At 34.4% G+C, this 71,350-nt stretch overlaps 6 protein-coding genes and 1 non-coding gene across 11 annotated transcripts; 5 read left to right on the top strand and 2 right to left on the bottom strand.

Moving 5' to 3' along the window:
- The first annotated feature begins 1,651 nt into the window (after positions 1-1,651).
- Positions 1,652-1,724, top strand: TRNAE-CUC (transfer RNA glutamic acid (anticodon CUC)). The gene has a single exon. It is a non-coding gene; the product is annotated as a tRNA-Glu (tRNA).
- Positions 1,725-2,195: 471 nt separating this feature from the next.
- On the top strand, positions 2,196-4,642 carry LOC133812732 (probable pectinesterase 53). The gene is made up of 4 exons (XM_062246541.1): positions 2,196-2,622; positions 2,701-2,890; positions 2,968-3,410; positions 4,482-4,642. The coding sequence occupies exons 1-4, from the start codon at positions 2,324-2,326 to the stop codon at positions 4,630-4,632; spliced, it is 1,083 nt and encodes a 360-aa protein (XP_062102525.1). The 5' UTR covers positions 2,196-2,323; the 3' UTR covers positions 4,633-4,642.
- A 114-nt stretch (positions 4,643-4,756) lies between these two features.
- LOC133812731 (PHAF1 protein At3g51130) lies at positions 4,757-8,723 on the bottom strand. The gene is made up of 15 exons (XM_062246540.1): positions 8,511-8,723; positions 8,026-8,108; positions 7,774-7,848; positions 7,532-7,599; positions 7,353-7,458; positions 7,182-7,242; positions 6,942-7,108; positions 6,559-6,621; positions 6,334-6,381; positions 6,096-6,209; positions 5,916-6,015; positions 5,767-5,831; positions 5,388-5,492; positions 5,153-5,215; positions 4,757-4,939 (listed from the first exon to the last, which is right to left on the bottom strand). Exons 1-14 carry the CDS (start codon positions 8,611-8,613, stop codon positions 5,168-5,170), a joined length of 1,206 nt encoding a protein of 401 aa, XP_062102524.1. The 5' UTR covers positions 8,614-8,723; the 3' UTR covers positions 4,757-4,939; positions 5,153-5,167.
- Positions 8,724-24,534: 15,811 nt separating this feature from the next.
- Positions 24,535-32,085, top strand: LOC133812730 (zinc finger CCCH domain-containing protein 44). 4 transcript variants are annotated; one of them, XM_062246537.1, is made up of 11 exons: positions 24,535-25,268; positions 25,763-25,842; positions 26,160-26,344; positions 26,659-27,583; positions 27,720-27,847; positions 28,446-28,505; positions 28,594-28,644; positions 28,822-28,892; positions 29,104-29,258; positions 29,382-29,591; positions 29,676-32,085. In XM_062246537.1, exons 1-11 carry the CDS (start codon positions 24,868-24,870, stop codon positions 31,754-31,756), a joined length of 4,347 nt encoding a protein of 1,448 aa, XP_062102521.1. In that variant the 5' UTR covers positions 24,535-24,867; the 3' UTR covers positions 31,757-32,085. The 4 variants fall into 4 exon arrangements, with proteins under 4 accessions (XP_062102521.1, XP_062102522.1, XP_062102520.1 ...); XM_062246538.1 differs by having other exon boundaries at positions 24,536-25,268; positions 29,104-29,231; XM_062246536.1 differs by having other exon boundaries at positions 24,536-25,268; positions 29,104-29,231; positions 29,382-32,085.
- Positions 32,086-33,088: 1,003 nt separating this feature from the next.
- LOC133812728 (uncharacterized) lies at positions 33,089-40,129 on the top strand. Its single transcript, XM_062246532.1, has 15 exons — positions 33,089-33,495; positions 33,649-33,730; positions 33,829-34,302; positions 34,671-34,839; positions 34,949-35,101; positions 35,975-36,075; positions 36,306-36,397; positions 37,394-37,464; positions 37,549-37,684; positions 38,313-38,372; positions 38,463-38,545; positions 38,616-38,692; positions 38,798-38,868; positions 39,207-39,264; positions 39,776-40,129. The coding sequence occupies exons 1-15, from the start codon at positions 33,227-33,229 to the stop codon at positions 39,905-39,907; spliced, it is 2,028 nt and encodes a 675-aa protein (XP_062102516.1). The 5' UTR covers positions 33,089-33,226; the 3' UTR covers positions 39,908-40,129.
- Positions 40,130-40,893: 764 nt separating this feature from the next.
- On the top strand, positions 40,894-43,353 carry LOC133812729 (protein FMP32, mitochondrial). Of its 2 annotated transcripts, none has more exons than XM_062246534.1 (8): positions 40,894-41,129; positions 41,279-41,556; positions 41,728-41,859; positions 41,999-42,058; positions 42,415-42,491; positions 42,579-42,635; positions 42,767-42,846; positions 42,941-43,353. In XM_062246534.1, exons 2-8 carry the CDS (start codon positions 41,359-41,361, stop codon positions 42,982-42,984), a joined length of 648 nt encoding a protein of 215 aa, XP_062102518.1. In that variant the 5' UTR covers positions 40,894-41,129; positions 41,279-41,358; the 3' UTR covers positions 42,985-43,353. The 2 variants fall into 2 exon arrangements, with proteins under 2 accessions (XP_062102518.1, XP_062102517.1); XM_062246533.1 differs by having other exon boundaries at positions 40,905-41,129; positions 42,767-42,833.
- A 6,286-nt stretch (positions 43,354-49,639) lies between these two features.
- On the bottom strand, positions 49,640-51,753 carry LOC133812727 (cytochrome P450 84A1). Its single transcript, XM_062246531.1, has 2 exons — positions 50,702-51,753; positions 49,640-50,609 (listed from the first exon to the last, which is right to left on the bottom strand). The coding sequence occupies exons 1-2, from the start codon at positions 51,629-51,631 to the stop codon at positions 49,989-49,991; spliced, it is 1,551 nt and encodes a 516-aa protein (XP_062102515.1). The 5' UTR covers positions 51,632-51,753; the 3' UTR covers positions 49,640-49,988.
- Positions 51,754-71,350: the final 19,597 nt, after the last annotated feature.

Genomic DNA, 71,350 nt, shown 5'->3' with positions numbered 1-71,350 from the left:
ATTTTTTCTCCTTTTTTTTTTTTTTTATCAAAGTTTACATGAACGACGTCGTTTTCAAGTAATTTTTTATTTTGAAATATTTATTAAATTAAGAGTTATGATAACAATCTAGTCTTTAATCTTAGCACCTCATTAAATGGCAACTTTCAATTCCTTGTCTTAAGTTTTATGAGAAATCGAATTATATGTAGTTTTTTATTATTAAATTTATATTAAAAAAATTGTGCTAGCCCTCGACTTTGTATTAAGATATTTAATATTATATGAAGTGATATTTTTTGTGCTGTTAAATTTAAAATCGGATTTTAGTTATTATAATTTAAAGTAGTGAAATAATTAAATTCAACAACAAATAATATATTATCTTATGCAATACTAAGCCTCTTAAAGTATTTTATACAATATTGTAAATATTATTAATGTTGATGTAATAAGATAAATAAGAAGTATTAGAAAATTTTAAGTGTTAGATTGTAAAAAATGTGACAACATTTCACATGATAGCAGATGAGATTTTGAAAATTAAGGGTTAGCCCTCGACTTTATATTAAGATATCTAATATTATATAAAGTGATATTTTTTGTGTTGTAAAATTTAAAATTGGATTTTATTTATTATAATGTAAAGTATTACAATAATTAAATTCAACAACAAATAATATATTATCTTATGCAGTACTAAGCCTCTTGAAGTATTTTATACAATATTGTAAATATTAATAATGTTAATGTAATAAGATAAATAAGAAGTATTAGAAAATTTTAAGTGTGGGATTGTAAAAAATGTGACATCATTTCACATGATAGTATGATGAGATTTTAAAAACATTGTTATAAGATATTTTGTATAAAAGTTATGCCTCGTACCTTTTAGGATTGGATCTGAAACTTCTTTTACTTATATAAATAAATATTGTAATTAGTTAGTATATAGTTTCCAACACTACATTAGAGACATACATATTTATTTGTTAAAGTAAGAGTCTCTTAAATTATTTTTAATAATTTTTTTTCCAATTTTTTGCCTCCTAATACTATTATTGGGGTGTATCCATACACCACATATTGCAATATATGAGTAGAGTGTGACACTTAATGATTGGTTAGCGATACCTCATAATGTTTATAAAATTCAAATATGTGGGATCTGGTATTGGATTGTACCAATAGTAATATGTCACCTCCTTGTGGTGTTACTGGTACCCCTTAGCAATTTCCATATGATTATTAGTGTAATTTAATAATGTAACACCTATATTCAAATTATATAAATTCAAATCTTTATTTTTTTGGTTTCAGGTTAGATGTTATTAGTTAGAGCATTAAACATCATAAAAGGACATGACATTTCTTCTTCCTTTTAACTGTTATTTTCATTATATAAAGTGACCTATCTATTCAAAGAAAGAAACATTCTTTAAATGCAAACATAGTGTGAAATCAACATCACCAATGAAGAAGATAGTCTATTAATGAACACTACTTATTAATCCAAAATCATGGCTATAAATTGAAATAATAGTTTCCAAACAAGAAACTAAATTCATTCACTATCATGGTTTTTAATAACAATATGTACATAAAACAAAATAAATAAAAAATGGAAATTAATAAATAATAAATTAATTATTTCAAAGCCTTCAAACACTAATCCGTTGTAGTCTAGTTGGTCAGGATATTCGGCTCTCACCCGAAAGACCCGGGTTCAAGTCCCGGCAACGGAAATAAATTTTTCCTCTTTTTATTTTTTATCAAAGTTCACATGAACGACGTCGTTTCGAAGAAGAGATTATTTTCATTTGTAGAATGGTGCTTTTTCAGTTTTTCCCACATCACATCTTTATCCAAGTTCTCAATATGGAGAAACAATTCCTGTAAATAAAGACAAAAAAATTTCATAGTAGCTATTTAAAGAAAAATAGCACTCTCCATTTTCATGATGAAACATCAGAAGTTACAACCTTTGTTTTGTCAAGATTTTCCACTCAAACTAATCTCTGAGTTAACCACTACAAAAGTTTTAGACCACAGCTCCCACTATTAGTGTATATAAATATATATCTATATATATATATGTCTAGAGCCTAAACTCACTATAAAGAGACAAGAGGAAAAGCCATTTTACTGGTCACTTACCAAGTCTAAAATTCTCATTGGATTAATTGTGATAAGAGACAATGTATATACAGCTAAAATGTGTCAGATTCCATCTGCTCTTTCCTATCCTTTTTTAAAACCCTTCTTGTAAAACTTTCATGGCTCCTAACTTCTTAGCTTTCTTTCTCATTTCAGAGTCCATGAAAAATTAATTACAATCAAAACAATGAGTTTGAAACTTCTCTTGTTGATTGTATTACTGCTCCAAAGTGTTACTTCTTTGACAAGTGGTAAAGGGTCAACAATGGTTGAAGAAGCCTATCTTAGTTGGGTGAAGCAGATGGGTTCATTCAAACACTCTCTGTTCCAAAAAGCAACCAACAAGTTTGAGCCTTGCTTAACTATACAAGTCAATCAAAACCCAAGAGTATTAGGAGCTTTTACTTCCATCCAAAAGGCTGTTGATTCACTCCCACAAGTCAATGACTGTAGAGTGGTCATCTCCCTCAGTGCAGGCATTTACAGGTAGCTTTTACTGTCATGTTCTTTTGCTCACAATAGCACATGAGTTTTTTCTCCTTTTTACACTTTGGTAAATTACAGGGAAAAAGTTGAGATTCCCAAGACCATGGCTTACATCACCTTGGAAGGTGCTGGTGTAGAAAACACCATTGTTGAATGGGATGACACAGCTGATCGATTGGGAGAGAGTGGACAGCCTTTGGGTACTTTTGGTTCAGCAACTTTTGCTGTCAATTCTCCTTATTTCATAGCCAAGAATGTCACCTTCAAGGTAAGCCAAACTAAAGTGTCACAATAGTGAGTTATTGTATGTGTTGTTCCAATCCAATACACACAACTTGTTAACAGAATAGAGCGCCGTCGCCGCCCTCGGGAGCTCTGGGGAAGCAAGCAGTGGCACTGAGGATCTCAGCTGACACAGCAGCCTTCATAAGTTGCAAGTTTATAGGAACACAAGACACACTTTATGATCACATAGGGAGACACTACTTTGAGAATTGTTACATTGAAGGCTCGGTGGACTTCATATTTGGCAATGGCCTTTCTCTCTATAAAGATTGTCGTTTGCATGCCACTACCAACAACTGTGGAGCCTTGACTGCTCAGAAGAGAGAAGCCATGCTTGAAGAGACTGGCTTCTCTTTTGTCAACTGTAAGGTTACTGGGTCGGGTGCCCTCTACTTGGGTAGGGCATGGGGGACTTTCTCTAGGGTTGTCTTTGCTTATACTTACATGGACAACATTATCAACCCCGGAGGATGGTACGATTGGGGAGACAGAAACAGGGACATGTACGTTTTTCTCACTCCCTTAAGATTTTATGCCCACATTGATTCATTTGATACTTCTTTTCATAGAGTTTAGTTGGGATTATCTTAAAATTGAGATGAATGGTGCAAGTCACATAACATAATGAGAGTGCTAGACACTAGAGGAGTTCATTGGTTCGGTTGGGTGGGTTCTCCAATCGAGTTTCCGGTTGCTATTTTGCAACTGGTGACCCGTCCAAAGTATTAAAAAAAATTACTTTAACTCGACCGGTCGGGTTGGATTAGTCAGGTTACTAATGATAATAAAGGGTTTCCTTTATATCAGGTACTTAATCTTTCTGAAAAGTATCACTAAGATATTTTAGCCATTTGCATCAAGCTCAAACTTCCTTCTTGCATGTGCGCTCCTCCGGAAGCACACACTAGAATGAGCGGTAAATTTTGATTGGTAGCATCCTCGATCAAACGTGTTATTTTCTCGCCCACTACAGATCCCATACTACCCCCAATAAATTGAAAATCCATAACCCCAATTGCTACGGGAATACCATTTAGTTGACCTGTACCTATTTGAACACAGCCCTCAGTTAATCCTGTCTTTCTTTGATAAGAATCAACACACACGCTCTTTATAAGTACCCAAACTCACTAAATGTATATCATATAGGTTATTTTTGTATTGAAAAACCATTTTCAGAATGTGTAGCTAAAAGTCATTTATGATCCATCGAAAAACAATTTATGACCAACACATTCTGTAAATCATTTTCCCCTATGAGATATGCATTTATTAAGTTTAATGACTTAAGTGATACAAAATAAAGTTTAGAAATTTAAGTGACACTTTTCAAAATGACCGGGACCTATCTTGATATAAACCCGACAAAAAAAAAAATAGATCTCATGTTAAATTTTGTTGATTTGATCGGATTGGTTCAAGTTGGGCAGGTTAGAATTGTTATCCAACTCTTCCACAATTTAATGGTCGGATTGTATTTTTTGTGTTGTTCGGTTTGGAAAAAAGTTTGAACATCCTTACTAGCCAACCACAACAAAAGTAACTCAAATTTTGGAATTGATGTTGTTTTGTAGGACTGTATTTTATGGACAGTACAAATGTATGGGGCCAGGTGCTGAGTATGGAGGTCGTGTGTCATGGTCAAGGGAGCTAACTCCACAAGAAGCACAACCATTTATTTCACTTGATTTTATCAATGGCTATGAATGGCTTCCAAATTTGTAGTAGATGGAAATCACTCTCTGAAAAAATCATTCCATCATTTTGGATTTGTGTGAAAAATTCATCAGTACAGTTACATGCAATGCAATGCAATGCAATCCACCAATAAATGAAGAGGACCAAAATATAGTTTTTGAAAATGTATTTAATTTAAAACATATTCACAATGTAACAATACATAACTACAATCTCCATAAATCAAACAACAATCTATACATGTCAAACACAAACTGTACATTTATCATCAGTTCCCACCACCACCACCCTGATTTCTAGTTTCTACAAACAGATTTTGCTGCTTTCATACAACCTGCAAAATAAGTCATAACAGAGAAAAAATAATCAGAAACAGCAGCAATAACATGATAATTTAGAAGTAAGAAATGAGTGATATTGGCATGTTGGGGCAGGTTGATAAAAGTGAAAAGGAGAAATTAATAGCTAAAATCGGTAAATGGCATTCCCATAATATAGATACAGCAATGAATTAGAATAAAAAACAATGACACAAGATGCAACATACCATGCAATATAATCATCATGATTGGAAAAGTGTCACCGTTGCGATATAACCGTTCTTCATCACCTAATAATGTTTAACAGAATAGTCGTTAAACTAATCATACTGTAAAGCAAAATTCTGAGAAATATCTTTTTATTTTATTTTTTCGCATAGTAGTATCACTTTTTTTTTTCCTTTCTTATGGAGAGTGAATTACTCGACAACACGATGGATCAAGCATTCATGGGAAACTCACCTCAAATGCGACATTTTGATAGCCATATACAAAAGTGGATCCAAAAGGATTGCTAGTAGAACCTTGCGTTTGGATAGCGGCCCGACCACAGTCCCCAAGAATTTCCTATAGTTTATGCATTATTGTCATTAGCAAATTCAAAATTTCACATACAATAAAGCAAATAAACAACAATCTGGTAATAGATAGTTAAAAGAACAACTATGATAGCAATAATGGTTCAACAAATCAATGAGATACACGGTGAAATATCTTTAGCTAGTCAAAACTCAAAAATTCAGACATCCCCCCAAACACACTCATAAAAATAATGCATAAAGAAATTTAAGAAAAGGTATATGAAAACAAAAAAAGAACAATGGGAAGCAACTTATCACACCTTTACTTGCTCCCACTTTGTGCTTGGCGTTATCTTGTGTTTAGTATCCTGATATGAACTCCCAACTAAATAAAATCCAAGTTATGTTATCTAGAACTTTCGAGTTCAAAAATTATAAACAAAATATAAATATGGAGAAAAGAACTTACAATTAGCACCAAAAATAACAAAATTGCATTTTATGTAAGAATTGAAATCTGCATGACCAGGATAGTTTGTATGCAAAACAAACTTCTTGATTTTATGAGTCTGTGAATACAAGACATTAATCAGAGTGCGGCTACCCAAAAACATGATATAAAAAGAAATAGCAGGCACAAGGTCAATACCTGCCCATCGAACAAGATATCTAGTCCTCTTGTGAAATAATTGTAGAAATAATCACCACAAAGAGTTGTCCGCGGACGAGGATCTAAGGCAGAGTGAATGACCATTTGATCAACCTATAACCAAAAACCATGCCCCGTTAATACTAGAGAAACTACAAAATGCTATCAGAAAGACACAAATAAATAAAAATAAAAGTGTAAGAAAAACACCACATTATATTTCAAGATATAGCAAAACCTGCTTTTGATGAATTCCACAAGGACGACCTAATTCAGTCCATACATCCTACACGGAAAGGGGAAAAAAAACTGAGAAAGTTAGCCATAACACAGGACAAATCTCAAAAGACAAACAACAAAATGTGATTCAGGTAAAGACAGTTATTGTTCCATCATGAAGCATCGACCAGTAATCTGGGAGAAAACAAAAAGTAAAGATAAAGTAAATTTAACTAAAACTTGCCTGAGGTGATGCACCAAAAGGAATATGCTGGCCGCCAACTGTGAAGTACAATTGTTCCCCAAGCTGGCACATAATAAAATAAATTATATGAATGAATTATATCCAACTGAATCAGAAAACCAACAGAATATAAAAGTAACCTAATTGGCCAACAATAATAACTTCGCAAAGGGCTATCTCGGACTTCAGTAAAATTCCAAGAAAAAGTATATATAAAATAACTCGTAAAATAAATGTCAACTCATTACTCTTCCTAACCATTGTTAACTCCCATAATACTCACATAAATTATAATAAACAACTGTTTGTAATAAAGATATAAGGTCTCTTCCAACATTCACTGCATTCATAAGAAATGGGAAATCCAATAGAAAGGAGCTAACCTTGATTTGCACCTCTTCCATGTAAAGGCTACCTGCTGGTAGTGGAGGAGCAGATGCCCTATTCATTAAAGATCCAACCCCAACTTTTTTGTCTGTAGAACTATCATATACAGAGACACGACATGTAACAGGTGTTGTGCCATCTGGAAACTCTAAGGGTAGTTCAGCTGTCCAACAAAAAGGACCAGTGTTAACCAGTTACAGCTTGAAACATATACACAAACACAATTATCAAAATACCTTCCCCATCATGGCAGCAATCTGTATACTGGTTTGGAATTGGAAAAGCAAATGATAGTCCCTGAAATGTAAAAGCATAACAAATTCCCAGAATCCAAGTAAGACACAAGAGTTAAACACACACACACAAAAAAAAAAATTGCACAACAATTATGTCTCAAGTGTACATACCGGATAGAATAGAAAGTAAACTCCTCTATGTTTATCATAAATACCAGGAAAGGTTGGCCCAAAAAGTGCATATACCGCTACAAAAGTAGCTAGGGTTGATGGTCCCCTAGAAATAGAAATATGGATCAGAAATAAGTCGATTGTATAATCAGTCAGAATATATAGGTTTAGGCACCCACCCAATAAGAGAAGTCGCGTAGCGCATTTGAAGACGCTTTACATCAAAAATTTCAATAAGGCGTAGCCTCTGTGTAACATATTCACATTAGAATGAACCAAAAATAAAACATCATAATATCTGCATTGTCCATCCAAATTAAAATGCAAACACACAAAAAAAAAACACAATATCATTATTCCTAAGACAAGCAATGCATTCATGCTATAAAATAACAAGTTAGAAATATAAGGGAAACAATACCTGTGACCAAGAATCAAAACGAAGATGAAAACCATGGTCGGGAAAGCTAATAACAAAATCCAGTTTCAGAGGATCCTGCAAACAACAAGGTATATAGTATTGTAACACTGTTATGCACATACATGTTTTCTCAAATTTTCCATAAAAAAAAGATTCCCAGTTAAGAAGTCCAGTTGAAATGAGATTACATAAGCATTTTTTATCATAGAAAAAACCAAAAAACCATTTGCCAATTGATATTTTGGTCCCCACCTCGTCCAAATGCTTCACGTGGACAACATCATATAGGTTAGGCTGCTGTTCAATTTGAGCAAAAGCATCACAAATTGGCATACCTGAACAACATTCGATTAGTTTTCAATCTTCATCTACAAACAGTAAAATAAGGTAACTGCGCTTCTAAGATTTTAAACGTAGAACTAAAACGGCAACCAACTACCCATCAAGAGCTCTTTATAACAACCCAGTTGAATCCTACTTCTTACACTCCAAACTACCTTAAATACAATAATCAAAAGTTGCTAATTTCAGTCCAATCCAAAAAAATATAATGATCCCAAAACTTAAATTGACCCTCTTCGAATTTTCTGATCATATCGGTATCAAAGCTACTAAACTCTCAAAAGGGTAAGACTAACTAATTTCATATGAATTCAACATTAAACGACGTGATAGTCATAAACAACCACCCAAAACGAACATAGAAGGTAATTTAGAAAAAATTGAATGAGAAATACCAAGGGTAAAAGGTCCAATTCCGAGGCCCGGTCGCAGATCAAGAACTATGGCGCCCATGGCCGTACCTTCGCAGCGTCGCCTGGTTCTCTGCAAATTACTCATAATTTTTGGGAAAAAAGAGAATCGATATCGGTTTTGAGCTTTTGTTAGAAATAATCTCCGAAAATTTCGCTAATGGAAAATGCTGGTGTAGAATGCTTGAATACGTAAAAATATTATTGATAAAATTAAAAAATATATATTTATTAAAAAAAAGCTTATCAACGGGAATCGTATCGTACGTGCCTCCCCCAGCACGGAAACCATCTGGGCCGAGACCCACCTACTTGGGCCTAAATTGAAGGAAGGCCCAATTATGAAAACTATTCAATATTTAGGAAAATTACAAAAATACAGATACTTATAAAAATGGATATATACGACAGAAGAAATTGTTCAAAAAAATACGTAATTAAGATTACAATTACAATTTTAAAACAAATATTTACAAAACTACAGTTATAAAAGTAATAGTTACAGAAATGACTCCAGTGAGACCTGTCTTTTTTACACTATAATTTTTTTTTTGGTAAGTAACAATTTGTTACAATGTGTTTTTGCAAAGTATCATCTTGGTACCCTGTGTTTACTAATAATGCTCATTTGATACTCTATATTTTGAAATTCTACATATTTAGTACCCTAAACTCAAATTTAATTAATAAAATTTTACCAATTTAATCAAATTACTATCAATCATACGAGCTACAAATTATATATAACTGTTGACAGTTTGATCATATTGACAAAATTTTATCAATTAGGATACCAAATATTTATATTTTCAAAATACGGGGTACCATATGAGCATTATTGAAAACAGAGGGTACCTGATTGATACTTTGCAAAAACAAATGGTACCAAATGAGTAAATTCTTTTTTTTTTAAATATAATTTTTTTCTTTCGAATTCACTTGTTTATTACATTTATACTTGTTCTTTATATTTATCATTTTGATGTTATATGATTTTATTATCATATTATATTTGTTTTTTTTTTATATTTTCTTATCTCAATTTTAGTTAAAATTAGTTTACATTTATGTTTATCATTTCCTTGTTTTTTTTTTCATACAATTTACGGTATGTAATTTTAAGGATTAACAAAAAAAAAAAAAAAAAAACTCACCCGATACTAGTGCATTCATTGCCAAAACCCACTTGGCTCGAATCCATCGGCCTTTACTCGACCGTTTCTTCCTATTGTTAAGTTTGCTTATGACACGTATGTAAGAGTATCCAAATAAAATAATATTTACAAATAAAGTATTTAATTAAATAGATATTTGTGGTAAAAGTACTCAAATTATAAACAAATTTGACGCCACGTAGGCAGACTTAATGGCGAGAACATATAGTTGTAGCAAAACATAGACGAAAATTAATTTCATCGCCAAAAAATAACTTTAATATTTAAGTGCTACAAACGTAAGAATTTTGATGACTTCGCCTCAAATATCTATGTGAGGATATTATTGATAGTTAGAGAAAATATTTAAAATATATAAAGAAAATATAATATTTAAATAATGTAAAGAAAATATAAAGAATGTAATGTTAATGATGGTGAGAACATAAAAATTTTAGTGATGTATTTTGAAAAAGAAAGTAAACAATGCAATGAGAGTGTATTAGAAATTAGTACTAAAAAGTGTCAACTAGTGGGATTTTATGTATATGGTAATATTATCTATAAATAGTAACATACATTTTATTCAAATAACTACAAATACATAAATATTCGCATAAAAATTTGAAAATGTCACCACAATAAAAAAAAATAAAAAATAAAACTAAATTATTAAAGATTCTTCATATGTAAAAAGAAGCTTTTAATTTCAATAACCAAATAACTCCATTATTGTTGTGGTTGTGAGCATATCTTTGAACTATGATGAAATAAACATTATGGTTGTGCCAAAATGTCAATATTCTCTGTCTACAAGGGCACTCACATTTTAGAAGGACCCCTACCAGAATTTACCCATTAATAACTTCAATTGAACACAAAAAAGTGAAGATAACACTCTTCAACAAGTCATAGCATGAGTAGCTATTGATTGCACTCAACCTTGAGAAACATTTCTTTCTTACTTTTGCTTATGTGGTTAAGGCGGCGTTTGGTTTGAGGGGAATACAAATGAATAAATGGAAATGAGAATGAGAAAAATAATAAGAATGGGATGAAATAAAATAAAAATTAATATAAATAAAAAAAAGGCTATTTAGGATTTTTACTCCCGAATTATTACCACTACCGTATCGTGCCCCCTAATTTTTTCAGGCCGTTAAAAATTCCCTCCGAAATATTCACAGTAATGTAAAGAAGGACTTCCGTTAACTTTCAACACATGTGGCTAACAGAAGGCTGACATGTCTCTTTATATACTGATGTGTATTGGTCATGTCAGCGTCATGTGTGTAATTTTAAAATTAAAAAATTTATAATCATATTAAAAATTAATGAATTAAACACTAAAAAATAGAATTAATAAATTAAATCATTTTTTATACATTAAAAAAAATTAAAAACATATTTAAAAACAATAAAATTACACACATGGCGCTGACATGGCCAAGACACATCAGCATGTAAAGAGCCATGTCAGCATTTTGTGTTGAAAGTTAACGGAAGTCCTTCTTTACATTACTGTGAATATTTCGGGGGAATTTTTAACGGCCTGAAAAAATTATGAGGCACGATACAGTAGTGGTAATAGTTCGGGGGTAAAAATCCTAAATAGCCTAAAAAAAATATTAAATTTTTTTCAATCTTTCATTGGAATTGTCTTTACTTCTATTTTTAAATATAATAGTCACTCTACCAAAATTGTGGAAATTTGTTTTCATCTTTCGTTTATTTTTCGTTCATTTCGAGAAATATATCGATCAATTCCGATTCTTTATTTTTCTATTGATTCTTTTCCGATCGAGATGTATGGTTCCATGGGTCTATGTGTCTATATAGATTAGATCCTGTTCATGGATTAACGACTGAAATGACATTCCAATACTCTAAAATACAACCAAACAAATGAATGGAATAAAAATTGATTCATTTATATTTTATTACTCTCAACCAAACATCTCATAAGTGCAATTGGATTATAATTTCTTTCAAAGGTATTTTTTTACAAAAATAAAATCAAAACCTTTCAAAGAAGGTCAAAAAATATATAAATTTGCATATATATAAATACTAGGTAGAAGCAACGTGAAATGCCGTTTTGTTAATTTTAAAATTGTAAACATTGCCTATAATTTTAATAAAAACAGGTTCAGTGTTTTTTTTAAATATATATAATATAATGAATTATAGTTCTATAGTACATATAAATATTTATATCAATAGTCTCTACATATATGGCATCTATATAATATTGACATAGATGTGTATTTACAAAGCTACATGACATATATATATTACAATAATATTTAAAAAGAAATTAATAATAGACATAAAATAAGAATAGAAAAAAATCATAGTTTAGACAGTAGTATACATGCATTAGTTATTTTTAGTTTCTAATGTATCTCGCAATATCTTTTGGTAAATTTGATGAAGAAAAAGAGTTACAATAACTTGATAAAAAAAATTATTACACAAATTTATAAGATATAATAAAAAAAGATATGTATATCTTTATTATTTTTAAATAAGCATGATTTAATTATTTAAATTATCATAAAACATATTTAAAATATCATATTTTAATAAATTAATTAACTAATTTTTGTTTAAGTTTATATTTGTTATAATTTTTTAATTTGGCAGTGACAACAAGACATTATATATCATATGTTTAATATAATATTAATATTATACTTGGATTTTAAATTTAAGTTTGTCGGTTGACAGTAGATTATATTATATTATATATCTAATATAATATTATTCTAATACATGAAGTTTCAGTTTAATTAAATTTTATTTAATCTATAAAACTTATGGTTTTATTATTTTTAAATAATTATTATTGTAAAATATTTAAAAAAATATCTTATTTTAATTTTCTTAATTATTTATTTATTTAATTTTATTTAAGTTTAAGTCATATTTAAAATCTACCGTTAAATATAAAAAATATTATGTTAAATATAATAATTTTTCGTTAAAATTGATAGAAAAAAATAAAAAACTAAAAATTTGTTAAAACCAACCATTTTACTTATCTACACATTTTTTATATAGAAGATATATGTATATATATCTTTTTCTCTTACACGTATTCTGGTAAACTTATTTATGTAAAAATATCATTTATAAAAATATGTTGGGTGTTGTTTTTGAAATTCCATTTTGCAAGTATTTGTTAACATACACTAATTTTACAAAAATGTTTTATTTTAAAAAGTGAATTTATTAGCATTGTATATGAAACCTTTTCAGTATGCTTTTTAAAATTAGTATAATTTGTTTATTTTCATTGGAGTTCTATTTTCACCTCTCACTTTCTCTCTTCCCTTCCATTTTCTAAATATTCTTCCTACAAAGTTTAAAATTTATACTCCAATTAGTAAATAATTATAGGAGAATTTTTTTAAAGGAGCTTCATTTTAAGCCCAACCGGTAGGGTTCTCAATGTTCTCGACCCGTGAATAGTTTTCGGCGCGATTTTTTTATGATCGTGTATCTTATAGCTATTTAAAACATCTTGTAAATTTTCAAAAAATTCCGAATAGTTTACAATACCGAAAACTAGGTTCAAACATATTGTTGCACGTGTGACTAACATTTTTTATGCGGATGGAAAACAAGATATTCGGAATTTTCTGAAAATTTGTAAGATATTTTAAACAACTACAGTACACACGGTTATAAAAAAGAATTGCGCCGAAAACTGTTCACAAATTAAGAAACAATGAGAGCCCCACCGACAGGGCTTAAAGTGAAGCCCCTATAGAAGAATTGTCCAATGAATATATTTTTTTTTTTTTAAAATCTTCTTCTTATATATATATATTTAATTTTGCTGGTATTATATATGAATATATATATACATAATTAAATAATTATATTAGCTACCTAAAATATGTGCTGCACATTTATAATAATATTATTATAATTCTACATATAAAAATAAAATTAATGTAAATATTGATTAAAAAAATATAAATTTAATTAAAAATGACCCACGAGCATTGTTCATTAAGCTGGATCCGCCTACTGATTGCACCTCTAATTTGATTGGTCATACAAAAATAATAATAATATTATTAATTACTAGTAATTCATTAAAAAGAATCATTCCTATTTTGGTTTTATAATAAAATATGTATTCACACACAAAGCCTAAAAGGGGAGGCCTATAAATGTCCCATTGATGTCCGTGATGCTGCAACTGCTTCCTTGTATGAATTTCAACAATGTGTGACAGTTGCATCTTCTTGTAGGCAACATGGAACGGCCATAAATCTCCCAATAAATAGGGACATAAGTAGGATGAAGAAAAAGAGTAGGTAGAAACCTTCATCGGAAGGTACTTACAAACTCAATATAGATGCGGCGATTTCAGAGAGCTTGTGCTTGATTGGTGTGGGGGGCAGTCGTAAGAGATGAGAATGGAGGTATGGTTTGCTTCTTATCTTACCTTCTTAGAAAGATCATTTCTCTTTTTTCAATTGAATTGATGGCTTGCCTGGAAACCTTGAAGTGGTGTTCGAGAGAAGAATTTCGCATTCATAGTCTTGTAGGCAACACCGAGCGGCTATAAATTTTCCAATGAATAGGGACCAAAGTAGGATGAAGAAAAAGAGTATGTAGAAACCTCCATCGGAAGGTACCTACAAGCTCAATGTAGATGTGGGGGACCAAAGCGGCAATTTCAGAGAGCTTGTACTTGATTAGTGTGGGGGACAGTCGTTAGAGATGAGAATGGAGGTGTGGTTTGCTTCTTATCTTGCCATCTTAGAAAGATCATTTCTCATTTTTCAGCTGAATTGATGGCTTGCCTGGAAACCTTGAAGTGGTGTTCGAGAGAAGAATTTCGCATTCATAGTCTTGTAGGCAACACCGAGCGGCTATAAATTTTCCAATGAATAGGGACCAAAGTAGGATGAAGAAAAAGAGTATATGGAAACCTCCATCGGAAGGTACCTACAAGCTCAATGTAGATGTGGCAATTTCAGAGAGCTTGTGCTTGATTGGTGTGGGGGCAGTTGTAAGAGATGAGAATGGAGGTGTGGTTTGCTTCTTATCTTGCCATCTCAGAAAGATCATTTCTCTTGAGAATGACAATAAAAATGTGATTCTAGCTATTCAAGCATCTAGTGGTATTTCTGAAGCTAAGCTTCTTGTGGGGGATATACAATATTACTAAGGGGGTGTTTGGTAAGGGGATTTGGTTTTGTGGGAATGAGAATGTGAAATCTAACATATGTTTGGTAAATTTATTTTTAATGGCTTGAGGGTTTGTGTTTTCAAGTGGGTCTTATTTTTTAGCTTGATTTGAGGGTAATCTTAACCTATTTAAACACTTGAGTTTTATATTCCCTTAATCTAAACTCCATCTAACTCTACTCCCCAAACTCAAATCTCATATCAAACACCTCCTAATAGCTTTGTCAAGTTGCTTCTTGTAATTTTATCAAACGGGAAAGTAATAAAGTAGCACATGTTTTAGCTAAGACTAGCTTAAGAGATGACTTTCTTTCTTTTTCTAGTGATGTAATTGCAAAGATGTATTGTCCACTTGGTTGATGTTGACTCATCTGATAAATTCAACAAAGTTTCTCTTCAAAAAAACATATATATATATATATGTATTCACACGTTTTTTGTCAAAAACAATAATAATATGTATATATAATTTTGGATACTAATTTTCAATTTTAATTTTTTTCCACGAATGTGCTATGTAAAACACAAATCATGTGTTCATTTTTTATTTCATCCAAAAATGTTTCGAAGGCCTTGAGAACTATAAATAAATAGTAGCTTAAGATTTTACGTGTAAGTTTCATCCAACTTAGAATTTTCTAATTTAAATAAATTATATTATATAACTTATTTGGTAATAGCTACATTGTCACACTTACTTGTTCGATAAAGTAATGTCTTTACCTAACAAAATTAATGGGAACACATTCCCATTTGATATTTATTCATTTCATCTCATAAGATATGATGTATTTTAAAAAGCCGCACACCATATCTTCTAATTAGATATGAAACGATGTCGTTTCAAGAAATGATCTAAAGGCGTGTTATTTGAGTCAACATTCTTCACTCTTCCAATTATCACCAAATGTTTCCACTCAACAGTGACACGTGTCGTTGTCTAGTGTAATACGCATCCATTCCATACATTTACAAGTTTTACAAAGCTTTTTTTTCGGTAGAGACAAGAGGTGGCCTTCTTGTTTAATTTCAAGGGTTTGTATTTTCTTTTAATACAATTTTTAGACTATTAATTTTAAATAATTACAAATAGATCCTTTGTTTTAGAAATTAGTAGTGAGCGAGGAGAGTGTAATAGTAATCGCAATAGATGAGGTAAACAAGCTAATTTTCTAAATTATAAATAAAAATGGTCAAAATTAACTTCTAAGAGCATCCACAACGCTGGTAGCCATATAAGTGGCTTGAGCATATTTGTCAGATAAAATGCCAACATGGCATTACCAAGAGAGATTTCTATTTATTGTGGCTAGAAAAGTTGCTACTGTAAGGCAACGTTGCTTATTTTAATTTTGAAAAATTAATAATATTTTAATATGATTTATGTACTTTTGGCACCACAAAAGGTTGCTTGCAGTGTTGATGCTCTAATAAATTAACTAAATTTGAGCTAGTTAATATTTTTTTTTAGCTTAATGAACAATATTTCTCCACATGTAACTATTCATTGACTTATACATATTTTATTCTTTTTTCTTGCTTTTTCTTTTTATATTAATTATATTTTATTTTATTTATTTCTATCTCATTTTTTAGTATTTTAATGAATAAAAAAATATATTTAAATGATATAGAGTAGTTAATATATGGTGTAATGTATATGTTTGATGTAAAATAAAAATAAAAAAGCAAGATTTTAGAGCATCTCCAATGAAGTGTCAAAAAGTTGGTGCAATGTTATATTTAGCACATCTTATAAAAAGTGTGACTCATACAGTATTTCAAAAAATGTGTCAAATTTAGTACATGCTAAAAGTTGTGATAAATTTAGCACAAAATATAGTATATGTCAAATTTGAGACATCAATAAATGTTATTTTTTATTTACTATATTGCCACTAATTATTATAATTGAGTAGTTGACAATTAATGACAACCATATATCATTTTTTATTTATTTTTTTAATGAAAAAACTCTTGGAATACATGATTTAGATAATAAAATATACTAAAAAAATTAATTTTTGTATGTTCTTAATAAATATTAAATTAATTATTGATTTTTTTTTGTTAATGTGTATTTTGTATATTGGAGCACAATTACAAATATTAAGCCAAATATAATATTAATTCATTTTTTATGTTAAACTTGGCACATAATTTATATCTTACAATGGAGACGATCTTAATGATGTATTTGAAAGAAAAAAGGCGGAACATTCATTGGGATTTGGGAGTGTTCTAAGGTGAAGATCTAACATTCAAATGTGGGACCTCTTAGTTATTTAGGTAGTAGTCGTACCATTTGTCCACCATTGCAATAAAAAATTCAGTAAAACATGGTACTTCAGTTCAATATTTTGAATTATTTTCTCACTTTTTTCTTTCACAAACTCAATCATATGCAAGTAAATAACAACAAAAATTCAAACTATGGGTGCGCATGGGCCGAGTTTTCCGGTTTCAGGTGCATCGAGTTCGAATTTTGCGGGTTTCGGGTTGGAAAATGGGGGTACCGAACTCACTTCAATTTTTTTTAGTTTTTTTGGGTAATTTCGGGTTTCGTGTTTGGTCAGGTCGGATTTCGGGTGAGATTGAGCTGAAAATGAGGTTTGGGCCAAAAATAGACATTAGTAAAAAAAATAATAATAAATTTTTACTTTTTAATTTTTTTTTACTTTTCACATGTTTTTTTTTAAATTTTATTGTTAGTTTAGTTCAATTGATTTTTTACAAATTGAACTTTCGTAAAAAAAATTGATAGAGTAGGGGGTTATGGTTTTTTTGTTATCAGATTTGAATTAAAATTAAAATAAATTTTATTTTTTTATTTGTTTGGGTTCGAGTATAATCTGAATCGTGTATGTGTATTTAATACACCTGAACCCGACTCAAATATATTCGAGTTGAGGTCTAATCTAACCCAAAATTAACAAGTTTGTCCAAAAATGAGATTTTTGGATTACGGGTTAAATATTCACCCCTAATCCAAACCAATTTAAGTTTATTATTGTTCGAGCTTAAGGTATATTAAAAGAATACAGAAAGACTCAAAATAGCAGCATAAACACTTTTATAATTTTAAGAAGTAAAATAAATAAACTATGATGATATTAATATAAAATAAATAAAAGAGAACTACTTTTTTCATTTAATTTTGACATTTAGTTAAAAAAACCTACTATTTTTACTCACTTCCTCTTCTATTTTGTGTCCTTTTGAATCCAGTTCACTGACTGATTATTTTTTCACACTATAATGCAGAACAAATTATATCATATTCTATTCTAGCTCTTGTTGTAGTGAGACTACCTATTACAATAGAAATAGGACCAGCGTTACTAACAAAGTTTTGAAAGAAAAACAAATATAACATAAAATAAATAAATATTCATATGGCTATTAGGATCAGGCTATGCTTGTTAGGGAGAAAATAGAACTCGTGAACAATGATTGATAAAAAAAAATATCATAAAAAAAAAAAAAGACTTCTTTAGTCCCTCATTTTGCTTTTCAACGACTTAGTCCGTGATAAGATATATATATATATATATTATTGGATTATATAAAATGCATTTTGAGTAGTTAGATGAGAATCTTTTCACAAAATCATGTTAAAATATTATTTTAGCCTTAATAACATCTTAGTAACTTGTAAACGGGTTGTGTTGTGTGTCTATTTTAATAGACTCTCCCAAAAAAATTATCATTTTTCATCTTCTCCCTTTTGCCATTACAATTAATTGTTTGCCAAACATTCTGTCATTTATAAAAAAAAAAAATGTTAAACATCTAATTAACCTATTGTCAAATAACCTATTGTCAAATACATTGACAAAATTAGTTAAGGTCATGACCAATGACCGTGGGTACGACTTGGGATTTCCAAGCAAGAAAATTAGCTCGATCTAGTTTTATTGTGAGAGAGGAAGTCAAAGAATCTGAAAAAGGATTCCAAAGGGGAAACGCAACAGCAGTCGGTGGAACCGGTGGTCGAGGATCAGTGACACCTACTGGAGACGAGTTGTCGCCGGAGGGGCCATTGACGCGAGTCACTGGCTTTGATACCAAGATGAAGTTCACAGAAACAGAGAAGAAAACAATGAAAAACTGTATATTGGAAAGAAAACCTCAGAATCAAGATTTGTTGATTGATTTCTGAGGTGAACAAACTCTTTATTTATACTGAGTATTACGAAGCTGTACAAATGAAATATGATGTTGCAACAGAAAGCTTAACAGAATTATATACTCAACTAACTAACAATTTGTTGGCTATCAAGTTAATGTTAAATGTTCTACAATCTATAAAAAATTTGTTTATTTTTTTTTTTAAATCTAATTAATCTTAGTGTCAAATATATTAGCAAAAAATAATTAATGTTAAAACATTTTACCATCTATAGTTTTTTTAAAACACTACTTAAAAAAATAGATAACTCATTCTACCATATAATATATTCTCATACCATGTATATAATATACATTCTCAAAATTAATTATTGCTCAACACTAAAGAAATAAAATCAAATCAAATATGTCCAAAGAAACTTAATACACAACTCATATACACAATTATATTATATCAATTTTAGTTATGTGCTCTTTGTTTCGTGTTACTCAACACATTTTTGAATTACTTAGCATCAACACATTATTTATGTTAATAGTATCGTAGATATGTTTTAACTTCATATAAAATTTATTATAAATCCATCAACTATACATATTTTTAGACATTTAATTATATTTTTGTCCTTATTTTTTAAAGTCACATCAACCATATTTTTCTCGCCGGTTCACATAATCGGTAATACTAAGTTAAAAGCATATATATAAAAGATTTTAATAATACTCATATTTTGACACTTGGCCAAAAAATGGATCCCACAATGAAGGTATTAGTCCTGTAAGGGACTAAAGAATTTTCGTAAAAAAAAAAGAAAAATAATATCATTTTAGTATTCTAAATAATACTCAAAATTCAAAGTGGCTCAAGACAAGAAAAATAAGGAAATGAAAAAAACTGAATTTGGATTTTTCAATTTCTACATAAAAGCTTATTATGTAACAATTGAGTGCTCAAAATTGCACTTTTTTTTACAAATAAAAAAATAACATAAATATACAAATAAATGCCACAAAATAAAAGAAGAGAAAGACAAATGATACGTGCACTCAAATTATACACATAAACATTATACTTAGTGATATGTCAATTTTGCCTAACTAATCACATTTATCAAAACGTGATCTACTATTTTAAAAAACAGTGTCACATCACTATGTGTAGTGTTTGTGTGCACATATGATTACTTGACAAAAATGATATGATTTAATAAATTGCCAATTAGGGAGGGAAACATAATGAAGAATTGGCGGGGAGTGTTCCTTCGTTGTCGTCCCCATTAATTATTATTTTTTAATAAAAATGCAAACTTCATTAACTCAAAGCACCCCCCATCAATACAATCATGAGATTAGTAGGAATATCACGCCCACCGATAATACGATCATCATATAAACAATAGGTTCTCGCTAGATAGTGAGCAACCTTGTTCGCAGACCGCTTGACAAAATACAAATAAACATTTGTTAAACTAGACAAAATACATTGAAAATCCTTAATAATTAAACCAAAAGGAGAAAGCATAGAAACACTACTTCTAATAGCTTGCATAGCAACAAGGCAACCCGATTCCAGTAACACATTACACCACCCCTTCATTTTTATCCAACTCAATGCCTCCTTCAATCCAATAGCCTCTACCAACTCTGGTTTCACTACTCCACGCCTATGACAAACAAGAGCTTCCAGCAGTTTTCCTTCATGGTCCTTTGCCACACAGCTATAACCAAAGTGATTATCATTAATAAACAAAGCTGCATCAACATTCACCTTAGCAAAGCCATCTTGAGGCCTGACCAAACAGTCACTACCATCTCCTGGTAGGAGCGAATGAGTAGGCTGCTGCACTTGTTTTTCCTGAGCATGAAGCCATTGATCCATACTTATTTTAGCTAGGACCACCACCTGCTCCACAATCAAATGTTTTTTGAACAAACACCATGTGATAAGACCACCACCCGCTTGACTGGACCGATATTGACAGTTAATAGGATAAGTAAACATACTGTTATTATCTATTCTAGTCATATCATATAGTTGACCATATGCCAATTCAATCTCAATTCTGAATGGTTAGTATTCTAACTGATTGTATTATTTGAGTTCTTTGACTTGTTCGTTACCAGCTTACCCTACGGACTAGCCCATACTTACATCTTGGGAACTCGGTAGTATAATTAAGTGGGAGTGTTAATCATAGAAATGGACATCTTTAGCTTCTGATGAAGAAGTGAAATGATGGTTTCCTTTAGTTTGGTTCAAGGTGCTAAATGGTAGAGATCTCATTTCATTAATTAATATTAATTTACTGAAATGTCATTTACAAATAACTAAGTGTTTTAAGGATAAAATACAATGAATGGTAAAACAGTATTTTAGTCTCATCTCATTATAGACCGTCTATAGATGATTGAGTGACAATTATGGTTGTAACAATAGATAATTAATAGCGTATCTATATTTGTTATAGAGCATTCTATGAATTCAATAGTGCAATTCCGAGTCTTTAGTGGAGTCACGGGGAATTAATAAGTTAGTAAATTTATTTGTTAGATTTATGATAACTTATTGGAGCTTGATTTCATAGGCTCATGGTTCCCATTGTACATTGGATAAAATCATATAGATAGTCCCAATTAATTGATTTAATTATCAATTAGAATTATCAAAGTTGACAATGTCAATTTTTGATAGTTTCACATAGTTATGTAATTTAGAGAATAAAAGATAAATTATGACATATTTATTAATTAAGATAAATTGGTATCTAAATTAATAAATAAGTTTAAATCAATGTTCAAATTATAAATAATTAATTTGATAAATGATTTAAATAATTATTTAATTAATTAAATCAATAGAAAATAATACAAGCCTTAATTTTAAGTCCAACGAGCTTATAATCAAATGAGAAATTTCACGGGCCTAAAACCCATGATAATTTTGATTTAGGGCTGTTGATTGTCTATTATTTTATTGTTTTTTTTAATTAAATTAAATGACCTAATTGAGTCTATAAAATGAGTGCTAAGTGAGAGAAGAAAACATAAGTCACAAGACGGCAGACACTGGTTTTCTGATAGTTTTAGATTCTCTCTAAACACAAGTCATTTTCTAAGCCTCTTATTATTCTTTTCTATTATTCTCTATGTATTTATCTCATGCGTTGAGAATTGCCCACTCTAGTCTAGGTGATTTTAAGGATACTTTGGAAGACTGTGAAGATAATAGAAAATCGGTTCAGTTTCTTGATAATACTCTGCGACAGAAAGGATGCAAGAGTTAGAGAAACTGAAGGAATGACTCATTCATTCCGCTACGTATACTGTAAGTATTCTTATCATTGTTTCTCTTTGAATTCAATTTTAGAAACATGTTATAGGTTATCTCATATTAATTTGTTTAATATTAGATCTACATGAAAATAAATAAAGATCCTGTATGAGTTTCCCAACAATCCTGGGGTCCTTTGCCCTAACCATGTGACCATCATGTCACCCTGGACCTTTTAGCCATAGCTATGAGTAACTAGCCATAGAACTAGTTAAACGTTTTAGTTTTATTCGACCATAGGGTCGGACGAGTATGTAACGCTTTGTTGATTAGATCTAATCATATCGAGCAGCGCTCGATGCGCTACTGCCGCTCTTTACTCATAAGTCAAAGCCTCACGATCAGCACTCAGCACTATTGTCGTTCCTAACTGATAAGTAAATGCTTTACGACCAACGCTCAACACTATTGCCATTTTTGACTGACAAGTCAATGCCTTTCTCACATAAACAATGCAACCAAGCATTCATAATGCAATAGATATCCATATATAGAGCACTCAACATGCTTCACTAACCTCCTCGTGAAGACAATGTCAAAAGTGAGGCGGCAAATGTATATTATAATAAAAGTGGGAGACAGAGTAAACTGATGAATTGTTACGAGTATATTGAAGTATAAGAGAAGGGACATTTTTATAAGACTATTTAAGATTTTTACCCCCCGAACTATTACCACTACCGTATCGTGCCCCCTAATTTTTTCAGGCCGTTAAAAATTCCCCCCGAAATATTCACAATAATGTAAATAAGGACTTCCGTTAACTTTCAACACATGTGGCTAACAAAAGGCTGATATGACTCTTTACATGCTGATGTGTCTTGGCCATATCAGCGCCATATGTGTAATTTTAAATTAAAAAATCTATAATCATATTAAATTAATGAATTAAACACTAAAAAATAGAATTAATAAATTAAATCATTTTTTATACATTAAAAAAAAATCATATTTAAAAACAATAAAATTACACACATGGCGCTGACATGGCCAAGACACATCAGCATGTAAAGAGCCATGTCAGCATTCTGTTAGCCACATGTGTTGAAAGTTAACGAAAGTCCTTCTTTACATTACTGTGAATATTTCGGGGGAAATTTTTAACGGCTTGAAAAAATTAGGGGACCCGATACGGTAGTGGTAATAGTTCGGGGGTAAAAATCCTAAATAGCCTTTTTATAATTTATTGAAAGAAAGTGAGAGTAAGGTTAAATTTAATGCACCCCAAATTAATGTAATGGTTAACTTACCCTGTTGGAGTTCTTTTGTTGTTGACACATTAAAGACCAACAAGAATTAGCAACTTTTAATTTTTATCAAATGGGGTAGATGGAACATGTTCCCAAGTACACATGTCATTCATTCTTGATAATCATCATCATCAAACTCACATATAATTCACCACTCCAGTCAAATATTTATATACATATATATAATACATGACATACATACATACATACACATATATATATTTTATATAACACATTCATCGTAATCCTGACACGTAGATAAGCATAACAAATATTCTATCATAATAAAATCAATATTTTATTTTTGTATCATATGAGCATTCATTGACAAATAATCACCCCCATTTACATATATTTTACACAGTAATCCAAAATTAAAGAATTAGCGAATTTTGTTATTGTAAAATATTTAAATTTTATATATTTTTACCATTTTAAAAAATAAAAAAAAACAGTTGAACTACTTCGGCTTCAGCTTGTGCTGGCTAGATTCTGCTCTGCACTACTAATCTTTTCACTCCGCAATAACAGCCGGCAAATTGACAGTTAATAAATAAATAAAAAAAATTAGTAACCGGATTGAAAGCGTAGAATTGTACAGTCGTCACTGTAGAGGAATATATTATATAGTATAATCATGTTTTTAGCGTTTAACACATCAGAAAATAAAATAAAAATGAAATTTAAATTTAAAAAAAATAAATAAATAAAAAAAGTTTCTTCTTCTTTCCTAGAGTGGGGCCCACATTCCGATCACCTTCCTTTTCTCGACACCCACTAACCACGTGGTGGTCGAGATTAGAGAATCGGAAGAGGGACTCGCAAAAGTCACAGGGGCCGCGTTTGACGCTTCTATTGAAATTAAAAGATTTTTATTTTAAAAAAAGAAAAATATAAAAGGAAAAAAATAACACCATAGTGACCGTCTTTCGGTGTCGTAGTATAGTTCTTCTTGGTCTTCTGCTTCTCTCTCTCTCTCTCTCCTTTCTCTCTCTTTCCATCATTTTCTCAGAAACCAAACAAACAGACTAACGCGACAATGCCAAGTCGCGACCTCGCCGCGTCTATTAACGCGTGCCAAACCACAAAGCCACCGCCAGCTCATCGCAATCGATCTTCCCATAGCTAGGGTTTTTTTTTTTTTTTTATTTCTATCTAATTTTTTTGAGGTTTTTAAATTTTTTTTTTGGTGTTTGGGGTTTTCTTTTTTTGATTTTTTCGAATTCGACAAAGGAAAGTGGAATCGGTTCAATTGTGGTGAGGTTATGGAAGAGCGAGAAGCGCAAGCTTCGAGCTTCTATAAGCCATCGCTTGGAGATGAGGGAGGAGGTGGAAGTGGAGCAAGGTTTGACCAATCGGTGCGGGAGCTGGAGCTGAAGCTTATGAACGTTGATCAATGCGAAACGATTGGGGACTTGGACGATTCTCAGCTCGTTGGAGCTGCGGAGACGATCGTCGCTGTTCCTGCCGGGGCTGATGGTTTGGGTATGGGAAAAAATGGTTTGAATGAAGTGAAATTGGCGGAGAAGAGTGTGGAGAAGCGGAAGAGAGGTCGGCCGCCTAGGGGACAGGGCAAGGCGGTGGCTCCGGTGAGAAAGAAGAAAGACGAGGAGGATGTTTGTTTTATATGCTTCGATGGTGGGAGTCTCGTGCTTTGTGATCGCCGGTAAGGGCTTGTTGCCTTCGATTTGTGAATTGGGTTTTTGGTATAGAAGAATTTTGGGAATTGAGGACGAAAAACTAAAACTTGTAAAGCTGAAGCTCTTTTTTGTTATACGCACACAAACATAGATGGATAGAACGGATAGTTTTTAATACGGGCGGGGGTGAATTTTGGCGACGAAGGGAGTAACTTAAAAATCATATTAATACTCAATTGTGGCTTATTATGATTATATTTGAGATTCGGAAACTACAGGACTTTTATTTTAAATTTTAATTTTTTTTGTGGTTAAGCTTAAAATTTGGCTATTTTAACTGAGTTAAAATTTGGTTAGTTTTGTTTTAAAGCTTACAAGTAATAGAGACCGTGTTGTGCTTTCATTTTTTGATTTATTGGCTATCAAACGAGACCTTAACATAAAGTATTGGACTTGTTATTCGTTGTAACATCGTTGGTGCTTATTCGTTATGTGATTTTTGTGAATTGTTACTTATTAGGGGCTGCCCCAAGGCATATCACCCGGCGTGCATCAAGAGGGATGATGCATTTTTTCGATCAAGAGCTAAATGGAATTGTGGTATGTTGAATGGAATTGTATTATTTTTTCCTACCATATTTTAAAAAAAGTATTTTAATCATTAAGAGACCGTCAATTATGGTACTGCTAATACAATGAAGAAAAATTTCGTTGCAATACATTATGTCAATAAATTGCAAAGTCAAGGTAGGATCTTGCAGCGCTTGTTTTGTAATTCCTTTCACTGCCTTTTTTTTTTTTCTTTTTTAAATCACTTCTTAGACAAATGCTTGCACACATTATACAAAATCATCAGTTAATTATTTCAATAATTTGATTTTATTACTTTCCTTATTTCAATTGCTTATCTTCTCCAGGTTGGCATATATGTAGCACTTGCCAGAAAGCTTCACATTATATGTGCTATACTTGTACGTATTCTTTGTGTAAAGGATGTACTAAAGATGCTGATTACGTTTGTGTTCGAGGAAACAAAGGATTTTGCCAAACGTGCATGAGAACAATCATGCTAATTGAAAAGTTGCAAGTAAATAAGGAAGCGGTATGTTGACTAAAGTCTCTAGCCTATCTATTAGAATTATCTGGTTTTTTGTTTATTTTAGAAGTTAAAGGTTCTGATAATGTTTGCATTTGCAAGGATTTCCATTAATATAAGATTTTATGATTATTCTATATGCTTAGCACAACTTCTCCGCCTTGGGTTTTATACTTCTTAATAGTGTATGCTCACTTGCTGCTGTCCTCTGGCCTAGTCCTTGTTTAAGATTGAGGAATGTTCAATCATGTGTGGAGCTTTTAGCAGACACAATTATCGTGTATCATGTTTTTTTCCTGTCGTTGGTTTGCTTTCTGCAGGCTCAAGTGGATTTTGATGATAAAAGTAGCTGGGAGTATCTTTTCAAAGTCTACTGGGTTCTTTTAAAAGATAAATTATCATTGAATATAGATGAGCTCTTGAAGGCTAAAAACCCATGGAAAGGACCTGCACTTGTGGTTTCTAATATGATATCTTCCTTTGAAAATTATGGTGGAAATGACGATAAAAGTTTAGCTTTAGGCAACTCTTGTCCAGACCTTGTAGCCTCTAATGCTAAAAGAAGAAAAATTGAAAAAAATCCTAATGTTCTTACACATGAGAATTGTTTGCATGATGACAAATCTGGCAGTGATATAGCAAAGCCTATTCAGGCAGACCCAAATTGGGCCTCGAAAGAGCTCCTGGAGTTCGTTGCTCATATGAGAAATGGTGATACATCTGCGATGACCCAGTTTGATGTCCAAACTTTACTGCTCGAGTATATAAAGACAAACAAGCTTCGTGATCCTCGTCAAAAATGTCAAATTGTTTGTGATTCAAGGCTTTTAAACATGTTTGGTAAAGCACGTGTTGGTCACTTTGAAATGCTAAAGCTTCTTGAATATCATTTTCTCGTAAAAGAAGAGTGTCCTGTGAACAATGCTATTATGAAGGAAATTGATGATTCTGTTGGTAGCCAGATGGAATCAGATCAGAACTGTCATAGTCAAATTACAATGATTAATGATAAGAACCGCAAGATACGCAGTAGGAGTGATGAAAAAGGATTGCCAACTAATCTAGATGCATATGCAGCAGTTGATGTTCACAACATTAGCTTAATTTACTTACGGCAAAATTTGTTGGAGAAATTAGTTGATGATGCTGAAAAATTCCATGAGAAGGTTGTTGGCTCCATTGTGCGAATAAGACTTCCTAGTAATGATCAAAAGCCAGATATGCATAGGCTTGTTCGTGTAGCAGGTATAGCTTTTATTACTTGGCATATATATATGTGTGTATATATTTTTGGGTGGAGGGATTTGGGTTTGGGGTGGTGTTTGTTTTTATGATGAAACCTTACAACATTGCATATTTTTTCTTAACATTTTGTCTACAGGTACCAGTAAGAGTACAGAACCGTACAACATTGGCACAAAGACAACTGATGTCATGCTCGAAATCTTAAATTTGGACAAGAGGGAGCTTGTATCAATTGATGGGATTTCAAATCAGGAATTCTCTCAGGTGATTTATAACTTAATGCCATTTCACATTTGTTTATGAATTAATAGCTCTCTATTTACTAGTATTTTTTTTTGGGTCTTTCCTTGAATCTTCTTATATTTTACCAAGAAGTTTTTATTTTTGTTTGTCATCTAAATGTGTTCACTAATGTAAAAAACACGTCAGCCATTTCAATTCTTTTGCTTGGAAGTCTCCATCATGTGATCTAAATACAGCTATTGTAATTCCATGCTATTGTTTTTGTTCATCATGCACATCATCATGGACACATTAATGTCACATAGTTTACTCAAGTGGAGATAGGCATTTTCCAGCCAGGGGAAGAAAGAGGTTTGGATAGGAAGTATATTGAGACTGTATTATGGTTTAGTGCAGTTTGTTAAGGCTCTATGTATTCTGGTTCCTTGTTTGGAGATCCAAGAAAAATTTAAGGATCTCAAACATAAGAAAACCTTTTTTTTTTCTTTACTGTCTTTGCAAAATATCATGGATACACAGGCAGAGTACGGTTATGGCTGATGAGGTATAAGAATGTGGAGCATCTTCATGATGCGTATCATTCTATTGCTTGATTATTAATGTGTTAGCCATTCTGCAGGATGAGTGTGAACGTTTGCGCCAGAGTACTGAATTTGGGCTCATCAAGCGATTTACAGTTGTAAGTGTGCCTAAGATTTTCCACTTCCATGCTCTTTGTGAGATATTTTTTCCTTCTCCTTAATGACTTGTATTTTTACTTGTCTCAGGGTGAGATCCAGAATAAAGCAATGCACCTTCAAGCAGTGAAAGTAAATGATGTAAGTTCAAGTTATTATTATTATTTTTTAGTTAATATCGAAGTAAAAAAACGTTTATTCTCAGTATTATTCCTTTCCGTGGTTTGTTTTTCCTGGTTTGGCTGACTGGGAAAGAAAAACACGTGTGCAATGTTTAAAATTTCTTATTCTTATGCATGGTCACATTGTCTAATCTAGTGGCTAGAGGCAGAGATATTGCGGCTTACTCATCTTCGTGACCGAGCAAGTGAAAAGGGACACAGAAAAGAATATCCTTTGTTCTGTATAGTTTCAATTTCTGTTATTTGAGTTTTCTTTTGTGGTATATTCTTAAAAGTCAAGCATTGCATAGGTTAAAATACTTGCAGTATGCAGTGCAAAGTGACAGGCATTTTTTTTTTTACATGTGAACCCTATTATTGAGTGCTCTACTTAATTGAATGTATTGAAATTTATGAGTATTCCTTAACTGTATTTCACGCTGAGAGAATGCGTGGAGAAATTACAGCTTCTAAATTCACCAGAGGAACGTAAGCGCAGACTGGAAGAGGTTCCTGTAGTGAATTCTGACCCAAAGATTGATCTGAGCTATGAGTTTGATGACAATGGTGAGAAATTAGATGAGGAAAAACAAGGTTCTTGTACTGATGTTATAAATATAGAATAATTCTTCTTTATTCTCTTATCTCTTTTTAAGTTTAGTCGTTATTTTAGAATATTATACTTCTCTGATGGTAGTCTTGCTGAATTATTTGCAGATGATAAAGTCAAACCAAAAAAATCTGGCTTCAGTACAAAGAGAAAGGATCCTATCTCTTCTGGACAAGGAAGTGATGTTTTGATTAATGGTGGAAGCAGTGCACTAAATCATTCAACCACCCCTATTGAGCAAAGCAAGGATAATATAGAAATAGTTGGTATAAATGGTTTAAATACCTCGAAGAACAGGGTTGATCCTACTGGTACAGGTATTGCTTGGAGTAATCAAGCAGTGGTGGAGTCCGATTTGTTTTCTGATGCATTGGAAGTTTTGACACTGGCTCTTTCCACAGGGACAAATAAATCTGTTAATGATTTTGAGATAGACAAGATATGGCACTATCAGGACCCAACTGGGAAGGTTCAAGGTCCATTCTCTATGCTACATCTGCGGAAATGGAGTGCAAGTGGAATGTTCCCTCAGGAGTTGAGGATATGGAGGGTGAATGAAAAACAAGAAAACTCTATACTTTTGATTGACGCATTGACTGGCCAGTACTGTAAAGAGCAGTTATTACCATACAATAGCCATTCGCCACAGCAGGAAGTCAAGGATTCTTCTGATGGTAGAGGTAATGATGTGGATGGCAGGCAGAACAAGAGCATGAATGCTATTGCAGTAGATGGTGAAAGAATTGAGGAGAGCAAAAATCGTGAGCAGGATGATCCGAGTAGGCCTCATGAGGGTAACAATGAAGCTGTAGGGAGTGATGGATTGGGCTCTCATTTGTCTAACTGTACTACACTTGGAGGTCTCAATTCCAGTGAGGGACATAGTGGAATTTTTCCGGAGGGCTGGGAGTCTTTAAAAGGTAATCCAATTTGGCCTAATCAGCCCCAAGTAAGTAGTTCGTTGCCCACATCTGTTTTTCACGAGAATCAAACCTTTTTGCATCAAATAAGTAAAGAACATGGATCTGAAAGAAACTCTGGTCAGAGCAATGAAAATATAACTCCGGATTGTCAAACTAGAAATAACCAGGTTTGTGAAAACCTATCTGAGGGTGAAGGTCATTCAGGTCAATCTTCTGGTCAGAACTGGAGACCTCCAGTAAGTAGTCCTTCAAATGGCTGGGATTCCAAAGCTGGACTTAATTCTGTGACCAAATCATTTGGAATATTAGAGAGAAATCAGGAGGGAATTCCAAATCTGTCCACTTCCAACCAAAAGCCAAGTCATGAGAGCTCAGGTCAGGTTGCTGAAAAGACTCAGTCTCCTTCAAGGGCTCCCGTTCAGGTTGCAGGTGTTAGCTGGAGCACTGCTTCTAGTCTAGTTAGTGGTGGTGCACAGCTACATGAAGTAGCTGGTGATTGGGTTGGATATTCTCCTAATCCAGCCAAACCTTCTGTTGAGGAATGGGACTCTAGTCTTGTCTCTGCATCTTCTCTTAAGCCAGCCAAAGGCGAAATTATCAGTGATCATGCTGCCACTCCAGCTTCAATTAGTGATCAACTTACACACTCTTCGTCCTCTCATCCTCAATCTAATGCATCTAGTTGGCATGATTTAGTTCCCGAGCCCGATGAATTCAGTTCTCTACCTGATGAATCTGTTTCAGATTTGCTAGCTGAAGTTGAAGCAATGGAGACTCTACATCGTTTGTCTTCCCCTGCAATAATGAGCCGTGGAGGTGAGTTAACTGAGGGTTCTAAAACTGACTGTCTCAGTTCTGTTGAGGAATTTAGCCCAGCACCTGAGCCTGGAAAGGGTGATGCTTTGAGCTCCACTGCTGACGTAATCTTAACTCCTCAATCAAATGTTACAGATGAATCACATGTTAGAGATAATGCAGGTGTAATCAATCGTGAAAAGAGGTCTGAAGGGCATCCTTCAGTGAGTGTTGATGTGGAAGTGGATGCGAAGCACAGCGATGTTTCAGTAAACCAATTTGAAGCAACCCCAGAGATTCAACCGTCTGCACCATCAACAGCAGGTTGGGACGTGGCTATGACAGATGTCCCATGGAATGCAAGATCCGAAAGCACCAACAACTGGGGAGCAGTTCCTGCAAATGCAGATATGGGGGGCTGGCAAGGAGGATTGGAGCAAGGAAATGCTCTTATGGATTGGCGTATTGGTCAGCCAACAACACAGGTAAACACAAGCATGAATTTAGTTACACCTGCGAGCACTATGGGAAGCTATCCAAGACATGGCGGTGGAGAGAGATTATCTAGTCCAAGAGATCGGGGTTTCCACGTTAGGGATTCAGGTGCTAATAGGAATAGGCATTTCTTGCACAGGCAGCCATTTTATGGCGGTGGCTACGGAGGATCTCAGTCTAGGCCTCCCCCCAAGGGGCAGCGAGTTTGTAAATTCTTCGAAAGTGGATTCTGCAAGAAAGGTACACAATGTAGTTACTGGCACCCATGATTTTGGGTTAGATGCGGCATCGGTTAGATACATTTGTTCTGTATTATCATTATTTGTAGTAGGGAAGCTTTGTTCTTACCAATGTTGTAATATTAACCTGTAAAAGTAGCAGTCAGTCATGTGGCATAGTATATGAATATGTATTTTTTTGGGATAGCTTAGCGGGTCCATAGTTTCCTGTTGTGGTGGACCCTTAAATTCATTTCTATAATGGGCAAATGGAGCAGGTAATGTCTGCCATTAATGCATGGAAGAGTTTTTAACATTAAGACCCTCTTCTCATTGTGTAAGAATTATTTCATCAACCAAGCACAAACATTTCATTTAAATGTTAACACAAGTGAGAAATAAATATAACAATATATAGTACTAAAATCATACTTTATGTATGAAACTTTTTATGTTTCAAATTCTTTCTTACTGGAGTGAATTTAGGGCCTCAAGTGCTGCTTCTTCAATTTTGTTCCGTATATTGTAGAGCTTTCTTATTTAAATTTCATTGGTTGGCATGTTATTTGGTTAGACAATAAACTACTTGAATAGAATTGATTCTTTTATTCTTCTACTATCTTCATTTCATTCTTGGTGAAAAAACGAATTTAGAAAGTTGTATTTTTATTTGTCTATGATGGAAAAGAGTACGAGACCTTGTTATTTATTTCTTATGTACACCAATTTTGCCAACAATATTAACTTTTTTTTATAAGATATTTCATATTTTATTTTATTGAAAATCAACATTCTAAATATATTTAATATTTTCTTCAAAATACTTGATATAAGATCATTTTGCTTGGAAAAGAATGTCTATCTTTATCAAGTACTCTTTAATTTTTTTTATACTTATAATTAAGAGTATTGATATGTGCACAATATCTCCAAAACACAACATTATACACATTAAAGTGGTATTGTTATTTTAAATAGAGATTCTATATGAAATAAGAATAATGATGTGTACTAAAATATGTACTAAAATAATATATACAAGTGATGAGTCATTCAGCTTAACAAATTATATTTATTAAAATTTGGACTCACTGTTACAAAAAAAAAAAAAGTAGAAATACATCATTGTGTATATATTTTGGATTTGTTATAACAAGGTGCACTTATAAAATATTTATATATCTACTAATTAAATAATTAAATAAGAGTGAATTGGATATTGGTTTGGATTAGATTTTGAGCATGAAATGCAATGCACGTACATTATTATAAAACAATATACTACAAATCCTTGAATTGTTTCAATGCTCGGAAAAGCGGTCACCATTAAAAGTCATATGTCAAAAACTATAAATAAGACAAAGAACCTTCGCTTGTAAACGTCGTTATTCCAAATAATCAGATCAATACAGAGAGAGAGAGAGAGAGAGAGAGAGAGAGAGAGACTTGTTCATTCATTTCGCGCGGTGATTAACTGATATTGAAGAAATGCTTTTTATTAAGTAAATTCAGGTAATACGAATGGCAGACACCACGACGAAAGCGACGTCGTTTTTAACGCCCACTCAGAGGTACGCGGCCGGAGCTCTCTTCGCGTTCTCTCTCCACCAAGCACAAATCAATCAGACCCGTCCCTTGGGATTGTTCTCCGACGACGAACCCTCCGATAATCGGATTAGTAATGGTAGTTCTAGTAGTAGTAGTAGTACTTCCAGCAGTAGCGACTCGGTCGCCGATGATCCTGACCTTTGGGTCCACAAAGCTTCCGCCCTTCTTCGCCCTGTATTCAGGTTCATTTTCGCAATTCTTCTTTTCAAATCGATTTTGAATTGGAGGATTCGGTGATCGCATTTGAATTTGTGTTTGGTCTTTGAAGAAATTTGATATGGAATCCTTTTGAAATTTTGATACCCCAAGCATTTGGTTATTGCATACATTGATAGGTTTTTGGAGATTGAGTCAGTGGCTTGGTCTGGACTTGAGGAAACTGCTGGATCTTCTCCTGCTAAACATCATGTTGGAGCAGTATGTTCCCTTTCTTTCTCTGTTTCTTTTATTTGTTTATAATTTGTGTCGCGTGAGAGCATTTGGGATTCGCATTTGTTTTGGTGTCGTTGTCTTAGTTCTTGAGGTTGCTAGCGGAGGAGGAAGATGGGGAGAATTCTTCTCAAGATCAACAACTTGCTCTGTCGAGAGCCGTTGATGCTATGGGGCGTAGCATGGCGAAAACTTCTGAAGTTTCCGTGTGTAAGAAGGAAAAACATCGTGAATATGAAAATGAGTGTAGGGAGAAATGTTCTACAGCGGAGGTGCAATCAAACTTGGAAGAAGCAGGTGTCGAAACTGGGGTTAAGCGAAAGACTGGTGAAAATGATTTGGTGACTGAAAACGAAGTTGTTGTCGAAAAGCCCATTGAAGAGGTAATGCTCAGTTATGAGAGGAAAGTGACGGTTCTGTATGAGCTTCTCACAGCTTGTCTAGCGGATACACATGTAGAGAACAAGAAAAGTACCCGTAAAAGAAAGGGATATGATGCCCGACATCGAGTTGCTCTGCGGTTATTGGCAACTTGGCTTGATGTCAAATGGATAAACATGGTTTGTATCTAAAACCTGTCCTTATTGTGTTGTTCACTTAATGTTTGTGGTTGCTAGCATAAGTTTTTATGAGATGCGAAGCGTGCATTGTGTTATATGATGCTTTAGAATTTTTCTGCTTTATCATGTTTGTAATTGAGAACTCAGAATAGTATTTTGACACTCAGCATATATCACCTACCTCATGCATTCCTTTTGTATTTTTCAACTTCTGTATGGTCCAAGTGGCATCGTGTTCGAGCTTGACTTCTCAACCATGTCTTTTAGTATGCCAAGTATTATAGTTTTTTCAGAGGTTTAAGTATGCTAAGGTTATTGTTATCCTTTACAATTATTTTAACTTCAGACTTTATACTTTCTCTGAGCAGGAGGCTATCGAGACGATTGTTGCTTGCTCTGCAATGGCTGTGGCTAAAGAAAAGGAAGTATCAAATGAAGAATCTGAATCATCAAAAGGAAAATGGGCCAAGTGGAAGCGAGGTGGTATAATCGGTGCGGCTGCATTGACTGGAGGAACTTTGCTGGCAATTACTGGTGGTATGGAGCTTTATATCTTTTAAATTGGTGTTTCCATTTGAAATGATTTTTTTTATGGTTTGATCGTTATTTTTTTCTTAATTTTGTTTGGTGTATTTTTATTCAACAGGATTAGCTGCCCCAGCAATAGCTGCAGGACTTGGTGCTTTAGCTCCAACATTGGGTACTCTGGTACCAGTAATTGGGGCAGGAGGATTTGCTGCTGTAGCTAGTGCTGCAGGAACTGTGGCTGGATCTGTTGCCGTCGCTGCATCATTTGGAGGTGAATAGTTGATCTCATTTCTAAGGTTTTTTTCAGTGTCAGTCTTTTTTACTTTGTAATACCTACCCCTCAAAAATTGTTTTTTTTTTCAAGTTCAATTACTTCCTCAACCTTTCCAAATCATATTAGTTGGATCCGTAAATGATATTTTTGTTTAGTTTATTTGTTAAAAGTAACAGAAAATATTGGAAAATAATATTAAATCAGTCCTAACATATTTGGAACACCTATATAGCTAAATTTATTAGCCTTTTCAACTGCATCACCATTCTCCCTCTCCTTCTGATAGCCATTGGAGCATTTAGAAGATTTTTAAATGGGGCCTGGATGTTGTAAGTGTGAGACTTTTACCAAACTCAAGAGTTCATGGTGCCCTCTCCACCTGATTTTTTTTTTTTTAAATTAAAACTTTTGTATGTATTTTATTTTACATTTTAGCTCTTTATTTATACATTTATACTAAGATGCCTCCACTAACTTTCAATATGTTTATAATTTTTTTTTACACATTATTGTTGTATTTTGCCTCCTCATCTATACTTTTTTAATAATATGTCTTTGCTCAATATATTTTGTATAATTAATATAATTAAGTATTTATGCTTGGTGGAATAAAATCATGTGTCCGAATTATCAAATGCTAAGGTGAATATGCTCCTTTGTGATGAAATTCTGATTCTGGAGGGTGAATTTTCCTTGGTTTAAGTAATGCATCATAAAAAGGAAAAATATGTTTGGAAAAATAACTAATCCCAAGATGATAGGATTACACTTTCTTTTCCTTACTCTGGTCTATTTGAGCATTTCATATTTTTTGAGAAATCAAATTATGAACACTAACTGGATTTCCTTGCGTGCTTTTGTTAAACCTAGCTGCTGGGGCTGGACTTACGGGGAGCAAAATGGCTAGGAGAACTGGGAGTGTTGATGAGTTTGAGTTCAAAGTTGTTGGAGAAGAAAATCATAATCAAGGCGTGAGTTTTCTTAGCTCATTTTTTTTCTACCTGATGAGAAGAATAGATGGTTATTTGGAGATTTATTCATCTATGCTGACTTTTTTTTCTTCCACAATCTCCTGTCATAAATTCAGTTGCCAATCTTATATTTTGTCTCCCTTCTTTCCCAAAATAAATACAGAAAAATGGAAAAAGTTCCTGTGCATGCAAATTTGATTGATTGGAACTTTAATTTTTATGTCTGCCAGAGGTTAGCTGTTGGGATCATGATCTCAGGATTGGTTTTTGATGAGGAAGATTTTGTAAGGCCTTGGGAAGTACAGGATGACAGTTCAGAAAGGTATATGCTTTTTTAATCACTTTCCCTGAACAAGAGTCCTCCCATCATCTACATTTAGTTTTGCCCGAGAATTAAAAATGGTAGTGGGGTAGAAAATAAAATATTGGGAGATTGGAGAAACAATTGGGGTACAAAAGAAGGAGAAACATAGTTTATTTGTTTTGACCTTTTTTGTTTGCCAAATAATTTATCAGAGAAACCCGGAATAATCTGTCTTTGGCTTGATACAGTGGCAAGTTTCTTCTCCGTTTGTGTTCAACTTTTCTAAGTTATTTACCTTCAAGTTTCGTGTTACAAATGATGTTACTTTGTACTGTGTTTCTCTATTACACTTGCATTCCTTTTGCAATTGGATATCTGTTAATTGTTAATTTTTTGTTCAGCTTTTTGATGACTCTCTAAATTATGATTTATTTAGCAAGATATTTATTTCATGTTAACCAGCGATAAAAGGGTTCACTCCCAAATATGATTTTTCATGATGATCTACTCCATTGATTAGGATTCTGTCCCCTGGTGTATTTCACATTGACCAGTAATGAAAGGGTTCCTGGTCACTGGCTTAACATAGGACTTTTATGATTATCTTCTTACTCGAATAGGAACTTTATATATTTTTTTAATTTATTTTAAAGTAACATATAGATGGTTTCAAACTATGGACATCAAAAGTTAATGTAGCTATTGCAATAAAAATATAACATGATGGGAACATCTTCTGTTTTCCTTTGTTGTTGCCAGGATATTCGTTTTGCGAGAAATGTAAACATAGTTGAAAGTTGGAACATGGTATCAATTGCCTATTATTATTGATATATAAATTTTTATATATATATATATATATATTTATATATTTGTGGAGAAGTTCTACCAATAGACTTGTCTATCTCGTATATTCTTATAATTATGAATAAAACACTTTCATTGAATGTAGTATATAGAGCCAGAATAGGAGTTCCAAGTTTAATCTTTCTTATCATTGTAACAATTCTTTAGGTATGCGCTGCAGTGGGAGTCTAAGAATCTAATTGCCGTCAGCACTGCAATTCAGGATTGGCTCACATCAAGTAAATGATTTAATTCTCTTTGCTGTTTTTTGTTCTTTAGTAGTATGTTGACAAGTAATTAACGTAGGTGCTACATTTTGGTAGGGCTTGCATTGGAATTGATGAAGCAAGGTGCAATGATGACTGTGTTAAGCACACTTCTGGCTGCACTGGCTTGGCCAGCAACTTTACTTGCAGCTACTGATTTCATAGATAGCAAGTGGTCAATTGCGGTTGACAGGTAACTTTCTTTGTTGTGTGTAAGTTGTATATGAATAACTAGATGAAGGGTGATAAGTATATGGAACACGATCACTTGAGTTATAATTCTTACATATTGCATTGAATTTTTGTGGTTGGGTCAGACAGAAAACTTTCATTAGTCCCATTAGAGGCATCCAATTCAAGCCCTCGTTTTAATTTTGGTTTTATCCAGTGATGTAAATATGCATTTACTGACCTGTCTTTTAACAAAATACCAAAATCTAGAAGTGAGAGCTGCCTATAGACTTGTTTTAGGAGTTGGGTTTCAGCTGTGGCTTAATATTAGCTTTATTTTCTAACTGAGCCATGGAACTTGGTGGTAGTATTTCAGGATGAAATTAAATGTTAGCCCTCATTTCTCTTCTCATTCAACTTCTTGCCCTGATAAAATATCCTAGTTCTTTGTGATGAACTCTTTTCATTAATGATAGAAGCCATCAGATCACTGCACCGGCCTAATTTCTAGACATAAATACTAAGATAATCTGTATCTGATGTGATTTAAACCTCCCAAAGTATGCTCTTTTGGATTTTAAGAGTAATGTTATATCATGTGCTTATGTTTCATTTTATTACTAGATTACTAAAACTTTGAAAATTTCTAGATCGGACAAAGCAGGAAGGTTGCTTGCTGAAGTGTTGTTAAAAGGGGCTCATGGGAACAGGTTGACTAGTCATAACTTAAATGAGTTTGCCAACTCCTATATTAAGTTTTTATTTATATATTTTTTTTGTGGCTTCCATGAATCTTTCAGGCCTGTGACACTTGTAGGGTACTCGCTTGGTGCACGTGTTATTTTCAAGTGTCTCCAGTTTTTAGCTGAAACTGAAAAAAATGGTAACTCTCACCTTTCACTCTTCAAAATATCTTGGCCGATAGAATGATGCTAATGTAATGATTGTTGCAGCTGAACTCGTAGAAAGAGTTGTTATTCTTGGAGCACCCATTTCAATCAAAGATGAAAACTGGGGAGCTGCTAGAAAGGTACTCTATTTTCCTTCCGCACTGGTTTTTGGGGAATGCTTTTCAATCTCAAACTTTTGACCTAATCTTTTTCAATTGCCTATAATAAGCTCCTCCTTTTTGCAGATGGTGGCGGGAAGATTCATCAATGCTTATGCGACAAATGATTGGACGCTTGGAGTTGCTTTTCGAGCTAGGTATGGATGAAATGAATGATTTGGGGGGAAGGATAACACTCATTTGTACAATGTATTAGTTCATGGTAGAAACACTCTAAACGGTGGCTTGGTCCTGAGTGGACTAATGCCTGATGTTTCTCTATGTGGTTCTAATGAACCTGTGATACCATCTTTGGGTTGCAAGACCCCAATTTTTAATAGCTGGAGGTTGGAGTCTAACCAACTTCATTCCTACCTAGCTAGATTGTTGGCTTGGGTAATCTCAATCTCAAATTACTAATGAGATTGGCATTTTGTAGATTTTATCATTGTTCCACCATGAATTTTTTTTCATCTGATTCTCTATTGTGAAACAGTTTGCTTACTCAAGGATTAGCTGGAATTCAACCAATTAATGTCCCAGGAATTGAGAATGTAAGATATTTCTTCCCTCTATATTTTTATATATATATATATATATATGGGTACACTCTTAATAGTTACTACCCATGGATGATTACTTTAATATTAACTATTGGATTAAGATCAATGATTCATATTTATAGTTGTTAATTAATATTTCTAAAAATAAATTTTGACATTTTCAAATTTTTGGAAGAGTTACTTGATGAAAAATATATATTTATTATGAAAATATAATATTGTATACTCTCATTCGTTGGAAACATCATTAATTATGGCAAAAAAAAAACTAAATTTGAAATTAATGTAGTGACTTGCTATACAAAGTCATTATGTTGCCATATCATCATAATTGTTAGTCTCTATCAATAGGTAGTTACTATTAATTAATAACTATAAATATAGATCATTGATCTTAATCATTAAAGTAACATCCACATGTATTAACTATTTAGAATGCACCTATATATATATATATATAAATATAGAATATTTATTGATATATCTATATGCAACATTGTAGGTTGATGTAACGGATCTCATTGAAGGCCATTCATCCTATCTTTGGGCTACACACCAAATCATAGAGCGTCTTGAATTGGACACTTACTATCCTGTTTTCCGAACCACTAAACAGGAAAAACAGACCGGGTAAACCATGCTCATTTCTTACCCAGTTACTACTCACTGATGTCTTGCTTTGAAGCTTGTATTCCTTTTTTGATCGATCGTGTAACTTTTACCATGGATTTAGACTCTTCTTACTGGCTCAGTAAACAGAGTCCATATTGAATTAAATGAAAGAAAAGAGATGACCATGTTAAGAACGGCTCAAGTATGATGTTTATTCTGAAGGGTATATAGCCTTGTTCTTGTTTGTGTCGTTTTTAGCTTTTAATGTCGTTTGTTCTACAACTCACACATGGCATATATAGAGACATGTCAATAGTTCAAACATCAAAGAACGGGTCATCGATGCTTTTTAATTTTATAACGATACGCAAGTATAATACATTCTCCTTTTTTTTTTCCTTGGTACAATATAGACCAAGATTTTCACTAGAAATCAAATTCATTGTTTATTTCCATTATGTGACAGACCCAGATAATCCCATGTGAATTTAGAATAAAGTTTATAAAACCACCATTAATATTTCAAAAAAAAAAATAGTTGAACAGAATAATATATCATTATATCTCCTACTCTTGTTCCTAGTCCTACAGTCTAATATCTGCAATTAGAAACTGCATTGAGTACCACTGGTTGTGTCCATCATCATAAGAAAGTAATATCGCTTTTGGTGAAATTTAATATTGAATTTTACATGATTTAATGTAATAATTATTATGAGTTATCGTTAATTAAGAAAAATGTGACACTTTTTATAGTGTTTAAAAAGAAGGCTAATTATTCATTCACTTCAATCATATTAAAAACGTTGGGTTTCTTAACACGACCTCTACTTAAATTTAATAAGGCAATTAGTAATTACCTGGATATTAACGACTGGGAAGAGAGGAACTTTCGGAAATTCTTTTATTACAAAATTATATTTATAAAAAAATAAATATATATATTTTTTAAAATGAAAATTTTACATTGCGTGCGGCTTGGAACGCAAGGTATGAATATGATATATCGCAGGCCCATTTTGAAGGAAGTTGAGTTGAGAAACAAAAGGCGGTGTTTTCTTCTCTCGTTTGGGTCAAAACCAAGCAAAGCTTTTCTTCTCATTCTCTCCCAAAATATAGCGATTCATTCCACAGTTTAAGCACGACTCGAAATCAATGGCTCTCAGTTCAATGATCATTCTCATTTAGAAGCGCAACCCATTCTCAACTCTGTATTTTCTCTTCTGCCAGAGATAGATAGAGAGGTAAGATCCCTAGACACGCATTTTCTTTGCTTTATTCGTACAAGTTCCATTTAATTGCCGTTTGTTTCCCTAGAAAATGTGTTTTTGAATGTAAAACATTTTTAAGTTAATATTATTTTTTCTTTGGTTTCTGGAAATGGTTCGATTAGGATTTTGGAGACGGTTCAAGAATTGTTAGGTCTTTTAAAGGTTTTTCCGTCAAGTTTCTGGATTTTAGCTGAGGAATCGAATGGCCGCTGCTGCGGCGTGTAAGCGGTTGGTGCCGTTAGGAATCAATTCAGGGTTTGGATTATCTGGATTTCGAGCTTTTGGTGCTTCGGAAGCTTTATCTCCAGCTTTGCGTTCTAGGTATTTGGATTGTAGATTGGCGTCTGAGCTCGTGAAATCTAATGGCAAACGTTTGTTTCTAGTTGATACGTTAGCTTTGGTAATTTCCATATTACTTTTTATATTTTTGTTTCAATTTTGGGAACTTGTTTTACTATTTTGATAAGATACATGAAAATTATGGAGGAATGGGTTGATTTCACAGCTTTTTGTTTTGCTCGAATGGTTTGTGTATGTACCCAACATAATGACATTCTGCATTCTATCTTAGGTTAGGAAATTAGAGGGACAGGGCGTGCCCTCGCAGCAAGCTGAGGCTATAACCGCTGCCATTACAGAAGTGTTGAACGATAGCTTAGAAAATGTGTCTCACTCATTTGTTTCGAAGGGGGAAATGCAGAAAGTAAGCATTCTGTAAACTGAGTTCATTTACCAAAACTTATTTGCCTAAATGTTTGAGAACTTTATCTTCTATGTTTTTCCTTTCCTGTTATCTAAACTTTTGCTCTTTGGTTTGGTATCTATGTATTATGCGTTGGTAGATTGAAATGATTCAAGATTCCAATTTGTCCAAGTTTAAATCTGAAGTTCAAAGCTCACAGGTTAGTTTAAACTAACTAATTACTCATTTTACTTAGTTTTTGTTTGTTTTAGTAGTTATTTTAATAGTTATCCATCTTGTATTTTTCTGGACTAGTTATTTGTTTGTTTGTTCTAATCCAGTTTAAAGTCTCCTGGGCTGCTCAGAATTGTTTATATGCACACGATATTTTGATTGTCTGGCTTTGTGAAATAAACCATTTTCAAATTACCACAATCTGGGGTTTCATTAAGTTGAAAGTGGTTCTCAAAAAATACTAACTGTATTAATGTGTTAAAAATAATGGATATCTTATGCTTTTCTACATTAATTGCCTTCATATGCTTAATGAATATTCAAGTATTAAAAAAAATGCAGGGCCACCATTTTTCATTACTACAACACGAGACTGAGAAATTGCGGAATGATATTGAAAAGATGCGCAGTGAACTGAGGTCTGGTTTATTCTGAGTCTGATGCCATGTGTGTTTATTTTCTCTACGCTGAGTTTCATGTTTCAATGACATTGATTTTTAATGCAGGTATGAAATTGATAAAGTTACTGCAGGGCAGAGGCTCGATTTGAATCTGGAAAGGGGGTGAGGAAATAAAAAATACATTTTGTGAATGTTATAACCTCTGGTTTGCTCAATATTTTGGTCACCGAGTCTCACTCTATATCTCATCATTGTCACCTTGCATAATGTGTTATCATTGTTTACAAGTGCAGGAGGATAAGGGAAGAGCTTGCGGATCAGAATGCTGAAACCACTAACCTTACTAACAAACTTGACCGGGTAGGGATTGGGAGTTGAGTGTTTAAGTTCATGCCTTTAATACATATCTCTTTTTTTCTGACCTCTTAGTAGTAAGTTCTAACTGTTCATTTCTCCATAACTATCAGGAGATCCATGGTTTAAGGGCCCAGTTGGAAGCAGCCAAATATGATGTCATAAAATACTGCATAGGTACTCTTGTTTCTATTTCTGCTGTTGGTCTTGCTGTACTCCGCATTCTGATGTAAACATTTTGTATAATTGGACGGTGATAAGAATTGTATGCTTAGCAATCATGAAAAACTACAAAAGAAAATTAAACTTGTGTTAGTTGAAGCCCAAAGAAGCATTTCATAATACATAGAACTGTTTTCCCTTCTCTGGGGATTCAAAGTCAAATTGGTGTATCTGTTTCTTTATTGCCTTTTTCTTCACTCAATTTTTTATTTTTGGTTCTTCTGCTTTGATTTTATGTATTTATTTGGGATAATTGAATTGGACTATTCCGACTTATCAATGATATACAGCAAGTTCAGTGGCATACAGGCAATATACCCTTTGTAGAAAGAAAGGGTATAAATATGAAGCATCACATCATAATCGGTGACCATAGGGTTTTGCTCTTTGGTGCTTAGCCCTGTTATTGTAGCTAGGAATAAGAAAATAGTAATGATGTTGATTCATGGATCATGAGTAGGGATACCAATTTTTTTTATGTATGATATAAGTATAAATTATACTAATTTTCCATTAGATTTTGTATTTTGGAATCACACAAGGATGGACAATTGTTTTTTTTAATCAATTTACTATCCTCTCTTGAGAATTTGAGATTTTTAGAGCATTTTTAAATAGTTTTTTTTGAGTTATAAAAGATAGTACTCAACCTCTCTTTATAATCACCAAAATCCAAAAAAACTAGATAAATGTAGAGAGTTGTCTTAATTTTTTGAATAGTTCTATTTAATAAAAAAATAGAAATTCAAATTTGTAAAAAGAATTATTAAATTAATCTATAATTAGTTAAAATAAAGATGATATTTTAGAATAATTTTTTAATCATTTTAATTAAAATTAAACTAAAAAAATAAATAACACCTATGCTTAGTCACGACTGCATATTATGGTCGTTATAGTAATGTATTTGGACAACACCACACCACCATGGACGAGTTACCTTTTCCATAGGAGGTCCTATTTTTACGAGTCAGCTGCGTTTGTGTAAGATGGGCCATATGGGTTGGGCTATATCTTCACGCAGTTTGGGCTGGTGTAAGATGGGCCTAATTTTACAGCACATTGTATGCTCCATTTGGTTTCTTGATTTCGCAACAAGTGTTTCATTTGTTTTTTTTTTTTTGTATCATTGTTAAGGGGTGGGGTGGGGTTGGGGGTGCTGTTGAAATGTGATCAAGTGTAGCTAGCTAGCAAGCAAAGTATGTCTGAAACTGTCCATGTAAACTAGGCAAATTTCAACCAAGTAAGCCATGCTTGCCATTGATTCGATTCGATTCGATTCTATTTGATTCTATTCGATTCCATCGATCTGTTTATTCCTCAATAATTGATTGCCTTTGTCCAGTCCCTCTCTCAATCTGTATTGGTTTTCAATGATCACATGTGTTTTGGTCTGTCTTTGTTTCTCTTTTCATTATTAGAGATTCAAGTTTCGGCCGCTTGCTTAGCTCGGCCCGTTTTCAACAGACCACACTTAATTTTTTTTTGTTTTTGTTAGGTGAATAAATTTGACGCTTTGAATTTATTTTAATAATTATAAAATCCTATTGAATACTATTTTGTAGCGTAAGGTATTTAATGATTAAAAAATCCACTATTAAACTATCATATTCAATTACTCTTTCAAAGAAAAAATTAACTAATTTATTCAATTCAAATTATAATTTATTTATCATTTTAATTCATATATAATTACAATTATGTTGATCCAATATTTGGCCGACATATATTTTTACTATTAATATATGTCACAATGAAAACACAATTAAATATAATTATTTGAATGTAATGATCTAAATAATTTCTTAAAAATGAAATAAAAATACTACACAAATATTTATTTGAATTATTGTTGAGTAATATTTGCTCGGACTATACGCCTTATTATACCTAATCATCTTCATCAAATTGATGAGTTTGTTTCTTGATCTAATTACAGTCGAGCTGTTCTCATATCTTAATACGAGCGGTTAATGACATCGCGATAAGACTTCTCATGATTATCATTCTTAATACTTAGCTCGAGCCAATTTGCTCATTTGGCATTATTCATACATTTTCCCATGTTTCAGACCATTCTTAGCTGAACTCTAGTCATGACCTACCAGCTATTTTATTTACTAAAATTATAAATATTTTTATCAAACTTGTTGCCCTGTACAAATACTAAGTAACATTGTACAAAATAACTATATACATATTAAAGTTATAATTATATACATCACTTGAGTCCCATCCAAGCAACTAGTGCTAAAGAGATTTTGAAGTGGAGGTTAGAATGGCTTGGGCTGATCTTATACTTTTCAAATTGATGTCTGTTGATCCCAAAAGAGGGTGCGTTTTAATATTTAAACTCGCAAGTGCACGAATCGTTTCGGAATATAATGTTCATGTAAGTACGAGGTCGAACCCATGGGAGTTGACTAACATAAAAAAGAGACCTATTTTAAACCAATATTAATAAATTCTAACCTAGCTCCAAAGATTGATAAGTTTTAATAATGAAAATAAAAGACAATAATAAAGATATTAAAGACAAATATATAAACATAAATTAAAAGTAAAAATCAAGATGGTAAAATAAGATTATTAAGGATTAGAATCCACAAAATATAAGTTCAATAATTTTTAAAAGTATATTGATTCCCAAGTTTTAGTGATAGTTAAAATAAATCGAACTATCATTTTCCAAATAGATTTATAATTTTAAGCACAAATTACTTCTAAAAAGATAAGATTTTTCTTCACTTTTCAAAATTACAATTTCAAAGCATTTAGTGTAAATCAATCTAATGAAATAACAAATAAATCAATGAACATTATTTATAAGGCAAAACATAATATTTTTGTTCTAAGCATGGATGTGTACAATTTAATGACACATCTTACACAAAGAATATTATATTTTTGCACTAATGAAGAACAAAGTGTAAATATGTGCTAACAATCCAAAATACATGATATTTAAGATGAAAGAAGATATTTGGAGAAGAAAAATCCATAAACTTTGTTGCACAAAATGGGAAATCAATATACAAAATAAACACTATCTAGTTACATATTATTTCATCATCACTTTAATAATCTTAAAAAGATTAGAAACACATAACTAGAATAGCAAATACAAACTAAAAATTACAAACATAAATAAGAAAATTTGGAGGAGAAACCCCCAAATATTTCATCTAAAAATACATAGAAAATAACCAAAAAGAAGAAGAAAATTAAGAGAATGGAGATGTTTTGAAGTGTGTAGAGTTTTTTGTATGGTAACCTCTCTCTCTAAAAATGGTCTTCAAAACTCTATATTTATAGCCAAAATGAGGTATTAAAATAATCAATTTAAATTAATTAAATTGATTAAATTAATTATAATATAACAAATATGAGTAAATTATAGAGTGTAATAATAATATTTTGGAGTAAAATGTGTAAAATATAGAATAAAAATATAGCATTTTTAGACATAAGGGACAAATATGCTTTTAGATAATTTACGGGGTCAAGACAATTGGCATGGGGATGTTTGGATCGTGTAGTTGCTGGGAGGATGCATGTGTTCAGGCGGCTGGGAGAGATTGAGGAGGCAGGGGCAAGGCATGAGCTTCAGTTGGCGTTAGGCTGAAGGAGCATAAATGCCAAGTGGCATCTGGCAGGTGGCAGTGGGCCTGGCGTTGATGGCTGGCTGGGAGTGGACTGTGTTGGATCAGTGGGGCTTGCTGGAGAAGCTGCTTGCTGGCAGGTTGATGTTTTGGGAAGGCTGAATTGGAGGTCCATAAATGCCAAGTTTGTCATTCATTTTCAATTCTTTTCAATAGGTAAGGTGATATAAATTTCTTTACAAAATAAATATAAAATAAATTATAATAAAATATTTTTAATTATAAAATAAATTAATTTAATTTTTTAAAAATATTAATTATAACTTAATTTATATTTAATATTTAATTTCAATAAATCAACATTTTTTTACCCCAAATTAAATAATAATAATTTAAATAATTAATTACAATATTTTACAACAAAATAACTATAAAAACACACAAAAATATATAAAATCAAAATAAACCTAATAAATTCAAAATTACTTTAAAACTTAATAAATCAATTAAAAACTCAAGAATTAAACAACAATTCGCACATAAAAAGTGGTAAGATAACTCTATTTTGTAGAGTTATCAATGTCAAAGTAGGAATCTAGTTAAACAGACTTATTAGGGTTTGGTTCACAAAATTTGTGATTTTAACTTTAGCTTATTAAAAAACACTTCTACAAGAAGCCACATTTTGTAGCTTCTCTAGAAATAGCATATTAAAACTAAAAACCAATTTGACTAAAATATCCAACCAGAGCTTTTAAAGCTAAATACAAATAAAATTGTTTTTTAAAAGCTATGCCATTGACAACCACACCCTTATAATCTTTTAGCTTGTTTGGGGGTTTTTCAGTGTAAAAACTCACCATGGTTTGACTTTTTGATCAAAAATTGAAGTGAACCTATGTGAGAGAGGAACCAAATTTGCTATTATTAGTTGAAACTTGGAACATAATGGAAGCCGCCGGCATTTGCACAATTAATGCCATTTGTCTAGTTCTTACACTACTCCCTTTGGATCGTGAAGCTCATTAATAATCAAAGTTGGTCCAAATACACCAACTAATAATTTGAAATTAACAACACAATTTAATGTTTTAAATTAACAATTCTTTAAGCAATTACATTGATCCATTTTCACGAGGCTAGTATAGTAAAAGCTTTTTGAGATGAAAATCACTTGCCAAACAATTAAGATGATAAAAAGAGAAATAGAACATTAATATATATATATATAGGGGAGTTTTTTTTTTTTTTTTTTGTAGGGATTTTACTTTAAGCTTTATCGGTGGGGCTCTCAGTGTTCTCGACTCGTGAATAGTTTTCAGCGCGATTTTTTTTTTTACTATGTATATTATAGCTATTTAGAGCATCCTGCAAATTTTTAGAAAATTCAGAATAATTTACAGTACCGAAAACTAAGTTCAAATATGTTGCACTCGTGATTAATTTTTTTATGCGGGTAGAAATCAACATATTTGAACTTAATTTTCAGTACTGTAAATTATTCGGAATTTTCTGAAAATCTGCAGGATGCTCTAAATAACTACAATATACACGATCATAAAAGAAATTACACCGAGAACTATTCACGGGTCAAGAAACACTAAGATCCCCACCGGTAGGACTTAAAATGAAACCCTATAAAAAAAAATTGTCCGTTATGTATATATATATATTATTATTTTTTTTCTTTCAAAGAGATTGAAATTAATAAGAATGTCCCTATCTAAGGTGATAAAATCTTATTGTGTTGTTTGCACTCTTCTTTCTTACCATTATAATAATTTAATTGAAAAATATAACGTGGAAGGCTTCAAGTCATTTTCACCACCTAAAAACCCCAACTCCAGCAGCTTCTTTAATTTCTTTCACTCTTTCAAACTCTCACACAAAAAAAAAATTCAACTCTCTTTGAATTAGCCAAACACCTGTCGAACCCAATATCCACTACTAAATTAATTAAACTCTTAATTAACAAATTTCAAGTGTTTTAATGAATATTTTAAAAAGTTGATAAAAAATTAAGAATTTTGTGACAAAATAAAAAAAAAACAATAAAGGGGTTGATGTTACTTGTATAAATCAAAGATTTGATCCTCAAAATAAAACTCACCAATCAAATGGTCTCACTAATGATCAAATCAACTTTTTTGTCACTTAGATTATGAGCAAAAACTAAAGTTTAGACAATAATAGATCAAAGGGACCCAATTTTTATTTTTTTATTTTTTTTTACACTAAGAAATTTAAGCCAGAAAAAAACATTATTTTTTTGATATTCCTTACCATATCTGATATCCCTACCAATAGCTTACAATATAAATGTATGTAAATCAAAATATCTGATAAAGGCAAATCCTACAAAGGAAGAACTAGGAATCAAAAATAATATTATCTAAATAAAATAAAGAGTTGGTGCTTATTATTAAATTACACCAAGTCGACAAACTTGACTCTTGATTTTGAGTTTTGTATTACTTTTTGAACTCAATTGATGGTACTAATTAAGAATGATCTAACCAAATAAGTTTGTTTATACTAATATAATAATTAATTAAGAGACCAAAATATATTCAATCAAAACTCTAAAAAGTGATTATTGAAACTTTGTAATAATGGAGAGACAATGAGTTTCTACCAGCTCTTTTATATTATTTTCTTTTAAAAATAAAATATAACGCGTGTTGGTGTATTTCTATTATTTTATAAAAGTTCTTATAAAACTTTTTTTTTTTATATATATATATATATAGGTTTGGAACTATTGATAAATGATGGGCATTGGTACATTACTATCATGAAAAATAAAAAAATCCCACTAGGATAAATAGTAATTAATAATAATAGTAATAATTATGGATATATATTTGGGAAGCCTAATTATTATTAGCAAAAATGGCCCTAGGCCTAACAATTAATATAGGTGGAACCATTTTTAGCATAACAAAGAAACAATTATAAAAAAACAACAAAACAAATCAAGAACAAAGATTGCTCTGAGTAACAACAATTTTTCATTCGAGTTGTTTTCATCAAATAAAAAGTACAAAATAATAAAAGTTTATACAAATATAATAAAAAGACAAATGAAAGAGAGATGTTATACACAAATAAAGAGAAGTGAACTTTTTTTTTTTTTTTTTTTCCTCTTCTCTTTTCAATTATTATTCATTTTTATTTTTTGTGGTTCCTTTCCTTTCCTTTCTCATCTAAATTTTCTCAAATTTTTAATATAAAAAAGGAAATTAAGATTTTTTTTTTTTTTTTTTTTAAAAAAGTAATAATAAAACCATTGAAATTCAAATCCAATTCACATGTGCCCAAATTTCACACATTTTGATTAGATAGGACACACCACACGCTTACTCGGTACGGCCATGAGTCGATTCGTTCTCGGCGCAGTGAGTCCGAAACTGTCGTTCATGTCGAGTTCGCTCGGCTTCATACCATCTGGTAACTCCCATGTGAAGCAATGGAGAAGGTGACCCACCGCCAGTTCCAGGGCGTAGAGCCCGAGCTGCATACCGGGGCAGGACCTCCGACCCGACCCGAACGGAATGAACTCAAAGTTGCTACCTTTAAAGTCCGGCACACCCTCCTTCAGGAACCGACTGGGCTTGTAGGTTTCCGGGTCGACCCACGAGTTCTTGTCCCGACCAATAGCCCAGGCGTTGATCATCACACGCGATTTCTTCGGCACATAATAGCCTGCCACCTCAGCATCCTCCGCCGTCTCGTGGAGGAGGAGTGGAATCGGTGGGTGGAGCCGAAGTGTCTCCTTGAGAGCACATTTCAACAGAGTTAGCTTATCGAAATCGCTCTCCTCCAGTCTCCGGTCGAGGCCGACTACGTCGGCGATCTCTTGTTGGACTTTCTTTAGGTCTTCTGGGCTCTTCATTAGCTCCGCCATGGCCCATTCTATTGCCGACGCCACCGTCTCAGTACCACCGAACATCACGTCCTATAAAGAAAAAAAACAAACGTTTGATAAAAGTCTTCAATAAAGAAACGTTTTTTAAATCAATTTTTTTAATATATTCTTGTTATAATCACCATGATGATAGCTTTGATGTTGTCTCTTGTGAGTCTAATCGCGTTTTGAAGGTCTTCAGAGGACTCGTTGACTGTCGCCTTGTCACTGTAAAAAGCTAGCAAATCATCGACCATATCGGCGTCGGCATCGTCGACGACACCATTGGTTCTCTCACGCTTCTCAATGTGTTCATCGATGATTCTGTCGATGAATCCATCGAGAGCTTTACGGGCCTTGGGAAGCCTAGTATTAAGACCTTGAGGGTCAACCCAAGTGAGCCAAGGAATAAAGTCAGCGATATTGAAAGCACCAAAAAGCTTCGAAAACTCTTGAAGAATCCTTATAAACTCGTCTTGGTTCTCCTGTTCGCTCGAACCAAACGCTGCCCTGTAAGTTATATCCATAGTCAACTTAAACACCAACTCGCCGACGTTGACAGTGGTGCCGGTGTTCTTAGCCACCGTCCGTATGGTCTTGTCAACTTCATCCCTGACGGACTCCCAAGACTCGGCTCTTTTTCGGCTGAAGAGCTTCATCACGCAGAGCTTTCTCATCTGACGCCAAAAGGGTCCGTAGTGAGCGAAAGCCATGTCGGCACGGTCGTAGGTGAGGTAACGTATGGCTATGGTGGCGGGTCGGTTAGAAAAGATGTTGTCATGTAACTGAAGGACTTGACGAGCTGTGTCCGGAGATGAGATGGCCACCATGTGAAGATAACCCATCTTCATGTGGAAAACGCCGCCGTATTTTTCAGCCAGTTTGGCCAGTCCCCGGTGAGTTAACTGGTCCATCATCGACATGTTACCGATTATAGGCAACCCTTTTGGCCCCGGTGGAAATGGAAGCCGCCGTCGCCGGTACCGGAAAATTAGTCCCAATACCAAGAGAGGGACAATGATTAACAACATATTCACTGGTAATGGTTGAAGGGCTTCTGCTAAAGAATCCATTTTTTTTCTTTCTGGCCTATTTTTGTGAGATATATATATATATTTGTATATAAATACAGTATATATGATTGGGTTTGGAGGAGAGAAAAACTTAAGTGGCAACAAGAATGGTTGCTGATTTGTGTTAGTGATTGTTCTGTGGTTTATATAAGAGTGGTTTGGACCGTTTAGGCCTTGGCTATAAGTATGAGCTTATCCAATTAAATTTGCCGAAATAATATGCAAGTTGTACACTATTTTTTATAAGGAAAAAATATCAACACTATATGTATTGACTCTATAAGAGTTTTCTTTTTGGGTCCTTTGAAAAATCGCATATTTTTTAAAATAATTTTGCATTATAGCCTAATTTTAATAATATTTTACAAAATAACCTTTCATAATTTAAATAGCTAGTCGAAAAATTAAAAAAGACCGATCGAATTTTAAACAGATATCATTTTACAAAAAATTATCAAAAGTAGGTCAGAGTACAAAATAAAATAAAAAAAAAGTCATTTTAACAAAAAAATTTTATTATTATTATTTATCTTGCTACTATTATTAATTGTATATAAAGTATATTCATTATTTTTTGTTCAGGAATATGGAAAACATTTATATTGATGAGATTCTGTGCAATTATGTCTTGAAATCTCATTTTATGTGCCTTATTTCAACAGTTTTAAATTGAAAATCATGTGAATTTTATAAAGTTGGTGTGTATGAATATGTAATTAATGTTGAATATTTGTTTTTATATTGAATATTTGATATCAGATATATATATATTTAATCTCCAAATATGAAGAAACATTGCTCTTTAATTGTTAGGTTAAATTGGTATAACATTAAAACATTGCTCTTGGTTATTTTCACAAATCCAGCTAAATTAATAAACTAATTTATTTGATGAGATTTTGGACCAATTAAATATCCAAATGGAATCATGTAAATATATATATATATTTTAAAAAAAATTGGGGAGGGGGATTGAACCTCCTCTTAGTGAAAAATGAATATACCACATTTATTATTATCAGGTTATGTCACATAATTTTGTACAAATTACCACTTTTATGAGTTTTTTTCTTTTTCTTTTAAAGTGCATATTAAAATCAACGATCTTTTAAAAAATCACATCACAATAATTTTCAATTGGGAATCAAACTGTTCCTGAAAATATTGTTTTTAGCTACATCATTTTTTTTTAAGGATAGCTGGGTCTGCTTTGCAAGAATTATTTTTGGTGTTTTATTTTAGCATTAATTGGTAGGACCATTATGATGATAAGATTTTTTTGTGTATAAAACTTGTGTTTTAACAAGTCATAACCATTTGACTATATATATATACATATATGAGATATTTTTGGGTAATTTATTTTAGGATAATGTATATTGTAGTTATTTAAAGCATGCGGTAAATTTTTAAAATTTTTTGAATAATTTACAGTACCGAAAACTAGATTCAAATATACTATTTGCTACACACATAAAAAAATTAGTCACGCGTGTAATAAGCTGTTTTGAACCTAACTTTTAGCACTGTAAATTATTCAGAATTTTCAAAAAATTTGTATCATGCTCTAAATAACTACAATATATACCGTCATACAAAAATCATACCAAAACTATTTAGGTGTTAGGAATACACAAAAGCCCACTAATAAAACTCTGTTTGAAGCCCCCACAAAATTTTCCTATATATCTGTAAAATGGACTCTTTTACTTTTGTCTTTTGTTAATGGGTTACTTCGGTTGTCTTATTTTTTATTCTAGAATCAATTATATATATATATACTAGTTTTATTATTCGTGGCCACGAACCCGTAGATTGAACATCATATTTTATATATTTAGAGATCCTTAAAAAAATATTAAATCCAAATTTTTGTTACCAAAATCCAATAAAATGTAAAATACAAATATTATTTCTTACTATTATTATATGTATAAATAATTTTTTATTTGTAAAGTTATATTTTGACTTTATTAATTATTATATACTTTATTTGAGAATTTTTAGTTATTTTGCTTAATTTTTAGATATATTTATAAGTTTTTTTCTTTTTTAAGTAAAATTATTTTATCTTTAATTATAATATAATAAAGATTTCATATTAACTTTTTGTGTCCAATATTTTAACACATGCCCATTTTCCATGTGATATACACATATTAAAACATAAATGATATTATTTTTAAAAAAGTAATAAGTAAGACACACTTAAATTGTGCACATTTTTTTAATTCATAGCATAATATTTCCTACTTTTTTAATTTTTTGTACAAGTTATTTTTTCTTATTAACAATATATGAAAGGTGGTTCTGTATATTTATAGTGAGGCAATAACTTAATTGGGTTTGGTACGTTTACGTTTACAGGTTTACTAAATATAAATATTAATTATTTAATATAATTATATTATTATATGTGTCATAAATATAGAGAGAAAAATGACAACATAAAGATAAACCCTACTGGATGAAAAAGTCCAATCACCACATATATATATTTTATTTGTAGATATGGGTATAATGAAATTTGTTGTCCTTATTATGACTACCCAAATATTCATACTTCTATTAAGTTATCTAGATATATTGGGGTAACGGTTGAATTCTTAGAGACATGCATATATTTTAGGGAACTTCTACGGTGGGCTTCATAACTGTTGTGTTCTCGATTCAGGACAATTTTTGATGCAATTTTTTATATAATCATGTATATTATAATTATTTAGAATATTCTGTGAATTTTTAGAAAATTCTAAATAATATATAGTGTCGAAAACTAGTTTAAAACATGTTAAACAGGTTGTTGCACGCACGACAAATTTTTTTATGCGCGTAGAAAACAACATATTTAAACTTAGTTTTTGACACTATAAATTATTCGAAATTTTATAAAAATTTACAAAATGCTCTAAATAACTACAACATACACGGTTATAGAAAAAATCACGTCAAAAATTATTTACAGGTGAGAAATACAAAAAAGCTTTTGAAGCCCAGTATAAAATCCTCCCATATTCTATTACCTTTCAACATTAAAATAAGAAGGAAAAAAAATAGAAAGAATAATTTAGTTGCCAGAAAAATCGAACATTGTACTGGAAATGACACAATGATGAGATGAAAAGGATAATGTACCAAAAAACAGGTGCAAATGGAAAACTGCTGATAGTCACGGCTTATTATTCTGGTTTCTATATATGAAACAAATAAAGTAGTTGGGAAAAGAAATTAAGGTCCATATATAAATAATAAATAATAAATAATAATAATAACATATATAGTATCATCTGCTTAATTTGGTTGAGTATATTTTCATTTTCCTCATCTCATTACAACTATAATATAATCTAGAACAATTTAAATATATCTTTCAATGGACACCAATTCTTTATATATATATATATCTCTATATATAATAAGTGTGTAGATAACGAAATTTTTTGGTTTTAACAGTTTTTATTTTTTAAAGGTTAACTTTAACAGAATATTCTTATATTTAATTGTAGTTTGTAAATATTTAAACTTAAATAAAATAAATAAATAATTAAAAAAATTAAAGTAAGATATTTTTGAGATATTTTATAATAATAAGTAATTAAACAAATTAAAATATAATATTTTTGAGATATTTTATAATGATAATTATTTAAAAATAATAAAATCATATGTTTATAATTTTAATAAAATTTAATTAAACTTAAATCCACTTATTATAATAATATTATATTAAATATATAATATAATCTACTATGAATTAACAACAAATTATTTTTTTTTTTAAAAACTAGCAAGAAACTTAAATTTAAAATTCACGTATAATATTTAATAATTACATTAAATATATAATATATAATATATTGTTGTCACTTCCATATACTTAAATAAAAACTAAAATAAACTAGAACAAACATAAACTTAAACAAAAATAAATAAATTATTTAATTAAAATAACATATTTATTTCAAATTTATATGACATTAATATAAATTTGATAAAAATAATTAATAAATTTTATAAATAAAACTAAGCAACGTGCATATTGCACGTTGTTTGTATCTAGTATATATATATATACTAGATATAATTAATGTGCAATACACGTTTTTTTAGTTTATATATTTGTTTTAATTTTAAATTTAGGAGTGACAACAAGAGATTATATATTATATGTTTAATAAAAATTAAATATCGAACATTAATTCCCCATCTCACTATCATTAATTCCTTCAATAATTAAAAAAAAAACAGAAACATAAATTAAGGTTTAATATATGTTAGTTGATTGGAAAAAAAATATATAAATATATAAATCTTGCCGTGGTTATGTGACAATAATGAATATTGTGTTTTTTCATTCAACAATATTAATAATATTGCATTTTTTTGGGTTAATTATTTTTGGACCATGTATTTTGATAAATTACTTTTTGGATCATGTATTTTATAAAATGGTGAAATAGACTCATAAACTTGATTTTGATGAACAAAAAATTAAATATAACAACACAGTTGTTAGGCAGTCAAAATCAGATTTATGAGTCTATTTAAAATATTTTACAAAATATAAGGTCTAAAAAATAATTTGTCATAACAAAAGGTCTAAATAGGCAAACGAGATAAAACACGGGCCAAAAAGAGTGTTAATATACCACATTTGACTAAGGTTACTTCAAATGTTTCCACTTTATATTTTAGTCTACAATTGTCACTATAAGATGTTCACATTATAGTGCTTTAACTAATAATACTTTTATTGAATGATTTGGTACTATTACAAAATACTCCTTCTAATCTTTTTTTTTTATATTAATTAATAGTGTTGATTGACGCGTTTAAAAAAAAATGATAATATCCTCCATTTTTTGCAGAATTAATGTTACACATATAATCACACCTTTTTTAATTTAATAATAAAGATCTAAAATTCATTTTATTTATTTATTTCTTTTGGTAAAGTTGCATTTTAAAGTATTTGACAAAGTGCACATGAGATGTAATGGGGAGGTTTGTATTTCGTATTCATTAGAATAATAAAATTTTAATAAAAACTTAAATAGTTAAAATGAGAAAGTCACAATGTGCATCCAAGATTTTACGCTATCTTCATATAATATATACTTAGAAGAAGACAATATATATTAGTCAAGTCATCAATTGAAAGAAAATTAATATATCACTGCATATTTTTTTTTACATCATAATATACTTTTATTAAATAAAATTGTTGGAATTATACTAATAAAAAGATAATTTTTTCTTAACTATTACTTTTTAGTCTGATTTTTACTCATTAGGAAAAAGACTTTTTGTCAAAAAAAGATCAATAATTTAATTTCTTAATTGCAGTTTTGACCCCAAAAAATTGTCGCTAGCTAATATACTAGAAAATAATTGTAAATTTTAGCCCACCAAAATTTATCCTCTTGAGGAGAAAATATTTCATGAAAGTATACAATAATATATAATTACTAATTTGTTCTAAACTTCAAAGTGACATAGTATATGTTTAAAATAACAGATATAATTTTACACAACTAACACTCTTTAACCTCATTTTTTTCTACCTCTTACAAACCTAGTAACTTAAAAGAAATAATTTTTCTTTCATTTCTACCAAGTAAGACACACACACACACATATATATATATATATATATATATAGGGAATTCTCTTATAGGGGCTTCACTTTAAGTCATACCAGTGGGGCTCTCAGTGTTCTCAATCCGTGGACAATTTTCAGCACGATTTTTTTGTATGACCGTGTATATTGTAGCTATTTAGAGCATCCTCCAAATTTTCAGAAAATTCCGAATAGTTTACAGTACAAAAAACTAAGTTCAAACATGTTGTTGTACGCGTGACTAATTTTTTTATGTGCGTGAAAAATAACATGTGTGAACCTAGTTTTTGGTACTGTAAATTATTTCGAATTTTCTGAAAATTTACAGGATGCTCTAAATAGCTACAATATACACGGTCATAAAAAAATCGCACCGAAAACTATTTACGGGTCGAGAAATACTGAGAGCCCCTTAAAGTGTATTCCCTATAAAAAAAATTATCCTATATATATTTATGAGATTCCTAACTCGGACAAAGATAAAAATAGGGACAAAAGACATGAAAAGAAATATGGACATAGGAGACTGGCACTGATAGAGCCAGAACCAAAATACAGAGGGGACCAAAAAACTTTTTTTTTTTTAATAAAATAGTTTATTTTTAAAAGTTATTTTACACTCTAGTCTAGTTTTGATATTTATTTGCAAAATGACTTCTGACAATTAGACACCTAGTCAAAAATTTTAAACAGATTGAAAAATTTAGACATTCGGTCGAATGTTTAGACGGATCGAGACTATTTTGCAAAAAATTATCAAAAATAGGTCAGAGTACAATATCACTTAAACGTAGAGATCATTCTCACCAATTCCTCATTATATAATTATATAACTTTTTGTTTAATTATAAAAGGGGCCAACATGTATTTATACATATACTTAATCAATGTACAAAAATGTTGAAAAAAAAAAATCAACCGGTTCATGGCCACATCCAGTCCTCCTAGCTCCGTCATTGGAGACGGAGATGGGAGACATTCCTTCACATAGTCTAATCATAAAAAGGTTTTTAATTTTTTTTGAAGGATAATTATTATAAAGTTTGATTATGGAAAAATAAAAATAAAATTGTATATATATATATATATAATATGAGTTGCCTTTTGTCTGCTTTCAATGCTTCATGGCTTAACTAGAATTGTAATAATGTACTAAGAGTTCACACTTAAAAAAATAAAATTAAGAACTAAATTGAATCATTGTGAATTGTGATACTTGATCATTAGCTAGAACTAAAATTAAGGTAAATGAAATTGATGCTTGACCTTATTCACATTAAGAGTCGCTTTTATATGTTTTGAGACATAAGAACCATTGAAGGTTTCATTTCACCATTTCATGCCAATTTTCAATTTTTGTATAAGAAATCTTTAATATATTAAGATTATATATATATATAGATATAGTGTGTCTTATATAGTATACATATTTGTCTAATACATCTAAATTATCTTTCTACTTTAGAAAAATCCAAATAAAGTATTTAATTAAAACTAAAGATAAGAACAAAAAATTGCGTGACTTAGAAATCACCATGACATCACTAATTTATTTTACAAACTATTATTAGTCTTGTCGACTAGATATTATAAGTTTTGATTTTATCCATTAATGCACTATGTTCTCTTCTCTCTATGGCCAGCCAACCCTAAAATTTTAATCAACTTATTTGTCGATGTGAACACCACTTGATTATGGAAATAGAAGACAATTGATTAATTGAAGTGCTTTCATTACTTCAAATTATTTAAATCCAAACTTTATTAAAAAAAAAAAAATTACAATGACCAAAATAGGTGTCGAAAGTGTACCAAAAAAAAAAATGTGAGTGGTATGGTCAGGTCTGCTCCACCATATATCACAATTCACATGTGTTTAAATTGAAGTGGTGCAATAAATATTTTTAGTACTTTTGGTATATAAATAAATGGTAATTATATATATAATTTAATTGTTTACTTAATCTATATATAGGTGCATTTATCACATGTCTATTAATACGAATTTAATATGGCCTTTTTATTTAGTTATTTTCTAATATTTGTTATAAAATTATATAAATGAAAGATGGTAAGATGGTCATTTTCCAAAAAAAAAAAGATAATTTTTCATTTAATAAAATTTAACATGTTCAATATTTTATAGTGATAATGGCAAATATGTGTAACCATGTCGGTAGAACTAAATATTTTCCAAGCTAGAGTTGATTATAATTGAAAAGGTTTAAATTGAGAAAGAAATAACCAAAAAAGAATATATGATTTAATTCCGTCACATATGTTAGTCAAAATTAATTATTTGAGGGATTCGATTATTGGTTATAGGAACTCAATTTTTGCGTGGACTAATAAGAAAATAATTCTTTATATATTTATATATACAACATAATTTTTACATTTGAAAAAAAATATATTATGGGGCTCTTAATTACATATTTATTTTTCTGTAATTGATAATTCTCAGAAGATATATATAGGTATCAATCTTATCTTACAATTATTATTTTGTGACAAAAAAATTGCATTTTCACATTTAATATTGTTAACTGTTCAATTTTCGAATCTAATTATATAAATGGTGCTTTTATTAGCATACTTTTTTTTTTTTTTAATTTTATCTCTGTTACCTTCTTTCTAATTACACTTCTCGTAAAATTTAAAAATTGAAAAGTTTTCTTTTCACACTCTTCTTAAAAATTTTAAAATTACCATTTAAAAAAATATTGCAGAAACTTTCCACACTGCTCTTCATTATTATTTATTTTTCTTAATTACACGTTGTAGTCTTCTATATCCATAAAATTTATTCATTCACTTATATTTTGTACAACTTTTAATTCTTTTATTTTTATAATTTGATAATCTAACCTTTTAAATGTTTGTATATATATATACTTAATGTGTTAAGAGGGTATGTATTAAGAAAGAAAGTTTTTAGTTTAAAATTATATACGAATATTTATGTTAATTCTACTGTTATAATTACAGGATTAGAATAAAGTGAAGTTCCTGTTATTAAAGTGTTCCTTTGTTTATGCCTTTATAAAATTATATTTAAATATGTAAGTAATTAATTAATTATGAAAAAGTGAAGAGAAGGAAAATTAAAAGTGTGCTCACTTATACCTAGCATAAATTTATATATTTATAGGGTTTATATTTTTTTTGGACCCTGTATTTTGTCTCATTATCTGTTTGGATCCTGTGTTTTGACAAATTACTTTTTGGACTCAATGTTTTGTAAAATAGTTTGTACGCCCTGAATTTCCGCGGGCTGATTAGCAAGCCGAGCTGTGGCCTAACTGTGATTACCTCATGATCATCCCTAGGGCTGGAGCTTCTGTCATAATGTCGTGCCTTCTTAGCTCGAGGAATCCCCAAGAGCTCGCCTTCACCGCCCAAGGCCAGGGGAGGGATTCCAAACGCCGGAGACCGAGCTAAGTATGAAGCTCGTGGTACGAGCTTCATATGGAGGCTAGGACCCTTTGTGAAGTCAACACACGCAAGGTAAACGTGCATATATCAGGCATCACGTGTCTGATATCCCCCTGACTTCTCGGACACGCAGCAGGAACGTGCGTGTTCAGACACCCACGACTGGGTTGGGCCGTGCGGCCCATTACCTCCTTACCTATTGATTTGACCACACTTATGTGTCAGGTTTAGGAATTAATCATGAATGTCACAGAATTGATACGACAACTAAGAAGGTCACGGGATGACCTCCTTACCAACTTCCAAGTGCCTTCTCCTATAAATATGGAGACCCTGGGAGTTGGTATGGGTTGGAAAAACAATCTCTTGTAAGAAATACTTTGTAATCAAATACTCAGTATAGATCAATAATATTGACTAGTGGAGTAGAATGATTTTAACCTTCGAACCACTTAAAAACCGTGTCTTGAGTCATCTCTTTCATCCTCTAAGATCATATATCTATTTCGGTTCACTCTTAGCACTAATCCCTTTCTCTTCTTCTCTTAATTACCTGTTGCCGAAGAACCGCGTCAACAGTTTGGTGCTTTCATTGAGAGCAAGTTCGATTAGTGCTGCTGCAAACATCCAACTATGGTGACTACTCGGTCCAGGCATGGTAACGAGACAGAACAACATGATGGGCAGGAGGCTCATCATACTACCATCCCTGATGAACAAGTTCCTGAAGTCCAACAGCGGCCAGGAAAACAGCCGGTGGGCCAAGATGATACCGGTAGTTCGGCGCCTCGGCCACCTAATCCGAACCCATGTTATTATACTGCGGTGGAGATGGAGAACGCTCAACTGAGGAGCCAGTTAGCAACAGCTAGCCAGCAAATCCAGGATATCCTGGCCCGATTACCCCATCTCACAACCGGCGTTAACGTCGGAGAGAGGCAAGGCGAGGCTCCTAAGTCTCGCCGGGGTAACCGGTCCAGCCATAGCCGTTCGGATAGGCCTCCGGCAGTCAACTCCACCCCTTCATCACACCATCGAGAGGCAAACTTCGAGGGAATGCCTAGGACCGGATAACAGCAATACATCCGTTCGGTCAGGACGTCAACTCCTAGCTCTCAACCATCCTCGAGAACGCCCATGGGAGCTCGAGGAAATTCCCGAAGGAGAACCGGGGAGGGCTCCCGACGTCAGCCCGTCCTCGATGACCGTCCTGCGCCTCGTCCAGATCGCCCGGCGCGGGACCAGCAGGTTGGCAGGGCCGAAAGGCCCCCACCAAACTTGATTCGTCCAGACGGAACCAGGATCGCCTCCCCAGTCAGGCATCCTCCATCTCCGATCAGATATCCATCTCCTCCTCAGCCTGTCCGGGACATCCCAGCCTATGGGAGTAGTATGAGAAACCCGCCATCAGCTGGACCTTCCCGGCGCAGCAGGGCGCCAGGGGAAAGCTCACGTCGTCACCACCAAAGGCGGACTCCAAGCCTTTCTAGCAGGAGCCACTGGACCGGCAGTCGCCGGAGTGATCTCTCTGGGGGAGACCTTCGTCAGCGTTTAAGTTCGGCACAAAGTCATCAAACCACCCAGGGAGGTGACCTGCGAGATCGCCTCAACTCTCATAGAGGGGACCGAGCAGGAGATGGTGGCCAGGCTCGTTCAGGGGGGGTTCTGTCCGAAGTACGCAACGGAGGGAATGTCCCAAATAACCTATCTCAAGATAGGAGGGGCAATAACCCACCTAATGTGTACAATGGATCCGGAGCTGTTGAACAGCCCTGGAATAACCAAGGGCATCATGACCAAACCCTCGAGCGCCTGACTTAGATGAGGAGCTGATGAGGAAGCTCCTATCAGAAAAAGAAAAAGACGAATATGATTCGGGGGACGAGATGGACCTCTTCGCCCCCAACATAGCAGCGACGACATACCCATCTGCTTTCCATATGCCTCACTTGTCAAAGTTCAACGGGGACGGAGACCTGTCAGACCATTTAGGGATGTTCAACACCCTAATGATGGCCCATAACATTGGCCCGGAGCTGAGATGCTTGATCTTCCCCTCCACACTGACCGGACCTGCCAGACAGTGGTTCAAGCAAAGTAAAAGACAGTCAATCAGTTCCTGGAAGACCTTCTCAGCCGACTTCAAAAGGGCGTTCCGAGCCTCCCAGGCCGCCCGTGTTCAGGCCGACTCCCTGGCTAACGTGAGACAGCAGCCTGGTGAGACGCTGAAGGCCTACCTGAGCAGATTCGCGAACGTCACTGCTCGGGCTAGGGACGCGGATGATAGCTCCAAGCTCATGGCCATGAGAACTGGAATCCTTGTCGGAGGAGACCTATGGAAGGATATACAGAGGAAGGGAGTCAGCTCGGTCAATGAATTCCTTAATAGGGCCCAAGAATGGATAAACTTGGAAGAAGCCGAAGCCTCAGCTGCGGGAACCAGCCAGGTTCCCGATCAGCCCGCGGAAGCAGGGACGGAGGCCGTGGTCGCGACACCAAACGTCGCACAGAGCAACCAGCCCGGTGGAGGCAAAAGAAAGGGCAATGGCGAAAACAGTCAGCACGGCCAAAAGAAGAATAAATCCATATATAAGTTTAAGCCCATTTTCAAGACGTATACCGAGCTCACCCAGTCCAAAGAGAGTATCTTCTTGGCCAACTCTACTCGGGTCCCCTGGAAGAGGCCGGAGCCATTGAAGCACCACAAGGGGAAGAGAGATACTTCCAAGTTTTGCCGCTTTCATAATGATGTGGGCCACAATACCGATGATTGTAGGCATTTAAAAGATGAGATCGAGACTCTCATCTGAGCCAGCCCCTTGGCTCAATACTCGCGGAACAGGGTTCCAGCGAGTCGACCTGCTCCAGAGGCCCCAGCCAGTCAGCCCAGGCCTCAGATAGATCAGGATGTCCCTCCTCCCGTGATCGGAGGAGAAATATCCACCATCTCTGGAGGTCCGCACATGGCTGGCACAAGCAGAGGTGCCCAGAAGAGATACGTGAATGAACTAAAGGCTCATAACGGAGTGGAGTTCGTCCCGGAGCAGCGTCAGTCAAAGCAGCAGCGATTGGAGAGGCAACCAATCATTTTTACGGAGGAAGATGCAGGCCATATCCAGTTCCTTCACAATGACCCCTTGGTTGTAGCAGTCCAGCTCGCCAACCGGCGAGTGAGGAGGGTACTGATAGAAAACGGGAGCTCGGTGAACCTCCTATTCCGGTCCACCTTAAAAAAGATGGGTTTGACTGTCGCTGATCTAAAGGCAACCTCCATGATGCTGTATGGCTTTTCGGGAGAAGGATCAGCGGCGATAGGGACGATCGAGCTGGTGATCTCCCTAGGAGAAGAACCTCAGACAGTATCCAAACTACTCGAGTTCGTGGTCATAGACTGCTCCGCTGCTTCCAACGCCATTTTGGGCCGGCCTACGCTCATAGCTTTCGAGGCCATCACTTCCATTCGACACCTCGCCATGAAGTTCCCTACTTCAACAGGAATCTGCACTATCCAGGGCGATCAGCTCGCTGCCAGGGAATGCTACAACATTTCCATGAAGGGAAAATCTAAACCCGGGCAGCTGGCTATGGCCATTCAGAGTGAAGAGGAATCCCAGGAACCCTTGGCGGATCCTGAGATTGAAAAACCTCAAAGCGCCAAAGGGGGAAATGTCGCTTTAAATGAGGATATTGACCCCTGAGTAAGCGAAGACAGATCTGAGCTCCAGGCTATTGAGGAGCTCGAGGAAGTGAACCTTGATCCACAGAATCCGTCACGGACGGTCAGGCTTGGGAAAAATCTCTGTAGCAAGAGGAAGGCGGACCTGACTACGTTTCTCTGAGCTAACTTAGACGTATTTGCCTGGTCCCACGAGGACATGGTGGGGATTAGCCCGAGTGTCATCATGCACACGCTTCACCTGGATAAAAGCATTCCTGCAAAGTCTCAGAAGCAAAGATGTTTAGGAACAACTCGGGCTGAAGCCCTAGAAGAAGAAGTAGCTCGGCTCAAAAAATGTGGCTTTATCCGTGAAGCCAAGTTTCCAATCTGGATCGCCAACCCCGTGTTGGTTCCGAAGCCCAATGGGAAATGGCGGACCTGCATTGACTTCTCCGACCTAAATAAAGCCTGCCCCAAGGATTGTTTTCCATTGCCAAGGATTGACCAGTTGGTGGATGCCACGGCGGGGCACGAGCTCATGTCCTTTATGGACGCGTACTCAGGCTACAATCAGATCACGATGAATCCGGCGGACCGGGAGCACACCAGCTTCATGACCCCGACTAATGTCTATTGCTACAAGGTCATGCCTTTCGGTCTGAAGAACGCCGGAGCTACCTACCAAAGATTAGTAAATAGAATGTTCGCGGACCAGATCGGAAAGAACATGGAAGTGTACGTTGATGACATGCTAGTCAAGTCAAAGGCTGCCGATAACCATGTTTCCGACTTGGAAGAATGTTTTAAAATACTACGAGAATACGACATGAGGCTCAATCCCCATAAATGCACTTTTGGAGTCGCATCAGGGAAGTTCCTGGGGTTCATAGTCAATACCCGAGGAATCGAGGCAAACCCCAGTAAGATCAGGTCTCTGCTCGAGCTTCCTTCGCCCAGGTCGCGGAAAGATTTCCAAGGCTTAACAGGAAGAGTGGCAGCACTCAACCGGTTTATCTCCAAGTCAACCGATAAGTGTTTGCCCTTCTACAACCTGCTCCGAGGAAACAAGAAGTTTGAATGGACAGTAGAATGCGAAAGCGCATTCCTCGACCTGAAGGCACATCTGGCTGAACCGCCCGTGCTATCCAAGCCCAAGGCAGGCGAGCCTCTTTTTCTCTACCTGGCTGTCACTGAGGATGCAGCTAGTGCCGTACTGGTACGAGAAGAGGACCAAGTTCAGAAGCCAGTCTACTACATCAGCAAGAGACTCCTCGGGGCAGAATCACGATACCCACTGATGGAAAAATTGGCGTTCTGCCTAATCACGGCCTCGCGAAAGCTCAGGCCGTATTTTCAATCTCATTCAGTACACGTCATGACCGATCAGCCTCTAAGGCAGGTTTTGCAAAAACCTGAAGCATCGGGACGTCTGTTAAAATGGGCGATCGAACTCAGTCAATTCGAGATTTTCTAAACTCCACGAACTGCTATAAAAAGTCAGGCCCTCGCCGATTTTGTGGCAGAATGCACGGGATTCCAGGAGGATCTAGCAGAGGGCTCACCCCAGGTCACCTCGCCCCGATCGTTGTGGAGGATCTTTGTGGATGGTTCTTCCAACGAGGACGGCTCCGGGGCCGGAATCATTCTGATATCCCCCGAGGGACATAGATTCCACTCGGCGCTAAGGTTCGGATTCAAGGCCTCCAACAACGAGGCGGAGTACGAAGCTTTGTTGGCCGGGCTGAGGATATCCAAGGAGTTAAAGGCGAGCTCCGTCCAGTGCTTCAGTGACTCCCAGCTTGTGGTAAACCAGGTTCTGGGCGAGTATCAGGCGCGGGGACCCAAGATGGCCGCCTATCTGGCAAAGGTAAAAGTTGAGCTGTCTGCATTTGAGCGAGGATCGATCGAACAAATACCCCGAGAATAGAATGCTAATGCAGATGCTCTTGCCAAGCTCACCACCTCGGGAGAGACGGAGACCTTGGGGTTGATGCCAATAGAATTCTTGGAAAAACCAAGTATAGAAGGAGATCGGGCTAAGGTCGAGATGGTCGACGCCAGGCCGACCTGGATGACCCCCATTCTTGACTATCTCGTCGAGGGCAAGCTGCCTGAAGGACGTAACGATGCACGGCGAATCCTGTATCAAGCTCCGAGATATACGATAGTCGGTGGGGTGTTGTACCGACGTGGGCATTCCCTACCTCTCCTCCGGTGCGTTCTTCCAAGCGAAGCGAAGGCCATCCTGCAGGAAATTCACGAAGGATTTTGTGGAGACCACACCGGGGGGTAGAGCTTGGCCTTAAAGGTTCTCAGGCAAGGGTATTGCTGGCCAACTCTATCCAAAGACTCGATCTCATATGTGAAGAAGTGCGACAAGTGCCAACGATTCGTTGCAGTTGCCCGAGCTCCTCCAGTCGAGCTGAAGATGATCTCGTCCCCATGGCCGTTTGCCATTTGGGGGATAGACTTGGTTGGCGCCCTCCCCACTGGAAAAGGCAAGGTGCGTTACGCCGTGGTAGCCATCGACTACTTTACTAAGTGGGCTGAGGCAGAGCCATTGGCAACGATAACGTCCAAAAAGGTGTTTGACTTCGTGGTTAAAAGCATCATCTGTCGCTTCGGCCTGCCCAAGAAGATCGTCTCCGATAACGGCACTCAGTTCGACAGCGACCTGTTCACCGAGTTCTGTGAAAGGCATGGGATTGTGAAAAGTTTCTCCTCCGTGGCCTACCCTCAGGCTAATGGCCAGGTCGAAGCTGTCAACAAGACCTTAAAGGCAAGCCTCAAGAAAAGATTAGATGAAGCGAAGGGGATCTGGCCAGAGCAGCTCCCCCAGGTCCTATGGGCATACCGAACCTCACATCGAACTCCTACGAGTCATACTCCCTTTTCCTTAACCTTTGGGAGTGAGGCAGTCCTCCCCGTGGAGATAAAGGTTCTTTCGCATAGAGTCCAGTCTTACGACCAAGATCGAAACCATGAGCTCCTGTGCCATTCCCTCGATCTGGTTGAGGAAAGGCGAGAGGATTCGCAACTCCAGCTCGCCCATTATCAGCAGAAAATCACCCGCTACTTCAACACCAAGGTCAAAAAACACGCCTTTAGCTTGGGCGACTTGGTCGTGAGGAGAATTTTCCTCGCCGGAAAAGATCCCAAAGACGGAGTTTTGGGACCGAACTGGGAAGGACCATACCAGGTCATCAAAGTCATCAAGGAGGGAACTTATAAGTTAGCTCGACTTGATGGAGGGGCAGTCCCGCGGACTTGGAACGCCGTCCACTTAAAGAAATATTATCAATGATCCACTTGTAAGGCCTGGAAGGCCACTTTTTATGTTCAATGAAAATCAGTTTTTTACGCATATTTGCAAGTGTAATCTTAAAGTAACCACGAAATACCCTTTCCCAGTTACTTGGAGGGCATATGGTACCTGGATATAACCAGGTCTCCTTAACGACTTAGATGTTGATTCTTATCGATTGACCGTTGTTTTCTTAAAAACGCGAGATATTGATAAGGGTTAACACTAACTAAGTCCTATCCTGGTTTTAACCGGGTCATAAAACTTGGAAGTTAATTTAAATCTATTGATCGTTGTTCTTCTTAAAGAGCTCGAGATATGGATAAAAGTTAACCCGAACTAAGTTTTCAAAATAAGTTCCTAGTTTTAACCGGGTCATAAAACTTGGAAGTTAATTTAAATCTATTGATCGTTGTTCTTCTTAAAGAGCTCGAGATATGGATAAAAGTTAACCCGAACTAAGTTTTCAAAATAAGTTCATGGTTTTAACCGGGTCATAAAACTTGGAAGTTAATTTAAATCTACTGATCGTTGTTCTTCTTAAAGAGCTCGAGATATGGATAAAAGTTAACCCTAACTAAGTTTTCAAAATAAGTTCCTGGTTTTAACCGGGTCAAAGAACTTAGAAGTTAATTTAAATCCATCGATCGATGTTCTTCCTAAAGAGCTCGAGATATGGATAAATGTTAACGCGAACTAAGTTTTTCAAAAAATTGTAATCAAAATGCTTAAAGGCATGAAAAAGCGTTAGTTAAAAACGTCAAAGCAAATTGTCTCGAGGTGAAAACACCTCATGCAAAGGTTACATAAAATAATAATAATAATATTCAAGGGAAAAAGAGAAAAAAAAAACGCCCTAAGCTCCGTCAGGTGGCCCCTTGGAGGTCGCTGTCTCACCCTGCTCCGCCGCGCCAGAGCCTTCCCCAGTCTCCGAAGGCGGCGCCTCTTTCTCAAGGCGAGCTTGGAACTTCACCAGCAAGCGCGCCCAAAGACTCGGAGACATGAAGGAAAAGTCATCCTCCGGATTGTAGGCCCAGCAGTGATAGAACAGATCCTCCATGGACTGCTCCGAAGTGGTCCGTTCGGCCTCCAGGGCGGCCTGGATCTCAGTCTTCGCGGCCTCGAGGTCTGTTCGCGAGGTGGCAAGGGAGGTCTCGAGCTCTTGGACCTTCGAGCGGGTCTTCTCCAACTCGGCCTTCGAGGTCGCCAGGGCATCTTTAGTCGCCTTAGCCTCCTGAAGACAGGCCTGGTGCTCGGTCCTCATATCCTCGAGCTGAGTTTTGGCCCTGACGATGCTCCGGTGAAGAGCGACGACGCCCTGCGAGAAATGAAAGATAAATTGCCTTAGAGGAAAAATAGGGCAAAGTGTAATGGTAAAAGCTTTAAGAGAACAGGGCAGCTTACCGTTAGGGTCATGCCCATTGAAGACTCCATTACGCCAACCGGGCTCATTGTCTCAATAGCCCGGAGTTCCTTCTCGGTGAGCTTGTATATATGGCTAACATCGTAGTTCGCCGACTCATACACCGTTCCCCGGAAGGCCTCTGGGATCTTCTCCAGGTCCTGGGGATTGACTGGGATGCGTACATCGGAGGCCACCACGGCCGGAGTCCCGAGCTCCGTTCCTACGTCCTGGGTGGCGGCTGGAGCTCGCGGAGGTGGTGGAGGCATTTGGCCTGCTCCTGCAGCAGGGAGAATCGCTCCCGCGACCTGGTTTGCTGGGGTTTTCTCCTTCTCCTTTGCTGGAGACTTGGTGGAGACCCCATCGGCTCTCTTGGACCCCCGGAGCCTTTTCAGCCTCGGCCCGCCTGAGGGGTTCCCCCCGAAGACCGCGCCTTGCAAGCTCTCCTCGGGCTGAGACATTTCTTCTGTCAAAACAAATACATGGTTAGTACAAGTTAGCAACCATATAGAGACAAAGACAAAGGGTTAAGGGTAAAAAGTATGCGAATACTAAGGGAGCCCTACCCCCCGAGCTGGAAGAAGAACCTAAGACGATTACTTCCTGAACTGGCGCAAGTTCCGGGTCCGGGTCTGACTCAGGACTAGATTCTCCTACGTACTGCCTAAGTCCCGGAGCTAACATACCCCTCCGGAGGGATGGCCATGAACGGAGGTTGGTCCCATACTCCTCGAATAGGATCGACCTAAAGGCTAGGGTGTTGTCTACTACTACAGTACCCCTAGGTCGACTATCTTGGTAGTCCAGCACGAGCCGATCGACGCAGTGAAGCAGGGTTGTGTCCAGGTCAAGATCACTTCGGTGATGATGGACGAGTTGGCGGGGGTCGAATCTAGCTAGCCGGGGGTCGGCAATGGCCCTATCTAAGTTCCTAAATATGTAAAGGTTACCTTGGCCCGAGGGACCCGCGGCTGCTCAGGATTGGATCCTCACTTCGTCTGTTACCTGGGCGACCTGCACCGCCCGCTTCCTGCTCCTCACAAGTGGAGTCTCGTCCTCCTCGTCCTCGTCCATCGCGACCTCCTCCACGATGAGGGGCATAGAGGAGAGAACTGGGGGAGGCCCCCGAGGCCTCCTTAGATTCAAAGTCTGATTTGGGAAAATCAGCTTGCAAGCCACCATTGTCTCATCCGTCACGAGCACCCGGTAGTCCATCTCACTGGGGGGCAAGCCTGCCAGTGTCTCGTATTGGGCCCCGAGGGTCACAGATTTCTCTATCCTCGCGAAGATGGCTGCAAGATTAGTCTAAGTCAGAACGGGATACGGGAGGAGCTAAAATGATACTTAAAGTACGAGCTAAGGTCGGAAAAAACTTACGAGGACGATTGAAGTAGTGGTGCTCGCAGTTCCGGAACCCATTTGACATGAAGAACTGGTCCTTAAAGTCATTAGGGTGGCTGGGCAGCTCGATGACCGCCGCCGTATTGGGAAACCGGGTTAGATAGTAAAACCCGTCGCCTCGCCCCCGCTGGTCCGGGCTGGCTTTGAGGCAGAAGAAATATAAAACGTCTGCAGGAGTGGGGACCTCCCACTCGTGCTTCTGGAACAAATACCTCAACCCTGCCAGCAGACGGTAGGAGTTGGGAGGGAGCTGAAACGGGGCCAACCCCACATAGTTGAGGAAATCAGCAAAATACTGATCCAGTGGAAGGAAGGCCCCTGCCTTAAAATGTTCACCGCTCCAAGCCGCGAACGACTCGTCGAGCGGCGCACAGCTCCGCTCGCCATCTGAAGCAGGTCGGGCCACTACGGATGCCTTCCCCAGGGCGATGTTGTGTGAAAGGAAGATTTTGTTAATCTTCACCTGGTCGGTGATCTTTGAGACGATCCTCTCCGCCTCAAAGAATGTGTCAGGGGCCACCTCGACCTCTTTCTCCACTGCCGGCCCGAAGCGCGGGATCGGGGAGCTGGGCATCACCGCCTTCCCTTTGTTTTGCTGGGAGGCCGAGCTGCTAACGTTCTTCCGTGGGAGAATCCTCTTTGGAGCCATCTAGTCGCCTAACGAACAAAAGAAAACATTTCAGAAAAGGCGACCCAAGCATGAGGAAAAAGCAATTATTATTTGCACGAGCTGAGGTAAGCCCAGCCCGTGGAGAGTGGGACCACGCGGTTCGATGAACACGCGCCTGTGCCCTCAACTGATCCCCGATTCCTCGGGATTCGTGTGTTAGGAGGGTCAGGATAGAATTTTCCTTGGGGGGAAAGTTTCAGTAGGCAGAAAATTGCAAAACCGCCTGTGA

This window comes from Humulus lupulus, chromosome 1 (genome assembly GCF_963169125.1).
Source record: "Humulus lupulus chromosome 1, drHumLupu1.1, whole genome shotgun sequence".
Classification (NCBI taxonomy): Eukaryota; Viridiplantae; Streptophyta; class Magnoliopsida; order Rosales; family Cannabaceae; genus Humulus; species Humulus lupulus.
This window is presented reverse-complemented; position numbering and strand designations above follow the sequence as displayed.

Bases quoted from the DNA above. Each gene is read 5' to 3' on its own strand.
- LOC133812727 (XM_062246531.1), bottom strand. From the start codon at position 51,631: ATGGATTCTTTAGCAGAAGCCCTTCAACCATTACCAGTGAATATGTTG. The intron at 50,610-50,701 runs GTGATTATAACA...TTTTCTTTATAG, and splicing joins ACATCAAAGCTATCATCATG to GACGTGATGTTCGGTGGTAC.
- LOC133812732 (XM_062246541.1), top strand. From the start codon at position 2,324: ATGAGTTTGAAACTTCTCTTGTTGATTGTATTACTGCTCCAAAGTGTT. The intron at 2,623-2,700 runs GTAGCTTTTACT...GGTAAATTACAG, and splicing joins CTCAGTGCAGGCATTTACAG to GGAAAAAGTTGAGATTCCCA. The intron at 2,891-2,967 runs GTAAGCCAAACT...ACTTGTTAACAG, and splicing joins CCAAGAATGTCACCTTCAAG to AATAGAGCGCCGTCGCCGCC.
- LOC133812728 (XM_062246532.1), top strand. From the start codon at position 33,227: ATGGCAGACACCACGACGAAAGCGACGTCGTTTTTAACGCCCACTCAG. The intron at 34,303-34,670 runs GTTTGTATCTAA...TTCTCTGAGCAG, and splicing joins ATGTCAAATGGATAAACATG to GAGGCTATCGAGACGATTGT. The intron at 37,685-38,312 runs GTAACTTTCTTT...GAAAATTTCTAG, and splicing joins TGGTCAATTGCGGTTGACAG to ATCGGACAAAGCAGGAAGGT.
- LOC133812729 (XM_062246533.1), top strand. From the start codon at position 41,359: ATGGCCGCTGCTGCGGCGTGTAAGCGGTTGGTGCCGTTAGGAATCAAT. The intron at 42,492-42,578 runs GTCTGGTTTATT...TTTTTAATGCAG, and splicing joins AAGATGCGCAGTGAACTGAG to GTATGAAATTGATAAAGTTA. The intron at 42,834-42,940 runs GTAGGGATTGGG...CATAACTATCAG, and splicing joins TTACTAACAAACTTGACCGG to GAGATCCATGGTTTAAGGGC.
- LOC133812731 (XM_062246540.1), bottom strand. From the start codon at position 8,613: ATGAGTAATTTGCAGAGAACCAGGCGACGCTGCGAAGGTACGGCCATG. The intron at 7,849-8,025 runs GTGGGGACCAAA...TGTTGTTTGCAG, and splicing joins ACGTGAAGCATTTGGACGAG to GATCCTCTGAAACTGGATTT. The intron at 7,600-7,773 runs GTATTGTTTCCC...TATGTTACACAG, and splicing joins GTTTTGATTCTTGGTCACAG to AGGCTACGCCTTATTGAAAT.
- LOC133812730 (XM_062246535.1), top strand. From the start codon at position 24,868: ATGGAAGAGCGAGAAGCGCAAGCTTCGAGCTTCTATAAGCCATCGCTT. The intron at 26,345-26,658 runs GTATGTTGACTA...TGCTTTCTGCAG, and splicing joins TGCAAGTAAATAAGGAAGCG to GCTCAAGTGGATTTTGATGA. The intron at 27,584-27,719 runs GTATAGCTTTTA...TTTTGTCTACAG, and splicing joins TAGGCTTGTTCGTGTAGCAG to GTACCAGTAAGAGTACAGAA.